The sequence below is a fragment of the Aulostomus chinensis genome, chromosome 4 (genome assembly GCF_037954235.1).
Source record: "Aulostomus chinensis isolate RoL2024-O1b breed Wild chromosome 4, RoL_Achi_v1.0, whole genome shotgun sequence".
Lineage (NCBI taxonomy): Eukaryota > Metazoa > Chordata > Actinopteri > Syngnathiformes > Aulostomidae > Aulostomus > Aulostomus chinensis.
In genome coordinates this window covers 26,868,340-26,939,524 of record NC_141323.1, presented here as the reverse complement: position 1 = coordinate 26,939,524, position 71,185 = coordinate 26,868,340, and the positions used below count along the sequence as shown (strand labels likewise).

Genomic DNA, 71,185 nt, shown 5'->3' with positions numbered 1-71,185 from the left:
TTGTCTTTTGTCTTTTCTTCTCTATATTTGTCTTCTGCTGTCTGTCCTGTCCTGCTCTCTTTCAACAATCAACCAGTCAAAGCAGACGTCCGGTTAAAAAAAAATTTCATAAAAGAACTCTTGATTTGATTTGGCTTGAGACATGAAGAAGATAGGATTTTTTTTACTCTTAATTTTAGAAGCATTTACAGATTCATGAAAAGATCATTAATCAGTGTAGTATTTCAGACAGACTTCTGGTCCGTGAGGATGAGGAATCCAGCACAGATCCACAGAACTCCAACTGCCATCTTTGATGATTCCTTTACAGTCTGTAGGGTGGAGAGATCCTCCTGAGTCTGGCTTTGAATGTTATTCTGTGGATGTGTTAACCCTGTCATGGACTGGTGACCTGTCCAGGGTGAACACAGCCTGTCGCCCAAAAGCTGCTTGGATAGGCTCCACCCCCTCCATGACCCTGAACAGGATAAGCAGAAGAAAATGGATAGAAGTCATGACACATTGAACAGTTCTACAGGACCATTTTTGATGAATGTCTGAATCACACAAGCCTTTTTTGTTTGTCTTCTTCCCAGTTGCCTCAACATTGTGTGAGCCAATAATTCCACATCTGTACCAGACACACCTCTTGTTGGTGGGTTTATGGATCTTTCTGTTCTAACAGTGTCTTTTATCTTGCTTTTATCTTTTATCTTTTGGATCTTTTCTTTATATCTGCATTCTGTGGTGCACGGTGGCTCTGGAAGAGCGCTCTATCTAACTATTTTAACTGGAACCCCCCCCCCCCTTCAACGAAAATAAAAGATTCTGATTCTGATTCTGACACACACACACACACACACACACACACACACACGTGTATAAACATGATGTACCGAATGTTTCACTGTCTGTGGTTGTCCATCTTTCCTTGCCTCTTCACTGTCATTGTCAGAACTCTGAGCAGTCTTCCTCTCTAGGTGATGTCTCTGAGTGATGATGATTGCTGTCTGTTCAACCAGCTTCATTTGTTGATATCTGAGAAGGACTGAAGACAGCAAAGTGTGCTGATTGGCAAACAACCCCACAAAGGTCAAAGGTCACTGCTCTGAGGCAGACCAGTTTACTATAACCAGGGGTGCACATAAGCAGTCCGCATGCGCGAATGGTTAAGGAATCTGGACAAATGCGCTCGGCTTCAAAGGCTTTTATACGCTTTTGCGTACCGACTGCTACCGACCGCGGGCAAAAGCACTTCTCAAAATGTCAAAGAGACAGGCCCCGCTAAGTAATTATTTTCGTGTTTCGTACGCAAAAGCGTATAAAAGCCTTTGAAGCCGAGCGCATTTGTCCAGGTTCCTTACGCATGCGCGCATGCGGACCGCTTATGTGCACCCCTGACTATAACACTGGTGACACCATCCACTGCTGGCGCTCTCTTCAGTGCTTCTTGTTTCTGCCCTTTGTGCTTGAGCTCCTAGACCAGCTGGTCCGGCTCTCCCCCTTTTCTATTCCACTAATTTTTTTTTTTTTATTTTCTATTTTTGTAATTCATCATCAATCTCAGCTCATGGTCGCTACACTCTTGACCTCCTGTGAGCCTTGAATCTCCATCCTGACCAGCAGAGAGAAGCCACCTTTGTGTTGGAGAAGAGCAGCTTAGTCGAGGCAGCCAGCAGCCTGAGACCAGAGGGTAGCGAATCAACGCGCTTCCCTTCTTCATCGAGCGAATGTCAGTGGGAGCCACGGTCGACGAGGTGGAGGCTTTGGAAGCCGTCCTCCCTCCAGTTCATTGGAGAGGCATCGTACATCGATGGGAGAATACAGCTGAGAACGTCAGCCGGTTACATTGGTTTTCACCTATTCAGGCCTGGACTCCTGTCTCACTGCCAAACTCCGCCTGACTCCGTAGAGCTGGTCAGCCTCCACTCAGTCCTCTTCATTTGTTTGGAGGTCACTATCGTTCATCCTACACACCTTTCCACCTGCCTCTTTGCCGTCTACTTGAAGCTCAGATAAATGGAGGCTAATTCATCCCTGCTACTCAATAAGTGCCTTAATTACGCTGCTGGAATTATCACTCTGTCTTAAGTGTTTTCTTAATTGTATTAAATCCTCTTTAATTTAATTTAATTTATTTTAATTTAATTTCCAAGAAGTGTTCCAACTCATTCATGCATGCAAGCCACTGATCCACAAGGACTCATTGATGAGCTTAAACCTGAGACTGATCGTTTCTCATTGGACGAGACAAAAATGCAACGAGTGGAGCCCAGAGTAACAACTGGATAAAACATTCCAAAGATACGCCGTCATCACCAGTTTATCAAGTCATGACACTCTTTTTATATCATCTTTTTATATCATCCAACATCCTCAGGGACTATCATTGAAGAAGCTCTATTTAATATAAGATGCATAAAATCACACCACATTAAGCAGGCTAATGAAAAATAAATCAAATGTAAAAATGCTTTATTTTAAGATCTAGAATATCTTGTGAATATCTGGAGCTTAATTCCAGCAGCAGACCTCCTCTGGTGATGGAATTTATATTTGACATGTTTACCATTAAATGAGACACATTTGCAGTCCATTGAAATCTACTTGTGTTCATGGTGAGTTGATTTCTAAAGATGAGCTGACAGAATCTACGTTTAGGGAGGAACCACCATATCCAGGGGTCTGGACCTTTTTGTCGTCAGAGCCATCAAAGTAGCAGACGAAGCTAGCAGACATTAGCATTAGCAGGAGGTACAACCGTTTACAGCACACATCAACTTGGTAGACGTCAACATCAAGTTCACCAGAGAGGATGTGAAAGACAACCATCTGCCCTTTTTGGACTGCGACGTCTACATTCAAGAGGACAGGAGCCTGAGGGTGGATGTGTACAGGAAACCCACCCACACTGACCAATACTTGCTTTTTGACTCTCACCATCCTCTGGAGCACAAGTTAGGTGTCATCAGGACGCTGCAACACCGAGCGGAGACCATCCCCACCAGCGTCCAAGGCCGGAAAAAAGAACAGCAGCATCTGAAAAGAGCACTTAAAACTTGTGGCTTCCCAGACTGGACCTTTGTAAAATCCTCTTCCAGGTCCAGAAAGGAGGAGAGCTCCAGGAGGAGGGAAGATGAAGAAGGCAGGAGAAAAAACATAGCGATCCCCTATGTGGCAGGGGTTTCTGAGAAATTAAGGAGAATCTATAATAAGCACCGCATCCCTGTGTCTTTTAAACCAGACAACACTCTGAGACAAAGACTGGTTCACCCCAAAGATCCCACCCCTCACAGCCAGAAAAGCAATCTGGTATACGCTGTCAGATGCAGTGAGGCCTGCACGGATCTCTACATAGGGGAAACCAAACAGCCCCTCAACAAGCGCATGGCCCAACATAGAAGAGCCAACTCTGGAGGACAGGACTCAGCGGTTTTCCTCCACCTCAAGGAGGAAAGCCACTCCTTCCAGGACGACCATGTCCAAATACTCGACAGAGAGGACAGATGGTTTGAAAGAGGAGTTAAAGAAGCCATCCACGTCAGGATAGAGAAACCATCTTTGAACAGAGGAGGTGGACTGCGACATTTCCTTTCACCTATTTACAACCAAGTCCTTTCAAAACTTCCCCAAAGAGCTCAGCTGAAAGACCCATGTGGAACGGCTGATGCCAGCACAGCCCATTAGCATCTGAGTGGTCGGTGAAACTCCCTAACGACCACCCCTGAAACTCCCTGACACCTCACAACGACTGTCATTTGGGGAGGCCAGGTGAGTCTCGGGAGGGTCGTTTCCACCACAATAGCACTGACCACTCCCACATAGGTTTATAAGCTGGAGTTTCCACACTCTTCACTAGAACTGAAGAAGCCTCTCGGATGAGAGGTGAAACGTCTTCAAGATAAACTTACGTCCAGTTGACCAGATTTTACTTCGCTTCGATCGACATTAGCATTGAGAAGAAACTGATACCTGGAGCCTACTTTTGGGTCTGGTCAAGTGATAACAAACTAATATGACATTGTTGTCAGACTGACGCCTGCTCCACACTGACCAAACACTGCCTTATGGCATTATGGGAACTTTCTGTTTGGCTCGTGTCCATCAATACACACAAAGAAATTTCTCCAGAGTCAGTATGGACAGTGGATACAATTGAGTACATAGTGGTTTTTCATTCTGAGTCAGGTGCAGCTGCAGACACAGCCTGTGTTCATGTTGTTTATTCATTGATTCTTCTTACAATTCACAATCACAGCTGCAGAAAGTGAGAGGACAAGCAGTGATGTTTAAGTGAACGCCCAACGTGGGGCTTGAACCCACGACCCTGAGATTAAGAGTCTCATGCTCTACCGACTGAGCTAGTCAGGCTACATCTGAGTAGCTTCAATAGCATGAAGTGATCAGAGTGAGAGACGTTTGCTGCACACAAGCAATTCATCAGACTCACAGTCACATGAGCAATCACATGATTAATGAATGACAACAAACACACCTTCATCTTTGACAAAACAGTAAAATAAAAGGTGAATCACAGATGAGACACCAGTGGTAAAAACACTAAAGTGCTGTCAAGGAGAAACAGGATACGACCAAACACACACACAAGTTACAGAGAGAGAACTCTCCCAGAAGGAACCACTCAAAGGAGAACCATAGACATCATCAGGCTGTATGACCTCATCAATATGAGACAGGTGGATAGGAAACAAGCTCAGAGATGTCAGAAACATGAGATCCAAGTGGTGAGAAAGCTTCAACTGGTGAGGTTCCAGAACCAAGAGCGAGGTGGAGCCTGCATCACCTACTGGGAGCTTTTTGTCAAAGGTTCAACTTTGATTTGAATGCTTTTCGAGAGACAACGTGCAGGGAGGGAATTTGGTGATGAAGAACAAGTTCCTCTCAGCTTTAAATGGAGTTTTCCAGGAGTCAAAGAGACACTCCTCTGATCCGTTGTCAGATGTGTTCTCATTGCACCACAGCCCTACAGGTTGAGGGTTCTGATCCTAGTCAGACACATTCACTATGATGCTGCTGAGCCTGAAGGGAGGATGAATAAAGGAATGTCTGAGAGAGCTTCAACAGACAAACTGTCCAGTTTAACAACAAATACTAGTCAGTATTCATGTTGCTGCCGTGACCCGGATTTAAACCAGGGTTGCTGCAGCCACAACACAGAGTACTGACCACTATAGGATCACGGCCTCCTGGAGGCTGAGGTTTGAGCTTCTATGTCTTTGTCTCATTGAGAGATCAAAGACAATTTGTGTCTACAAAGAAATCATTGAGAAATCAAGGAGAGATCAAAGAAAGAATTCTAAGATCAAACACAAAACTCAAGATTCAAAGATTAAAGATTCAAAGTGTTTGTTGTCATATGTACAGTATAGAAACGTATATTCCTTATGCTAGGAATATAAAAAGAAATTACTTTTTTTGGATAAATTTCCAATAAACAATGACAGTAGAGAAGTGAGGAAACAGTGCAATTAAACAGTACTGTGCCAAATATTTGAGTATTGCAAAAACAAAAATTGTTCATGTGTAGGCAGAGTTCAAGTAGGGTCCTGAGGTAGTTTTGTTAGGAGTTTAGGAGTCTGATTGCAGAGGGAAAGAAAGACTTCTTTCGTCTTGTGGTTCTGCATTTCTCACTTCTGTCCCTCCGGCCTGAGGGTAGAAGTGTGAACAGACGTGTTGGGGTGGGTGGGGTCCTTCAAGATGGAGGCAGCTCTGCTGTGGACTGTGGTGGTCGATGCTCTGCAGGGGGGGCAGTGGAGTCCTGGTGGTCTCCTCAGCAGTCTCCACCACTCTCTGCAGGCGTTTGCGGTCCATAGCAGCAGCACTGCCGTACCACGCTGTGATGCAGCTGCTCAGATGCTCTCAGTGATGCAGCTGTAGAAGTTGCTGAGGATCTTAGGCGACATGTCAAATTTCCTCAGCCTCCAAAGGAAGTACAGCCACTGTTGTGCCTTCTTCACCAGCTGTGTGGAGATAAGTGTCCAGGTGAGGTCCTGGCTGATGTGGACACCCAGGTATTTGAAGCTGCACACCCTCTCCACTTCAAGCTCCTGGATGAACAGTGGCTGCTGAGGTCTCCTCTCCTTCCTCATGTCCACAATCATCTCCTTAGTCTTGACTTGTCAGAGCAGGAAATAAACCACTGAAACTGATAGGGAAGCACCAGACAGGCTTGTGTGAGGGATGTCAGGAAGAGGAGCAGGTGGAGCAGGGATATCTGAGGTGGCAGTAGGGGACACAGGTGAGGGATGAGGAGTTTAATGATAGACATGATGGTCGAATATTGTAGTAGATCTGGTTAGGATCGGAAGAAGACTGGAAGTGACTGTTTGGTCCACACTCTGGAACAGAAGGTGGCGGGAATGGGCAAATAAGCTGGATGCCAACCGAAGAAGAAGAAGAAGGAGAGGAAGATGAAGAAACATAAGAAAGCGGGACATTTTCAAAAAAGGAAAGAAGGAGAAGTCCGTGAACCCCCGATCTCGGTCTGTGTTTCCTGAAGGCTGAGTGGCGCCAGTAGAGCCGCAACATGTGCGCCACGCAGCTTCTGCGGGTGTCTGTCCAGGAGCGGATCCTCGCCGCCGCTGAAGACTTCCTGCTGCAGCTGGGAGAAGGAGACTCAGCGGCTGGAGTCCCGGTGCTGAGAGCGCTGCTCACCGAGCGGCTGGCTGCGGCCGCGGAGCAGATCGTGGCTCTGCTGGAGGAAACCGTGGTGGAGTACGAGCGGGAGAACCGCCGGCGGAGGTTGCTGCTCGATGCCGTGCTGAAGCCCCGAGTCAGGCTCTACAGAGCAGGTGAGTCCCCGCCAGGGACCTGCTGGGCCCCGAATTCAGCCCAGGAAGTGGAGCTGCAGCAGGGCCGGTTCTAGACAGGCATATGTAAGGGGGCAGACAGAAATGGGAAGGGGGCACATGGTGGTGATGGAGGTTGGAAAGAGTGTGGTGGGGTGGAGGGGTGGGGGTGTTAGGTGGTTCTCTGGATAACTGATTTTGTCATGTAACTGGATTGCTCTTTATCAGACCTTTACCCTAAGACCGGTCCAACTTGGTCCCACTTGTCCCACATGAAGGTTAAAGCCCAATTCACAAGATTTTAGGCGTCGGCGACTTTCCTCCCCCAAATCAAGGTGAGGCACTAACCACCGCCGCGACAAAAGTAATGAGGTGTGAACAGCTCAAAGACAGTGGACTGGGAGGTCGCATGCGACATCTGCGAAAAAACTGGACATTCTAGCACTGCTAGATATCAGGACTAATCACAGTGACGTAAACGGAGCTGCAGACACTGGAGGTACGTGAACCCAGATGAAAAGAGCTCTGGCAGTGGGGGAGTCACGCATAGAAAACAACAACAACAAAAATGACGAGAGGCATGGATTCTATGGGGTTTGTGATATCCTTGGACACAGGAAAAAGAAAACTAAAAAAAAAAATTCTTCCTCAGATGACACCAACTAAATCTTGACATCTACCTTCACTGGATGGCCTGTATCAAACATATTCAAACCCAACAATAACACTTGTCACTATTGCCAATATCAACAAAACAAAAAGGGTAGGCCAAGTTATTCGAGAAAAATTCCTTCACCAAGTCTTGAAAAACAAAACTGATAAATAGAAAATAAATAAAATAAAGAATAAAATAAAACATCCATCCAGATCTTGACAACCAACAACATAAAATTTATCTTCATTGGATGGTCTAATTCATAGATTAATTTGCAAATTAAAGTAATAAAATAAGACCTCTCAATAAAGCCAATATCAACAAAACTAAAAAGGGTCAGCATTGTATTAAATCTCTTTTTCTGTCTTTTCGTCTCATTTTAAGCTCGTTTGTTTTGCAAGCACCTGAACAGCTCCACTCTCCTTTCTCATCAATCCATTCTACAACAACAGTCTCCTGTTTCCCTTTGCAGAACTCTATCAAATCCTCCATATCCAAGTCATTTGTGATGGACTTCTCATGGACCAACATCACCTGTTCCTCTTTCTTTTATGGAACATGGTGCGATTGTAGGGGGTTAGGAGCCGTGACAAAGTTGAGAAGGAACTCTCCCAAGATGCTGAAGACGCATCAGTGACAGGGCACGGACTCAGGAGGGAAAGAGTGAGAAGAGGTGTAACCTCTCATCTCATTGGTGCCTTTTCCAGTGGATTTTTCAGTTACTGTAGTAACTCTTGTTCATACTCAGTTTGTGGGGAATCTGTTATTTTCTTAAGGGAGAGAGAGAAAGAGAATCTTCATATTCTGAGTGCAACCGAACGCAGCAGAAGTCAGTGTTGGTGCTGAAACCTGACAGGCTCCATCTTGGGTCGTTTGCATCCAAACAGTGATTGGAAGTTGACGGAGGGTAGTGGAGCTGGGAGGGGTGTGTGTGTGTGTGTGTGTGTGTGTGTGTGTGTGTGTGTGTGTGTGTGTGTGTGTGTGTGTGTGTGCGCGCTGTGCAGCCTAAGAAGATACACACACACACACACACACACACACACACACACAGCTGAGTGACAGAGAGATGAGAGGAAGCTGATACTGTATCACTCACATTTTTCAGCTACTTTAGATAATTTTGTCAACTCTTAAAGTAGTAATTTTGTGCACACACTTCAGCAGTGTCTCTGTCTCCAGGACCACAGCTGTACTAGTTTGTTTTCTTATGTGTGTGTCTTTAAAAAAACTTTCAAAAATTAACATAATAATAATGTAAATAAAGTAAATGTGTACATCAAAATGGATGTTTTGGCAGCTAACTTGAAATTAACAATTACAGAAAAACAAAATATATTAATGATGTTAATTGGTTCATGAATGTAATCTACAAACAAGCTTTCCTTCACAAGAAAATAAACAGATAAATTAAAAGCAACCTAAAACTATTGGCTTCTTCCCTGATACACTCCTGATTTAATATAAAGCCTCCAAAGAAATGCATACAACATTATAATCAACACTTCAAGATCAAAACACAGTCAGCACACACACACACACACACACACACACACACACACACACACACACACACACACACACACACACACACACATTTCAGCAGTCTCTCTCTCCTGCAGCAAGTCACATGATATCCAAATGAGTCACGTCAGAATTAACCAATGTTACAGTCGCTTTGGAGAACAAAATACAAAGGCAAAACTCATGCAGACACAAATGAAGCCTTATTTTTTCATTTAAATGCAGTTTCAGTCCAGATCAATGAGTCTTGAGCTGCTAGCTTGTCAGCTAAACACAGAGCATCACAACACTTAGCAGGACCAGAGCAGGAGTCGTTTTGCCGGCTTGAACTGATGTCACTATTGCAGCTCTTTGAGAGCACAAGGAACTCTTTTGCTCAAGACAGAATTTGCTTCAGAAATCGAGGCCAGGACAGGAAGTGACTCATTGCAGCTCAAAAGAGCAAAAAGTAAAGACTGAAAGAGAATCAGAGATCATCAAGAATGTGATGTTATGTCCTTCTGAATCTCAAACAGAAGTCAGTGAGGATGAGCATCCGTTTCAGTGCTCCACATGTAGTACAAGTTTTAGAAACAGAGGGAGTTTGGATGAACACATGAGAAAACACACTGGGGAGAACATGTTCCCATGCTCCGTTTGTGGCAGGAGATTCTCAAAGGGATATTTGACCACACACATGAGAATACACACTGGAGAGAAACCTTTCCCCTGCTCAGTTTGTGACACAAGATTCTCAGAAAAGAGATATCTGAAAAGACACATGAGAACACACACTGGGGAGAAACCATTCCCCTGCTCCATTTGTGGCAAAACATTCTCAGTTAAGGGACATCTGAAAACACACATGAGCATGCACACTGGGGAGAAACCAGTCACCTGCCCTGTTTGTGGCAAAAGATTCTCACAAAAGGGACAAATAACAAGGCACATGAGAACGCACACTGTGGAGAAACCATTAACCTGCTCAGTTTGTGGCAAAAGATGGTCAGAAAAGGGAAATCTAGAAAAGCACATGAGAATGCACACCGGAGAGAAATCATTTCCCTGCTCAGTTTGTGGTAAAAGATTCTCAGTAAAGGGAAACTGGAAAAGACACATAAGAACACACACTGGGGAGAAAACATTTGTCAAAATGTGGCACTGAAGCTGTGACAAAAGAGTGGGAGACGCAGGTTGAAAGCCAATTAATGAATGTATTTAACAAAAAAAAAAAAACACAACGATGAACCAAAAATGGGCCCAGGTGCTTTCAACTAGGAGGAATGAACAGCTCCCCACCCTCCAGATATCTGCTGCAACACCAGAAACATCATGAAAGACATGAGGTTCCACGTGACTTCAGTTCAACCTGTGTTGGGAGCTAACTTGCTGTATGGGCTGAAACCAGGTTACTTTTGGATGCTGCAAAAATACATCCCTGCAATCATTCAAATAATTATCATACAAGAACACACATCAGGTTTGTTTTTTCAAAAGCAGGCAGAAAGATTTTAAACACAACTCTGGATTTTACTGGAGGCCAGTGCAGCGAAGCTAAGACTTGGGTGGTGTGGTCTCTCCTCCTAGTTTCTGTCAATACACGTGCAGGTGCATTCTGGACCAGCTGCAGAGTCTTCAACCACTTGTTGGTGCAGCCTGATAATAAAGAGTTACAATAGTCCAGCCTAGAAGTAACAAATGCATGGACTATTTTTTGACCAACATCTTGAGACAGAATGTTTGTAATTTCAGATATTTTGTTGATTTAAAAAGGCGGTCCTTGAAATTTGTTTCATGTGGGAACTGAAGGACAAATCCTGACCAAATAGAACTCCCTAGGTTCTTCACTGTGCTGCTGGAGGCCATAGTGATGCCATCCAGAGCAGTGATATCACTCAGTCATGTGCCTTGAAGGGTTTGGGGCCAAGCACAGGAACTTCTGTCTTATCAGAGTTGAACTGTAAAAAGCTATAAGTCATCCGGGCCTTTATGTCTGGAATGCATGCTTGCAGTTTAGATAAATGTTGGCCTTCATCCGGCTTTGTTGATGAATGAATTGAATATCATCTGAGTAACAATGGAAATTTACGGAGTGTTTTTGAATAAAATGACCAAAAGGAAGCGTTGAAGTGTTCAAGTCCCTGTAGCAGGATTTGATGGTCAATTGTGTCAAAGGCAGCACTGAGGTCTCACAGGATGAGTACAGACTGAAAGCCATGATCTGATGAAATTCAAGGTATCAGTAATTTCTACCAGTGCTGTCTCTGTGCTGGGCTCTAAAACCAGACTGAAACCCTCAAGTAAACTCTTGTTATGGAGGAAGTCACACAGCTGATGAGCAACTGCTTCCTCCAGGATTTTAGAGAGAAAGGAGAGGTTAGATATCAGTCTGTAGTTGGCTACAACCTCAGGGTCTAGAGGAGGCTTCTTCAGCAGCGCTTTAATGACAGCTACCTTCAAGGACTGTGGTTCATATCCTGTTCCTAAAGACAGATTCATCAGATTTAATAAAGAGGTGCTCACTGAGGGAAAGACTTCCTTAAGCAGCCTAGTAGGAAACAATCGAAGAGACAGGATGAAGGTTTTGATGAAGTAATCACTGACTTAAGTTCTGAACTGTTAATTTGATAAAAGTGGTCTCAATAAATATCTGGTTTAACAGCAGTTTCTATGTTTACTGAGTTTACAGGTCAATCAGAATCTATTGAGGGCAGCAGCTGATTAGTTTTATACTAATAGTTCACATTTTGTCATCAAAGAAACTGCTAAAGTCGTCTCTACTGAGAGCTGAAGGAATCCAGGGTCTACAGAGTCAGGACTCTGTCAGTTTAGCTCAGTACTGAAAAGAAACCTGGACTGTTTTTATTTTCCTCTGTTAGTGATGAATAATAGGCAGCTCTGTCTTCACTGAGGGCCTTCTTGTACATTTGAAGACGATTCTGCCTCTTGCTTTAGTTGCCTGGTGTTGGAGTGACACCACACAGCTGTTCTCTGGTGTTTAATTATCTTCTTTTAAAGAAGCAATGGAGTCTGGAGTTGCTGGGAGTGAACCTGCAGTTTTACCTACGATGAGGTCAACCTCCAAATGACTCCACTCAGAATCAGGGATCTCTGTAGTAATGAGACATGGCATTGAGTTTAATACTGATGGAATTACTTCCTTAAGACGTGGTCAGACCCACCCTGAGAGTTTGGTGAGAACCCTTGAAGCCTGGGACTTCAGGTCAAACGCTGAGACCATGGCGTGATGGAGAGTTTGATGATTCATCACAACAATCAATCTGATAACTCCTCCCTGCCTGGTCGATCTGAGTCAAACTTCACGTGTTTGATCAACTTCCTGTCCTGGTGACATCACTACTACAGGTGAAGAGTTAGCAACTGCTCTGTTTGATGAAGCTGCGTTCAGGGAATGAGGAAGTTTCCCTTTGTGTCACTGCTTCTCTACTTTGATCCTCTGATCAGTTCACCAAGAAGAGTCTGGAGTCAGGGGCTTGATGAGTAGAGCTGTTCTACCAGGAGGAGGCTGCTCTGATGGAGTCCTGCCATTGAAACAAGACCTTCATACATTTATGGATCCATCACAAATATGAGTCTTCCCAGTCTGTCAGGTGGTAGAATTCAGTCAGCACCAATAACAGGAGAGTCAGAGTTTAGACATCAAAGACAGACATTAAAGTCTCTCTAATAAAACAAAAATACACAGCAATATATTAAATGTTGAATAACCATAAATGGAAACCCAGTTTTATATTGGGGTGGCACGGTAGTGCAGTGGTTAACACTGTCACCTCACAGCAAGAAGGCTCCACCCCCTCACCCCCCCCACCCCATGTCCCTTAACAGGAGGCAGTAGAAAATGGATGGATGCAGTTTTGCTCCTTGTCGTGTTCGTTGGTCTGCTGCTGATTTTCTTTCCGACCAAAGCTCTGTGCTCTCTGCTGAATAATCCTACATGTTATTAGTTTTCAAATGGAATTAAGAAACTTCAAACTGCTCTGAACGCACCAAAATGAAGACGTAGTTCAAGCAGCATTGCACACAGGAGGTTAGTGGGACTGGAAATGTTCACCTGGGGAGTCTGGACACATTTGAACCACCACGTTTGGGCCTGGGAGGCCAATTTAGATTCAAAACTACCTGAAGCTCAAGGACACAGGCTCACATATTGAAGTATTCTGAGTCTTCACACTTCAAGTATTTTCTACTCTTACCTGAAGCTCAAGTACACAGGCTCACATATTGAAGTATTCTGAGTCTTCACACTTCAAGTATTTTCTACTCTTACCTGAAGCTCAAGTACACAGGCTCACATATTGAAGTATTCTGAGTCTTCACACTTCAAGTATTTTCTACTCTTACCTGAAGCTCAAGTACACAGGCTCACATATTGAAGTATTCTCAGTCTTCACACTTCAAGTATTTTCTACTCTCCACACGAAGTTACCTCTTATATGAAGTTACTTGCTGAGAGTTATGCAGGACACTTTGATGGAAATATAACCTTTTTCTCTAATTAGGACAACAATGTGGGCGTGTAGTGAATCAACACCATAACAGTAATGAGAAATAAATGTAGCAGCCATCTTGGAATCACCAAGTTGACAAGGCTTCCACAAGGTGAGAGCAACCCCTCGAGGAAGTAGAAGAAGCCAGACCATGAAGAAGACCTGAAAAAAGACAGCAGAGGCAGGAAGAGGAACCAGAAACACACAGACAGACACAACACTGCCACTCCTTCTGATCTGATGACATCAGTGTTGAATTGTGTGGACTGATTTGGAGGCCAAACCTCACAATAAAAGAAGCATTTTCATGGAATGTGTTCCATCCAGGGCTTCACAACAAAAGCATTTGAAATATTGAGTCATTTTAACAGATGTTTGGTTTTCATGAAAAACAGCAGACTCAGAGTCTCTGTTGCGCAACCGATCAGTGCGCTCGGCTGTTCACCGAGAGGCTGGTGGTTCGAGCCCACCCAGGGATGATGAACAGGCTCTACTGGTGCTTAGGACTCTGTTGATCAGCTGCTGAGTTGCTACTTGATGTCAACAATGGTCTGTTTCATCCTGAGTAGTTTGATCATAGCAGAGTCGCTGCATCACTGATCTGAATGTGGACGGACAGATTGACCCTCCACAGCAGACGCACGTGACAGATCTCTTGATGAGACTCCTCAGTCTTCAATTTAGTCGTCGTGTGTCATGCAGTGTTGAGGAGGCCGGCTGGCTGTGGGTAAAGTGGGGCTCAGAGTTTGTGGAGTCGGCTCTGGACTGAAGGGGGTCACTGATTTGTTCTCAGATGCTACAGCTCAAGTTAGCGAGGTGGTGGAGAAATGAGTGAGAGCTCTGCCAGCTGGAGCCTCTTGAGTCCCGGGAGGCTTCACTCCTGGAGGTGGAAATGATGAGGAGTTTTAAAATCTGCTCCTCTTTCACGCTGACTTGTTTTCTTGGGTTCCCTCTTTTATTCATGTGTGATTTTAATCTCAGCTCTCTAAGCCTGAATGGAGCCAGAACCCATTTTAAAAGAGCTGCTCTTTTTAAACTCCTGGAGATCTAGAGGATCCCTGCCATGTTTGTCCAGGAGACCCACAGCACAACAGTCAGTGAATGGGGATGCAGGCAGGCTTTTAATGGATGTCATTTGAAGTCCCAAGTCCAGTTGGAGCAGAGGGTGGAGTTTGATTCTCCAGGAGTTTTTTGTTGTTGTTTTTTCACCAGTTTCTTTTGATTTGGAGGAAATCGTTCCAGGTGTTTGAAAGAAGGTGAGAGCAACTTTGGAAAATCGAAGCGAAGTAAAATCTGGTCAACTGGACGTAAGTTTTAAACTACGGTACGTAAACTTACGTCCAGTTGACCAGATTTTACTTCGCTTCGATCTACGATGACCTGGATGAATGAGAACCTACACAGAAAACTTTGGAAAATGTTCAACTGGTGTTTTTAAATGTCTTTGCACCAACAAATGGTGGACAGGACAGCTTTTGAAACATTTTAATGCCACTGTTCAATACTGAATCTGCTGGTTTCCTGTTTTTAGGAGCTGATGGGAGCCGCACAGAGAAGCTCTTTTAGACAGGAACCATTCAGAGCTCCATCCTGCTTCTTCCAGCAGGATCCACAGATCCACCAACACACCAGCTGTTTGATGTGTGGAGGCTTTTTACCAGGATTCCTAGACAGCACAGCTGGACTCACTCAACAGCTAACTTGTTAGCACCGACAAGACAGGAGCGCTTCTATGGTTTTACTCAGTGGTTCAATATTTTTAGATGTCCCATTCAGCCTGTGGGTTTCAGTGATCACTCTTCAGTCTCCTGTTCCGTTTTATTAAAATATTCATTTAAAAGCTCCTGAGAGAGAGAGAGAGCGAGAGAGAGAGAGAGAGAGAAAGAGAGAGAGAGAGAGGGAGAGAGAGGATCAAACTGATCTCAAACTTGACTTCAAAATTCTGATTATAATAATTTGTACTCCTTGATAGATTCATCACTACAGTGTCATAGAGGGTCCATTACTATTGCAGTATATTAAAGAATATAAGAACGAGGTTTCCATCCATGGAAATATAATATTTCATGTATTGCAGTATATTTTCAAAGATATAACACTTTAATGTGAGACTTTAATGTCTGTCTTTGGTTTCTCAACTCTGACTCTCCTGCTATTGGTGCTGACTGAATTCTACCACCTGACAGACTGGGAAGGTTCATATTTGTGATGGATCCATCAACACATGAAGGTCTTGTTTCAATGTTATAACATTAAAGCTCATCTTAGTAAAACAATGAAGTTACCTGAACTAAATTCTTGAAAAAAATGACTGTCACTGACTTAAATAAATCAAATCTACTTCATAGTTCCTTCTGTTGTCTTAAGTCAGCCATTTTAAGTGTACTTGTAGTTCCAGAGCATTCCAAGTGGAGATGATATGAATCCATTTTGTTCGATGAACTCAGTTCCTCTGCTTTGATGTTGGTGGACTGAGTGGAGTTTGCCTGAACCTGCTTGAACCTGTTTGCTCCTGCTCAGTCCCTCACTCAAGCCTCACTCAGCCTCAGCAGCACCGCTCCACTGAGGACTTATTCAGGTTCCTAGCAACCAAATACAGAGGAGAGCTGAACCTTCTTGCTGTGAGGCCACAGTGCTGACCACTGCACCATTGTGTCCCCTGAAAATGCCACCACGTTGTTGGGATTTTCTGTAAAAGCAAGCACACATGAACATAGCAGTTCCTTCACAGGGCTGGTGGTGCAATGGATAACGCGTCTGACTACGGATCAGAAGATTCTAGGTTCAACTCCTGGCCAGCTCGCTTTAAACTTTATACTGAGAAGATGAAGTGAGAACCACTGCTAAAAGTCACTGACATCCTCCAAGGTTTCCTCCTTGTCTGCTGTAAACATGAACACATGCATGGATCCTGCTACCTCTCACATGTTAAGCTGGTACTTGACAGTGACAGCAGGAGAACAAAAAATCCCAGTGTCATCAACATTTCCTGTAAACTAAATGACAGAAGCTGTTGAATTTCTGTGTCAGAACAAGGAGAAAGGAGCCCCAATGAAAGAGTGGTGTGTGTGTGAATGAGAGGACATTGTTCAGTCCACAGACCTGAGCATCGCTGCTCTGACTACCACGTTACCTCCTGGTTATCAGCGTGAAGTCAATGGTGAGGTAGTCAGTTGTTCCTTGTGTTTTATTCCAGAGGCCTGGTAGTTAAACGCTGAATTAAATAATTTTAATTCTTTACTTGAATTTTCATGCTGTTTTGCTGGAAATGTTTGACAACTTCTTGCATGTTGGTGCCCCATCACACAAAAAAGGTGCAGTTGTACTCTTTTCACCTCTGACCCACAAACATTCCACCAGTGAACGTCCAGAAATTGAAGCATAAACAGTTCAGCAACAACGAATTCTTCAAATCATCCTCTGAACCGAGAGCCACAGGCTCCTCCCAACATATGCAACACTGCCATTGAACTCTGCTTCAGTGTAACGGTGGTCGAAGGGTCAACATTGAACCTGTTGTATGACTTGAAAATTGTATCAGAGATCTGTGAGCAGGGCAAAATATATGAAAGTGTTGTCATTAACAGGTTGTGCATTTCTGTAGGTCCAAACATATCCTGGAGTCCACCAATGCCAGTTGTGACCTTGTGGGCTCCGGCTCCAGCGCTGTCAGTGAAAAATGACTGACAATCCATTGTCTCCTGGTGAGTCCTGCTGTGTTGGTAGGATGCATCAAATCACTGTGGGAACAAGAGACACAGTGACTGAACTGTAGCCCATCCATCCTTCCATCCATCCATCCATCCATCCATCCATCCATTCATTCATCCATCCATTTTCTTCCACTTATCCTGTTAAGGGTTGTGGGGTGGGGGGACCTGTCTCCCCAGCTTTCAGCATGAAGTGGGTTCACCCTGGAGGGGTCGCCAGTCCATTGCAGGGCCAACACATAAAGACAGACAACCATTCACACTCACAGTCACACCTAGAGTCAGTTTAGAGTATCAATCAGCCTCGTCCTCATTCTCATGTCTTTCCCACTGAAAAACTTTCACACCTGAAGTGTGAAGCATCGATAAAAGTTAATTTGACAGCACAACAGAAAATCCTAGTATATCACTGACATATTCTGTAAAAGAAATGATAGAAGCTGTTGAATTTTTAGAATGAGAAAAAATGTCCCCCAATGAAAGAGTGATGATTCTTTATTTTGATTTTGTTCTTCACTCCTACACAAGAGAGGGAAAGTGTCGGCTGGCTAGGAGCAACTGCCTGCTTCAGAATGGGAGGAGCCTCAGGACTTTCCAGTGAGAGCTGCAAACTTCCACCAGCGCCCACTGCCAGCACGTCTTCATGATGGAGCTGAGAAGAACACAACAACACAAGAGCACTGGAGAGGAGCACAACACTTCTTTGCTTCCTTGCCACTCTCATATCTGTCTGTACCATCTGGAGCTGGGGGGAGGAGCTTCACATGTTTTTTTTCTTGTTTTTTTTTTCCAAAAGGGAATGACATGACTTACTCTGTATATTAGTATATGAACTACTGAGAATGTTCATCCCCAGTTTTAAGTTAGAATTAAATGTTAAGTAGAAAATCTTCCCTCTTCAATCCTGTCACTCAGTGTTGTAAACTGTTTCAAACAAATTCTACTGTTCAACAGTTCAAGTGTTTCTAATGAAGCTGAATGTGCTCTCTTATACTTTCCTCAATTGTGTTTCTTTCATGTCCTTCTGAGATCAAAGACAGAATTCTAGGTACTGTCAAAGCCCTGATGACATCATCAGGAATTCTGACTTTGATCTGGAAACTCTTGCTTTAATCTGAATTTGATCTGACTGAAGTTTTAGTTTAGGTTGCATGAGACTGATGCCCCCCCCCCCCCCCCCATGACCCTTAAAGGATAAGAATAGAAAGTGGATGGAGGGATGGACTTAAAACTGAAATCAGCTGATCTGATCCACATTCTAATTCTTCCTTTCCCTCTTTAGGAGTCATGGAGAATAGTAGTGTATATAATAATGTATATACAACCTTGGAGTATCTTTCCAAAGCTTTTAGTATTTCATCTTGTTTCTGCTTGTAGTTTTATTGTCTGGATCTTTTCTTTTTATATCCTGCTGTCTGCTCTTTGCTTTTGGAGCTTCCTTCAACAACTACCAAGCCTCCTGGGTACTGTAGGAAACATGGTCAAGTTCTTCTTACTTTTGCAGTAACGTCCTGCTCACATTGGTCTGTCTTCATTTTGACTCCTCCCACTGCCACAATGACAAGCCTTTATACACTTGGTGACTGGGGCCCTGGTTGCTGCAGGCCTCAACACCAGCCTGTGGTTGTGAGCAGGGCAGAACAGAACTGACAGTATCTCACATGCAGGACCTGGGTCAGATCCTGGTGCCAGCTGGGGCACCGCTTTAACCTGGACGCCCTGGAAGATCTTCTCCAGGAAGTCGCCTTTTTGGTTCCATCAAGGCCTGTGAGGATGGTGAAGAGTGATCCACCACCAGGCAGCACAGTCAGCAGCAGCCATTTTGTTCCACTAGAATCAAGTATGATAGTGCAAGACTGGTGAGTACTTGCTAACTAACACTTCCTGTTTTTGTTGCTATTCTTCCATGAATGTGCTCATGTTGGTTTGTCCCCAACCACAGTTTCAAAGCCATGATGACATCTTTCATTAACAATCAGACTTATTTTTTCTCTATTTGGACAAATAAGGTTTCAACTGACACGGCTGGCCAACGTCCTGGAGTTAATTCAGCCTGTAGAACCAGGTGCTGGTTCCTTCTTTTATTAGGCAGGAACAGGCAGCAGATCCAAGATCAGTAGGTGCAGATGTCTGCTTTGACTGGTAGGAGGAAAGAGAGCAGGAGAGCTGGTCAGAGACAAAGACAGATAATGAAGAAGGACTGCTGTATTCTGCTAGCACATGCTAGTCACAGTCAGAGATAATGAGTCTCAGCAGGGAAAGATTCATCACTGATTTCAGAAGATAATTGGACGTTCACTGGAAGATTATGAATGTTTGTGGGTCAGAGATGAAAAGAGTACAAGTGCACCTGTTGTGTGTGATGGGGCACCAACATGCAAGAAGTTTTATACATTTTGAGCGAAAAAGCATGAATCTTCAAGTAAAGAATTAAAATTATTTAAGTAACAATGAGGTCTCTGCAATAAAACAAAAGGGACAACTGACTACCTCACCATTTCCACCCCTCTTTAACAGATTCACATTTCAAAACAACCAAGTTTATTTTATTCCCTTCTTTTAGTTGAGGATGGTTTTGATCCATCAACCTCTGGGTTCTGGGCCCAGCACGCTTCCTCTGTAAATCCATATTTTGGATTCTGGCCTTTTCTGCTTTTCATTTTGCGTTTGTATTAAAGTTCTATTGCTGAAAAAAGTTTTTTTTGCCTTTTTAAACACACACACACACACTTCCAGTGACTAATCCATATTTTCACCACTTAAACCACCACTGGAGTATTGAAAGAGATTCCACATGTTGGTCAACCAGAGAAGCTTCACCTGGTGACGCTCATCCAACCATGCATGAAGGTCAAGCTGCATTATCTGCTGTGCTCATTAGCAGGGGAATTAGCTGAAATGGTCAGTATCAGTAACAGGGTGACACTTTATCACAGCAGTGGACAAACATCAGCATTCATCACACAGCAGCTCCTCTGATCAACAGAACAAGCTGAAGTATTCTGGAGAATGAGGGCATGGATCCCTCTACCTCTCACATGCTAAGCTAGCACTCTACCATTGGAGCTAATTCCCCTGCTAATGAGCACTGCAAATAATGCAGCTTGACCTTCAGATTTGAGGGAAGAAAACCTTGAAACATTCATTCAACTTCTTCCTGTTCAGGGTCTCGGGGGGCTGGAGCCTATCCCAGTGTCTACGGGCAAGAGGCAGCGTTCACCCTGGACCAGTCACCAGTCCATCACAGGGCCAACATACAGGGACAAACAACCATTCACACTCACATTCATACCTACAGTCAATTTAGAGAATCCAATCAGCCTTGTCCCCAAATTGCATGTCTTTAGACTGTGGGAGGAAGCCGGAGTACCAGAGAGAACCCACACAGGCACGGGGAGAACTTGCAGACTCTACACAAGAAGATACTGCACCCAAGCCGGTACTCGAACCCAGAACTTTCTTGGTGTGAGGCCACAGTGCTAACCACTGCACCACCCTGCAGCCCCCTTGAAACATGATGATGTTATTATTTATGTCTTTAATGCACCCAAACCTTTATTTTTCTGGGGTTTTGAGTGGTTCTGGGTCATGAATCAAAATATGAATTGGACAAAAATTTCATGCAGGGTCACTGGGGCCACACGTTTCATGTTCTCAACATATTGAAACTGTAGAGTGTGTGACATGTGGTGTGTTTGTCAAGTTCATCAAGGACAGTAAACATGAGCAGGTCTAGATTCACCTCCATCTTTGGAGGTTGTTGAATTTCCTCCTGAGGACCGTCAGGCTGTTTCCTTACTTTGCTGTGACACAACAGCAGACAGCAACAAGGACTGCTGTAGTGCACTTGGTAAAATCACCATCTGTAGACTGGACCAATATCCTGATGTGATCCTGAAGCAGGAGATCAATGCTCAGAATTCAGAGATCAAAGACTCCTGGAGCGTTGCCCTCTCTTGTCTTTGGGCCTGGATGTTAATGAATGTTTTACACATTTCTTTTTAAGAAAAAACTTGCATGACATTTCAAGGAGTTTTTCCTGCCAATACAGGACAACACCCACTCACAAACCAGTGCTGGACAAGTTCCTTCAAAGCTGTAATGCCTTATTTCTTACTTGTTACTGTCATTTTAAAATAATTGGTTCCATTACGATTGTGTCTGCCAGCGCTTGGTGACTGTACAGGAGGTCTGTGGACCGCAGGGCCACAACAAGCCCATTTCCTCAACTCTCCATTTAGTACAGAGGTCCCCAAGTATGGACCAGTGAGGATAAATGTGATAGTGGAGAAGTCCTTTTGTTCTTCAACTGGTCCAACTTGATGGTGAGATCTGTGACGCCATCTTGTGACAGTGGATTCATTCATCTGCTATTTCAACACATTCAAGTTCATTATCCCTACATGTCAAAATACATTTGGTGTGGAGTTTTAGTTTCTGGACTCAATCATAATGTGTGCATTTATTCTTCATTAACATTTCTCAGCTTTGTAAGTTTATGATATTTTTTCTTTCTCTGTTTTCTATTCCATTGTTGTTGATGATTCTATTGCAGGTTTGAGTTCCCTGTTGACTGAAGCAGAAACAGGAACAAAAAGCTGGAGGTGGTCAGAGCTCCAAGTTGGGACGCTGATATTAAAGTAGGAGATGAACACATCCAGGTTAGACATCACTCTCAGAACCTGCTACTTTACCTCTTCAGAATGTAGCAGCATAGCATAGCTTCATCTCACCAGTTAGTGGCCCACTTTGATGTCTGGGATATGAGGTTAAAGGTTCTTTACAGCTCTGAATGAAGGGTTTATAAAGTGTTAACAATGCCATGAATAACACAAGCATTCAGTAATCCTTGATAAAAGGAGACTCACCATCAAGTTGGACCAGTTGAAGAACAAAAGGACTTCTACACTATCACATTTATCCTCACTGGTCCATACTTGGGGGCCTCTGTACTAAATGGAGAGCTGAGGAAATGGGCTTGTTGTGGCCCTGCGGTCCCCAGACCTCCTGTACAGTCACCAAGTGCTGGCAGACACAATCGTAATGGAACCAATTATTCTAAAATGACAGTAACTAGTAAGAAATAAGGCATTACAGCTTTGAAGGAACTTGTCCAGCACTGGTTTGTGAGTGGGTGTTGTCCTGTATTGGCAAGAAAAACTCCTTGAAATGTTTTTTCTTCAAAAGAAATGTGTCCTTCTCATGTTGAGCTGTGGACATCAGGAAAAGCCTGAGCAGAAATGAAGAGTGAGTTCAAGGCAGTAGATTTCACTCCATAGTTTAGGCCTTCATCCAGCAAGGAACCATAAATGATGATGTCAGCACTCCTCCAGCACTGCGATGCAGCTTAGAGAGGTCGGAGAACCACATGACTTCTCTCACTGGTTATTGATGTTTATCTGTGTCTATATATAATTTATGTCATGTATATATTTGTATATTAATATGTTATTCATGTTACATAAAACATGTTAAACACGGAACGGCGTGGACACAACAAATGAGCTGGTTCAGAGACACGAGGCAAAAAAAGCTGGATGAACTCTTCTTCATTCCAAAAATGACTCCACCCTTGAACACTGACGTCAGGTCATTTTATAGGGTCCTCCATTTTTTCATTTATGTGACATTGCATATTGGGAAATAATTATAAAAAAATATATATATTCTGATGAAAACTATATTTGATCAGGAAAACTACATCGGGTCAAATATATCCATCGTTAGTGATGGTGTTACTAATTTTAACTTTAGTGCTCTGGTGCTGATTGCCTCATTAAGATCTTCATGAAGAAATAAACTGAGATTTGTAAAAAAAAATTATTTATTTTTTTTTTACAGAGTTGGCAGTTGTCTGAGCATTGAATCTTTCTTTGTGTTGAGAACAAACCCTCAAAGCCTTCATGTTTGAGTTTGCTTCACAGCTAACAGACAAACACCTCTTAGCCTGGTTCTGGTAGTCCAGGTTTCAACACCAACACAAGGATTTTATGCTGATTTCTTCACATGCAGCTGAAATCTAGACTTCAAGTGTTAATGTGAGGTTACAGCTTCATGCCTACTTAGTTTTCAACAAATATTAAGTCACTTTTATGCATTGAGCTCACGAACAAACTTTAGTCTCAGTAGCTGAATCTGTTAGGGGGAAGGCAGTGTGGACCGGCAGGAGCCTCCTACAAAATGCAATGGAGAGAAGAAGAAATCCTGAGGAGTCGCTATGAGATTGAAGTGTTAAAGATGTGGCTCCTTTGGTGGTGATAGGATTTGAGTTATTGACTCTATTTTTAGTTTATTTCAATGTTATTGCAAACATCAGCTGCTCACTTATCAGCTAGCAAGTAAACAACGGTATTGTTCACTGTGCTAGCTGAAGTAGACCGAGCGGTCAGTTGAGTCTTTATTTCCATGTGTGCTCATGGTAGCAGGGGTTTAGATTTCTAAATGTAACCCTTTTACCACCGGCTCCAATATTAAAACCCACCTTAGGCTTACAGGGAACACTTTTACCATACAAGATATTTGAAATGAGTTAAAGTCCCATCTCGAATAATTAATATCAATCTAAGGCAATGTATGATTCTCACTCTTAAATATTCAAATGGAGGCTATGGGGAGAACACTTGACCTTTAAACTCTGCTGTAAAGCTTCAGTAACAACACACAAATTCAATGAAAACACAAGATTTCAGTTTAGAAAATGTATTAAAGGCTTGCAGAAAAACACATTCAAACCTTGAACAAACAAGACTATAAAAAATAAAAAAGAAGAACCCCGTGGTATATTGTTTCTTTCAACTGTCGAATTTTATTTCGAGTGCACTCATGTTTACTTTCGTTGGCGCGCTTTAGTTGGAGCTCATGATGGAAACCTTTACCAGATCCCCCCGTGTGTCGGTGAAGTCAACAATACCGGACCGCAGCCGATGAATCCCTCGCTCGTTGTGGCAGCAACCGTCCCGCTCGCAGCAGCCCGCAGCAACAGACCTCCGTGACTCGGCAGCAGCGGCACATCCTCCGGCTCCGTCGGCAACCACGACCCGTCCTCCGACTCCGTCGGCAGCAGTGACGCGTCCTCCATTAACGACTCTCTCCCGAGGCGACTATCCGAAGCTCCTGCCCCGTCCGTGCAGCGGCGTCTCCCTTCAGCGTGGACAGCGTTAGCCTAGCTCCCGCTAGCTTCTGTAACTGGACTTGCCTGGTGCTCAACACACAATCGGTGGCGGAGAATCCGACTCACGCACTCCGATCACGTCGGTCAATTACAGTTCACAGTCCGTTACCGATAAAAACTCCTCTCCGACAACACACAGTCTCGAAACTCCGATAACGTTACGCCATTCACACGATGCTCCTTCCTCGCGCGCGTTTCTCCCGGAAGTGTAAACACTAAAGGTCATGAACTCACGCACGTAACCTAACGTAAGAGAATTACTTTAACATTTTTGAAAGACATTCACACCCCATGAAATTATGTTTTTTTGAAAGTTACTAATTTTAAACAAATTTTATTTACATTTTAATCTCTTCTTCATAATACTAATTTATGTAAATTTTAGCTTAACCATGAACTGGCATTTTATTCTTAACTTATTCCTATGAAAATCATGAAATAAATACCACTGATTTATCAGAGTATTACATCAACCTAGGATTAAATTAAAGCTGCAGTCAGCGTTGTTTGGGCCTGAGCCTCCTCCCGCCCACCGCAGCCGAGTAGCAGGGGTCGTCCTGAATCCAGTGATGAATTTTATGAAAGCGGTGGGACTTGTAAATTTACAGCAATTGCTTGCAGTGTACTACAAGATTTCAACAGTATCACCCTGTTTATAAAAATACAGTACTTTGCCGTTAATTCTAATAGGAATCTGTTAAATTACACCCCATGACTGTTTAACAGAACTATGCTGTAATGCTAAAATACAGTACTTCACTGTAAATAAAGCAACAGTATCATGCAGTATCTTTGCCTTATGGACGGAAGGAGAATCTCCTTAGCTGCACGTGAGGCCAGAGCCTTGGTTTTCGTCATCCATCTCAATCACAGTCATTTGGTGAGTAGCGATTGCATTTTTTGTAGACACTGGCGCAAAGTCTGTAGGCCAGTGGAGGCTAAGTGAAGTTTCCAGTTTGTGTGGCGACACACACGAGAGGGGGGTGCACTTATTAAAATATAATAGTGACCAAAGCCGGACAACGCCACCTTGGGAATTTCACCCAAGGAAATAGTTAACGTACCGACCAAAAGGCACTCACAGGTTCATTTACTAATTGGCAAGAGACGTGGTTCCATGACAAAAATATTTTATTGTAAACAGGCCAGCAGATTAAAAAAAGAACAAGAATAAATCTAAACAAGTCTGGAGCTTACCAGTGGGGGTGAGGGATCCCAAGGCAGAAGACACCCTGATCAATTGGGACATCACATTTAAAAACACACATGATTAAAGCAAAACAGGGGTGCACAGCACACAAGAGGAAAAGCCGTGAGCTTCCAGTACCTGAAACGAAATGACAAGAATTATAATTTAAACACCAAAACTAAAAAAAAAACACAAAAACCAGAACCAAACTCAAACCACAATTTAAAAATTAATTCGAGAAACAAGATTTAATTATTAAACACAAATTAGCAAGGAAAAATACAACCCAAAATAACCAGAAACGAGTTCATTTCTCAATTGCTAGACCAGGGAGCTAACGGATAGCCGTTCAGCAGCTTTCTCCACCCTGAAGCCCAAGCGGAGGAATGGGAAACAATGCAGATCCAAACCTTCAGAGCACCATGAAGTACAGTTCAGTGGCGCCACACGGTGGACATCAGGATCTGGCAGACCCTGGTTAAACAAGGTGAATTACTGAAACAACCTCCAGTTCAACACAGCGGATTCCAATTCATTAACACAGAAGCAGAGCACTCCAGTGAACACAGTAAACAGTGAACAAACAAACAAGCAAAACATGTGTAGATGGCCAGTAGGTCGCAGAACAGGCTAGTAGCAGAGCAGGCTAATAGAGCAGGAGCCTGTAACAAAGCAGGGTAGTCTGTAGCAAAACAGTAGCCAGAGCAAAGCAGGGTAGTCTGTAGCCAAACAGCAGCCAGAGCAAAGCAGGGTAGTCTGTAGCCAAACAGCAGCCAGAGCAAAGCAGGGTAGTCTGTAGCCAAACAGCAGCCAGAGCAAAGCAGGGTAGTCTGTAGCCAAACAGCAGCCAGAGCAAAGCAGGGTAGTCTGTAACAAACAGCAGCCAGAGCAAAGCAGGGTAGTCTTTAGCAAACCAGCAGCCAGAGCAAAGCAGGAGCATCTGGCAAAGCAGGATAGTCTGGCAAGACAGCGCCCGGTAGCAAAGCAGCAGCTAGTTCTTCCTCTGTGTCACGGCTCACCAGCTGTGCCAATCAGGTGTAGATCGCACGCATGCAGAGCAAAGGGTTTCACAGCTAGTATGCTGTGGCAAACAGCCTCTGCACGTCAGATCGGCGGGGGGGGGGGGGTGTTTCCCCACTAGCGGCGATTAAGGGACCGTGTCCCAAAAGCCGGACGCCTACAATTAAACACGTGAATATGAAAAACATGCATGATCAGCATGCAACACGAGCTACAGGGAGCTACTGCTACATACCAGCACAGACGGTGGTGAGAAGGCAGACGTGAGGCGATCAGAGGCAGAAGCGAGGTGACCAGGAAGTGGGAGGACCCCGGACCCCAAGAGCAAGAGATTGACCAGGTAGATGCTGCCCCTATTTATAGAGCAGCGCCTCACACTGGTTGGCTAATGATGGTACAAGCCAAGTCAGGCATCACCAACCAGTATCACTGCTAGGATGGGACCTCTCATCCTGCCACATTTGCATTGATAATTACACTCGGTGCACATCATGCTAGCCAGATTTAGCAGCTAGCCAAAATGTTGAAAATGCTTGCAAATTAATCCAAAAGAGACAGAGAGTTGACTTTACTTTTTACATCTCGAGCCTCCACAAATTAATGTGTGCGACATCTGTATTTTGCCTGTGAATTCATGAAGCTTTCTGATAGTCTGAACCATTTTACAGTACACACAATATACGTGTCACACAACAGTTAAGTCGGTTCATATTAAGATGAGTGCACACTGACTGTGTTTACATGCAATTACGTTCCTCCATCTTGTGCTAGGCTACTGCTCTGGCATGAGTCTGTCTGATGGCATGATTACAGTGTAGTTAAGGCCATAGAGCAGAAGCTGTGGTTGTATTTGTTTAAAAAAGAGTGGTTTTAGCATCGTTCAAGTGACTGCTCATTTGTGTTGATTTTTCTTTGTCTCTGATATTGCCTACAGATGCAGGAGCCTATTTTCCAGCTGTCCTGATCCTAGTAAGTACTTGCCTGTCCATCACATTTCACAGTTAATCAGTTATTTTTTCAGACCTCAAACATTGAAATAGACAACTATGTTATCTGGTCAAAGAAGCTGTTTTTTTCTTCTTCTTCTTCTTCTCTTTTCTCCCTGTTTTCTTGGATCTCCAACACTACATCTACATGTATATATTTGATGGCTTATAATGTCTCATTCATCTGAGTGAGTTCCAACACTCCTTTTTTAGGCGCTTCATTGGAATAAATCCTGAGAGTGTCTGCATGTTTTCCCTGTGCTGGTTCTCTCCAGGTACTCCAGCTTCCTTCCACAGTCCAAAGACATGCAAATGGAAATGCAACTCTACATTGACCGTAGGTATGGCTGTGAGTGTGAATGGTTGTCTGTCAATATTTGTTGGCTGCGGTGGACTGCGATGGACCACTGACCTGTCCAAGGTAATGTCCCCTCTGGGATAGGCTCCAGCCCCACCCTGTGACCCTTAACAGGATAAGCGGAAAAAATGGATGGATGGATGGATGGATGGATGGGTGGATGGGTGGGTGATCACTCACAGGAGTGTGACTCTCTCACTCTGACCACTTCATGCTATGGGACTTACACGACATAACCTGATTAGCTCAGTCAGTCGAGCGTGAGACTCTTAGTCTCAGGATTGTTGGTTCAAGCCCCATGTTGGGTGTTGATCTTAAACACCACTGCTTGTTCTCTCAGTTTTGAAAGCTTTGTTTATTTTATTTGTTTAAAGCTTATGAAAAAAACAAAAGGTGAGACTTTTTCGTGCGTTCGAAAAATTTGTATGCGCTTCATTGTATCCACTTTCTATACTTCCATGCATCCCAGCTTATTTCTGTTAAGGGTTGCAGGGGGAGGCTGGAGCCTTTCCCAGTGGCTTTCAGGTGAGAGGCAGGTTTCACCCTGGACAGGGAGCCAGTCCATTGCAGGGCCAACACAAATAGACAGACAACCCACGCAGGCACGGGGAGAACATGCACACACCACACAGAAAGAACCTGTGCTCGAGCCAGGACTTGAACTTGCTTTGAGGCGACACTGTTAACCACGGTACCAACGTGCCACCCATTGACTGTAACACATTGTAAACAATATACACTCTTGTTATCATACGACATGTAGCCCTGTACAAAAATCAAATAAATGACATAGCATAAAAAGCATAAAAAGATGTGTTAAAAAGTTCAAAAATAAATAGAGTTCATAATCGTTAAAATTGGTTATAATGTGAGCAGGTTAAAAGCATAAATATAATATGTAACATTTAAAAAGTAAAACTATTTACAGTTAAAAAATAAATTCATCAAAAGGTCTTTAAGTTCTCTGAGTCTGTAAAAGATCAGTGATCTGAGAATAAGGAGAGGGGAAGAAGCCGTGTTTATATGTAACCTCAATTGTTACCTGTCAATCATTTCATTCCTGTTTTATCTTTGGGTGTATTAAGACCGCAAAAGCCAATCAGAGGAAAGATACTGTGTAAGGGGTGGGACTAGTGGCGCACGTTTGTGAAGTGAGTAGTTAGCGCGCATGGGGAGAGAAACAGGCAATAATCAGAGAGCGAAGAGGGGAGGCATCATTTGTGTGGAGAGCATTTAAGTTTATTTTGGAGGTCGACGACTGGTGGTCCTGATGTAAACTTCTGTGTGACCTTTGAGAGGTGAATATTTATGCCTGTATTTGCGCTTTATCTAACTGTTATAGTGAAAAGAGACTGGGTGTGTACATGGTTAGCGACGTGCTAGCTAGGGATAGCATTCCGTGCTAATGTGCCTGCAGATCGTAGCTTTAGCGTTGTAATATTTTTGGAGCGAAAGTAAAGGTAATGCGAATTCGACACGAGATAATGTTTGATAATTGTGGCTAAATTAAGATAATATGCTTGAAGGAGACGGACATTGGAGAGAGAGAGAGACGGGTTTCCATCTGATGGCTCTGCTGTTCTGCTGTGCCCTGTCCTGCTGTGTTTTCTTCTTCGTGACTTTCGCTGTCCCGCCATTGTGTGTGAGTGTTTGGATTGTGACTGCCACCGCCATTGCCATTACCATTCAAACTGTCATCCTCCATTCCCGTTCTCCCCCTTCTAATAAAACCCTGGATTTGTGTGGACTTACATACACATGCACTTGCTTTTATTGTGTGCTCAGCTGCGAGTGAAGCGGCCATTACAGTTGTGAAGCCCCGACCGCACACGAGCTTCAATAAACAGGTCTGAAACAGGTAAAAATCAAATTTAAGGTTTTTCATATGAATGTGTGTGTGCCCACAGGTAAAATATTGAGTTTTAGTTGTTGTAAATTAAAGAATACCGTATTAAAAAGTAACTTAAGGATTCTGAAAGGGATTAAATATGATGTATATTAAAAAAAAACCAAAAGGGTTACCTTTTGTAGAGGAAACTGTTTTTTCCTTACAATTGAGGTGTTAAGGATGAATTGAGGGTATTTTATGTTAAACTATCTAACTAAAAAAGATTTTTATTTTAAGTGGAACGAAAGCTCAGAACCAAGAAAGACACTGTTTGTTTTGTTTTGAAAATCCTCTTACTCATTGTTAATAATTTTGTTCATTGTATTTTTATAATACGAGAATATATTCAATTTTTATTTCATCCATCTCCGAGAACAAGTACCTCAGACCAAGTACTAAGGATCAATTTGCAATTCTTTTGACTTCAGCTTGAGGAAAGGGCAGCTTTGAGTCTTTGTGGACCAGCTTGAGCGAGCTACCCTCAACACTTGATCTTGAAGCGCCTTTCCGCAGCTTTGAAATTGAATATCAATCAGCGTGTAATTTGAAATAGACAGATGGCAGATGCAGTACTTTTCTCTCGATGACATCAACATTCTTTTCTTTGTATTGACAGGACACCTATTTGGCGTGTGAAAAGACCCTGAGGCTTTTGCGCATCACTTTTTTTCTGAGGTTGTAAAGTGAGTGAAATGGACATAGAACCCATGTGTGTAAGAGTCAAGGGCTTACGGTCATACCACTCTGAACACGCCCGATCTCCTCTGATCTTGGAAGCTAAGCAGGGTCGGGCCTGGTTAGTACTTGGATGGGAGACCGCCTGGGAATACCAGGTGCTGTAAGCTTTTTTTTTTCATTGTGAGGAAAGGGCAGCTTTGAGTCTTTGGGGACCAGCATGAGCGAGCTTCCCTCACACACCTTTTCTTGAAGCGCCTTTCTGCAGCTTTGAAATTGAATTTCATGCAGCGTGTAATTTGAAGTAGACAGATGGCAGATGCAGTACTTTTCTCTCGATGACATGAACATTCTTTTCGTTGTATTGACAGGACACCTATTTGGCGTGTGAAAAGACCCTGAGGCTTTTGCGCATTACTTTTTTTCTGAGGTTTTAAAGTGAGTGAAATGGATATAGAACCCATGTGTGTAAGAGTCAAGGGCTTATGGTCATACCTCTCTGAACACGCCCGATCTCGTTTGATCTTGGAAGCTAAGCAGGGTCGGGCCTGGTTAGTACTTGGATGGGAGACCGCCTGGGAATACCAGGTGCTGTAAGCTTTTTTTTTTTCTTTGTGAGGAAAGGGCAGCTTTGAGTCTTTAGGGACCAGCATGAGCGAGCTTCCCTCACACACCTTTTCTTGAAGCGCCTTTCCGCAGCTTTGAAATTGAATGTCATGCAGCGTGTAATTTGAAGTAGACAGATGGCAGATGCAGTACTTTTCTCTCGATGACATCAACATTCTTTTCGTTGTATTGACAGGACACCTATTTGGCGTGTGAAAAGACCCTGAGGCTTTTGCGCATCACTTTTTTTCTGAGGTTGTAAAGTGAGTGAAATGGATATAGAGCCCATGTGTGTAAGAGTCAAGGGCTTACGGCCATACCACTCTGAACACGCCCGATCTCATCTGATCTCGGAAGCTAAACAGGGTCGGACCTGGTTAGTACTTGAATGGGAGTCCGCCTGGGAATACCAGGTGCTGTCAGCTTTTTTGTTTCTTTGTGAGGAAAGGGCAGCTTTGAATCTTTGGGGACCAGCATGAGCGAGCTTCCCTCACACACCTTTTCTTGAAGCGCCCTCCGCAGCTTTGGAATGGAATTTCATGCAGTGTGTAATTTGAAGTAGACAGATGGCAGATGCAGTACTTTTCTCTCGATGACATCAACATTTTTTTCTTTGTATTGACAGGACACCTATTTGGCGTGTGAAAAGACCCTGAGGCTTTTGCGCATCACTTTTTTTCTGAGGTTGTAAAGTGAGTGAAATGGATATAGAGCCCATGTGTGTAAGAGTCAAGGGCTTACGGCCATACCACTCTGAACACGCCCGATCTCATCTGATCTCGGAAGCTAAACAGGGTCGGACCTGGTTAGTACTTGAATGGGAGTCCGCCTGGGAATACCAGGTGCTGTCAGCTTTTTTGTTTCTTTGTGAGGAAAGGGCAGCTTTGAATCTTTGGGGACCAGCATGAGCGAGCTTCCCTCACACACCTTTTCTTGAAGCGCCCTCCGCAGCTTTGGAATGGAATTTCATGCAGTGTGTAATTTGAAGTAGACAGATGGCAGATGCAGTACTTTTCTCTCGATGACATCAACATTTTTTTCTTTGTATTGACAGGACACCTATTTGGCGTGTGAAAAGACTGTGAGGCTGTTGCACATCACTTTTTTTCTGAGGTTGTAAAGTGAGTGAAATGGATATAGAGCCCATGTGTGTCAGAGCCAAGAGCTTACGGCCATACCACTCTGAACACACCCGATCTCGTCTGATCTCGGAAGCTAAGCAGTGTCGGGCCTGTTTAGTACTTGGATGGGAGACTGCCTGGGAATACCAGGTATTGTAAGCTTTTTTGTTTCTTTGTGAGGAAAGGGCAGCTTTGAGTCTTTGGGGACCAGCATGAGCGAGCTTCCATCACACACCTTTTCTTGAAGCGCCTTTCCGCAGCTTTGAAATTGAATGTCATGCAGTGTGTAATTTGAAGTAGACAGATGGCAGATGCAGTACTTTTCTCTCGATGACATTAACATTCTTTTCGTTGTATTGACAGGACACCTATTTGGCGTGTGAAAAGACCGTGAGGCTGTTGCACATCACTTTTTTTCTGAGGTTGTAAAGTGAGTGAAATGGATATAGAGCCCATGTGTGTCAGAGCCAAGAGCTTACGGCCATACCACTCTGAACACGCCCGATCTCGTCTGATCTCGGAAGCTAAGCAGGGTCAGGCCTGGTTAGTACTTGGATGGGAGACCCCCTGGGAATACCGGGTGCTGTAAGCCTTTTTGTTTCATTGTGAGGAAAGGGCAGCTTTGAGTCTTTGGGGACCAGCATGAGCGAGCTTCCCTCACACACCTTTTCTTGAAGCACCTTTCTGCAGCTTTGAAATTGAATTTCATGCAGCGTGTAATTTGAAGTAGACTGATTGCAGATGCAGTACTTTTCTCTCGATGACATTAACATTCTTTTCGTTGTATTGACAGGACACCTATTTGGCGTGTGAAAAGACCGTGAGGCTGTTGCACATCACTTTTTTTCTGAGGTTGTAAAGTGAGTGAAATGGATATAGAGCCCATGTGTGTAAGTGTCAAGGGCTTACGGCCATACTACTCTGAACACGCCCGATCTCGTCTGACCTCGGAAGCTAAGCAGGGTCGGGCCTGGTTAGTACTTGGTTGGGAGACCGCCTGGGAATACCATGTGCGGTAAGCTTTTTTGTTTCTTTGTGAGGAAAGGGCAGGTTTGAGTCTTTGGGGACCAGCATGAGCGAGCTTCCCTCACACACCTTTTCTTGAAGCGCCCTCTGCAGCTTTGGAATGGAATGTCATGCAGTGTATAATTTGAAGTAGACCGATGGCAGATGCAGTACTTTTCTCTAGATGACATCAACATTCTTTTCGTTGTATTGACAGGACACCTATTTGGCGTGTGAAAAGACCCTGAGGCTGTTGCGCATCAATTTTTTTCTGAGGTTGTAAAGAGTGTGAAATGGATATAGAGCCCATGTGTTTCAGAGTCAGAGGCTTACGGCCATACCACTCTGAACACGCCCTATCTCGTCCGATCTCGGAAGCTAAGCAGGGTCGGGCTTGGTTAGTACTTGGATGGGAGACCGCCTGGGAATACCAAGTGCTGTAAGTCTCTTTGTGAGGAAAGGGCAGCTTTGAGTCTTTGGGGACCAGCATGAGCGAGCTTCCCTCACACACCTTTTCTTGAAGCGCCTTTCTGCAGCTTTGAAATGGAATGTCATGCAGCGTGTAATTTGAAGTAGACAGATGGCAGATGCAGTACTTTTCTCTAGATGACATCAACATTCTTTTCTTTTATTGACAGGACACCTATTTGGCGTGTGAAAAGACCCTGAGGCTGTTGCGCATCACTTTTTTTCTGAGGTTGTAAAGTGTGTGAAATGGATATAGAGCCCATGTGTGTCAGAGTCAAGGGCTTACGGCCATACCACTCTGAACAGGCCCAATCTCGTCTGATCTCGGAAGCTAAGCAGTGTTGGGCCTGGTTAGTACTTGGATGGGAGACCGCCTGGGAATACCAGGTGCTGTAAGCTTTTTTGTTTCTTTGTGAGGAAAGGGCAGCTTTGAGTCTTTGGGGACCAGCATGAGCGAGCTTCCCTCACACACCTTTTCTTGAAGCGCCCTCCGCAGCTTTGGAATGGAATGTCATGCAGTGTGTAATTTGAAGTAGACAGATGGCAGATGCAGTACTTTTCTCTAGATGACATCAACATTCTTTTCGTTGTATTGACAGGACACCTGTTTGGCGTGTGAAAAGACCCTGAGGCTTTTGCGCATCACTTTTTTTCTGAGGTTGTAAAGTGTGTGAAATGGATATAGAGCCCATGTGTTTCAGCGTCAAAGGCTTACGGCCATACCACTCTGAACAAGCCCGATCTCGTCTGATCTTGGAAGCTAAGCAGGGTCGGTCCTGGTTAGTACTTGGATGGGAGACTGCCTGGGAATACCAGGTGCTGTAAACTTTTTTTTTTCTTTGTGAGGAAAGGGCAGCTTTGAGTCTTTGGGGACCAGCATGAGCGAGCTTCCCTCACACACCTTTTCTTGAAGCGCCTTTCTGCAGCTTTGAAATTGAATGTCATGCAGTGTGTAATTTGAAGTAGACAGATGGCAGATGCAGTACTTTTCTCTAGATGACATCAACATTCTTTTCTTTTATTGACAGGACACCTATTTGGCGTGTGAAAAGACCCTGAGGCTGTTGCACATCACTTTTTTTCTGAGGTTGTAAAGTGAGTGAAATGGATATAGAGCCCATGTGTGTCAGAGTCAGGGGCTGACGGCCATACCACTCTGAACACGCCCGATCTCGTCTGATCTCAGAAGCTAAGCACGGTCGGGCCTGGTTAGTACTTGGATGGGAGACCGCTTGGGAATACCAGGTGCTGTAAGCTTTTTTGTTTTTGCAGATGCAGTACTTTTCTCTTGATGACATCAACATTCTTTTCGTTGTATTTACAGGACACTTATTTGGCTTGCTGATGTTTGGTACTGGACCTGCTCTACCTGTAAAGTGTCCGAGATAAGTTTTGTTTTGATTTGGTACAATATAAATAAAATTAACTTGACCAGTGTTATTTTTGGTCTTTTGTTAATTGCATGCCACATGAAATTATTATTAGTCACTTTTATCTCACATTTGACCTGCAGCTACAGTCTCACAGTGGCAAGACAAGAACACTTATACTACTTGTTTGTTCAACACTGAACTTCATCCAGTACCATGTTGTCAAACACACCAGCACAGCGCCTGAACAGGGACTTGAACCCTGGACCCTCAGATTAAAAGTCTGATGCTCTACCATCTGAGCTACTCAGGCTCTTTCTACAGCATTTAGACAGGAAAATAAATGCCTGTGAAGGTCAAACTGCTGCTTTCTTGACTTGTTCAATACTCCATGTTAAAGTCCACCATGCTTTTGATTGGCTCTGATTCTCTGTGGCAAAATCCAACAAGAGGCTCCAAAAATGTCTTGAATGTCATAAGAATACACAGGACAAGATGTTAGTTTCCTTCATGTCTGCAGTTCCTCCACTGGAAAGTAAAGTCAATGCTGTTCCTCTGCTGAAACCTGGGATCGGACCAGGGACCTTTAGATCTTCAGTCTACCGCTCTCCCAACTGAGCTGTTTCAGCTCTGAGGGAGGGCCCTGCTTCTCTCATTTTATAATCTCTTCCACTCTCACTGGAACTTAGAGAGGATTTGAGCTTCTGAAGTCATGACACATTGAACAGTTCTACAGGACCATTTTTGATGAATGTCTGAATCACACAAGCCTTTTTTGTTTGTCTTCTTCCCAGTTGCCTCAACATTGTGTGAGCCAATAATTCCACATCTGTACCAGACACACCTCTCGTTGGTGGGTTTTCTGGATCTTTCTGTTCTAACAGTGTCTTTTATCTTAAATATGCCACTTTCACATTAAACATCAATAACAGGACAATATCAATACTATTATTGCTGCTGTTGCTGTTGTTGGTTGTGTGTCTGTCTTCCATCCCCCTGTCCCTCTGTCTTTCTCTCTGCTTGTCTTTCACCCTCATCTTGTTCCCATCTTTTTGTCATTCTCTCCCTCCTTTCTCTCTGTCTTTTGTCTTTTCTTCTCTATATTTGTCTTCTGCTGCTCCAGGATCAGCTTCTATCACTCAGTGGTCCAGAACCATTATGAAGCCTGATCATGAATGTGAGCCCAGCTCTTGGAACAGGCCTGCTGCCACCACAACTAAGATCCTGCAGGTCACTAGAAACTCCAGTGTCCAGCTGACAAGTGGACTTTCCTCTGATCTGTGGTGGTGCTGAGTTTAGCAAACATCTCCAACAAGAAGATGAAGGAGGCCATCAACTCCTCCAAGCTCAACATCTATACTGGCTTTACTGGGAGATCAGGAGGTCAAAGCAGATCTTCACCCTCCACCTCAGATGGTTTCTACTCACAGAGATGAGGGACCAGTTCAAACCAGCTACCTGGAGCTCCCTGAAGCCATTGTCCCCATCAGCTAACATCTGGATCTGGACCTGCACCGGTGCTGACTTGTGTCTTGAGTCCCCAGAGTTTGTTGAACCAGAGAAGCTTCAACTGGTGACGGTTGTACAACCAAGCGTGAAGGTGAGCCTGGATCAGGTGGGTCCATGTCATCCAATCAGTAGGTTTCTCTTCTCAATTAATTTTCTTCATCCCAGTTTAGATTGATTCTTCTCAGCCTCATGAAGGAGCATCTGATCAGGTGTTTGACTGCTTGTTGGTTGTAATTCCATAGATTTTAATCTCAAATGTTATAGAATTAATAAGAACATCTTAAAGACCTTTGTCCAACACTTGAAACTCACCTGTCTGTGGAGGCCCAACTGGCCTTTGGTAGTGAGGTGGTGGATGCATGTGAATGAAATGAGGCTCGTGTTGCTGTGAGGAGCCACTAGAGGGAGACACCTGTCGTTCCTCCCAGCTGACAATGAGGCTTCACAGCTGCATTTGAAGCTGTCCTTTATGAGTCACAACTGTCTTGAGCTCAGGAGCCAAACTCACTGAAAAAATATGCAAGTGGCTTTGGACAAAAGCGTCTGCTCAATGAAATTGTAGGATTATAGAATTCTATAAATGTAGAATATAATTGTAGAAATGCTCTCTATCACCACCCCCAAAGTCTGTGCCAGGGTCTCTGGCCAGTGGTCAATGGCTCATATCACCTGCCCAGGATGGATCAAGCTTGCTTGTCTTTGTAATTCTGCACTTATTAGAGACCTGGAAACAAAGGAATGCTGAAAAAGAGAAAATAGGACCTCACACAAATGGGCTTGTGACACAATTTTAAAGAATTGTGTAAATGTGAATCTTTTACAAATGTGTGTGTGAATGTGGTTGTTGTGGCCGAGTGCTGAAGGCGATGGACTAGAAATCCATTGGGGTCTCCCTGCTCAGGTTGGAGTCCTGCCAACAACGTTAAAGTGTTGATGTTCTGGAGGAGACAACATCTGATCTTTTTAGATCCACGAGTCAAAGGTTTTCTTTAAAGTGCTGCAGCAGCTGAGGATGAGGGACAGACAGAATTTCAAACCATCTTCGTGAGGACATTTTGAAAAATGATGACATTTTGCCACAGTTATTATTGACTTGGAACACTGCAAAAATATCCCCTCTACAAAAACCCTCCTCTTCAACTTTGTACCCAAGTTGTCTCCTCATCAGGCACCACAGTGTCCAGGATGTTCAGTCAAAAAGTCATTAATGATTTTAAAAATGTCCATCAAACACAAAATAAGGCTTCAAATAGGTAAAATCACCATCTGTAGACTGGACCAATATGCTGATGTGATCCTTTGATTAGTTTAGGATCAGTCAGAGATCAAAGACTGAAGCAGGAGATCAATGCTCAGAACCCAGAGATCAAAGACAGAATTCAGACATCAGAGACAGAATTCAGACATCAAACACATACCTGATGGAGGCTCCACCCCCCCCCCCAGACAATTTCCATGTAAGTCGTAAGTTTTATTTTTAAAGCGCCAAATCACAACAAATGTTATCTTCTTTTTATTCTTTTTATTAAAGATTGAAGCTCCATACAAGACAGAGTTTGTAGACAAGAACATCACAACCTGGGAAGCTTTCACTTCTTTTGATGGACAGCTTTGACTTCAGGTTCTACCTCTGTAAAATTGAAAGTAAAGTAAATGAAGCACCTGTGAAGGTAAAACTGATGATGTCATGACTTGTTCAGTCCTCCAACATTAAAGTCCAACAAGCTTTTGATTGGCTCTGATTCTCTGTGGCAAAATCCAACAAGAGGAAACAGAAAATCTTGAAGTTGTCTCACTTTTTTTTTAAAAGAAACTCTGCATAGGACAGTGATAGGATGCTTGTTTCCTTGGATGAAAAAGTCTGGTACTCTCATCTTCTTAAACATTTACTTGTTCAATCAGGACAAGAGAATCTGAGCTTGGATGTCATTTTGTAGTAAAAGGGGAATTAAACTTGTAAACATCAGCTGGTGTTCACTCTGATGATGTATCGATGGTTTGTATTCTGCCTTCTGTAGCACGATGCTGCTGGGAAGAAGCCTGATTATGTCAGAGTTGTGTTCAGTGGCTCCTGCTCGGTCCATTTCTGAAAAATAGGCTCCAAAGAGTTCAGTTGTTTAAAAGCTCAGGGTTAGGGTCAGCAGGTCAGCAGACGAGGTGGCCGAGTGGTTAAGGCGATGGACTGCTAATCCATTGTGCTCTGCACGCATGGGTTCGAATTCCATCCTCGTTGTGAGCGACTATGGTTTCTACTCCTACATTATGGAATTACTGTGAGGCTTTTTACTGACACAGATACCAGTTGAGTCAACTTCCCTTTCACAACCTGACTGAAACAACTCTGACACCCAGAGCTCACATGTGTCAATCACCTCTGTAGAAGGTCCCGCCCCCACAGAGGTATAAATCCTCCCATCAGTGAAGAAAACTGAAGACACCTCTTGGATGAGAGCTGAAGCATCTTCAAGAAACCTGAAACAGTCCACTTGGTACATTTAAATAATCCTACAATTTCTTTAAGCTTTTGTCCAAAGCCACGTGCATGTATCACATGTATATAATACATATGTGATACTCTTAAACAGGCGTGAAGCTGTAACCTCACATGAACACTTGAAGTCTAGATTTCAGCTGCATGTGAAGAAATCAGCATAAAATCCTTGTGTTGGTGTTTAAACCTGGACTACCAGAACCAGGCTAAGAGGTGTTTGTCTGTTAGCTGTGAAGCAAACTCAAACATGAAGGCTTTGAGGGTTTGTTCTCAACACAAAGAAAGATTCAATGCTCAGACAACTGCCAACTCTGTAAAAAAAAAAAAAAACATTTTTACAAATCTCAGTTTATTTCTTCATGAAGATCTTAATGAGGCAATCAGCACCAGAGCACTAAAGTTAAAATTAGTAACACCATCACTAACGATGTATTTATTTGACCCGATGTAGTTTTCCTGATCAAATATAGTTTTCATCAAAATATATAATTTTTTTTACAATTAATTATTTCCTAATATGCAACGTCACATAAATGAAAAAATGGAGGACCCTATAAAATGACCTGACGTCAGTGTTCAAGGGTGAAGTCATTTTTGGAATGAAGAAGAGTTCATCCAGCTTTTTTTGCCTCGTGTCTCTGAACCAGCTCATTTGTTGTGTCCACGCCGTTCCGTGTTTAACATGTTTTATGTAACATGAATAACATATTAATATACAAATATATACATGACATAAATTATATATAGACACAGATAAACATCAATAACCAGTGAGAGAAGTCATGTGGTTCTCCGACCTCTCGAAGCTGCATCGCCGTGCTAGAGGAGTGCTGACATCATCATTTATGGTTCCTTGCTGGATGAAGGCCTAAACTATGGAGTGAAATCTACTGCCTTGAACTCACTCTTCATTTCTGCTCAGGCTTTTCCTGCCAGCAAGGCAGTGGCAAGAAAAGCAGTCAGCTGATGTCCACAGCTCAACATGAGAAGGACACATTTCTTTTGAAGAAAAAACATTTCAAGGAGTTTTTCCTGCCAATACAGGACAACACCCACTCACAAACCAGTGCTGGACAAGTTCCTTCAAAGCTGTAATGCCTTATTTCTTACTTGTTACTGTCATTTTAAAATAATTGGTTCCATTACGATTGTGTCTGCCAGCGCTTGGTGACTGTACAGGAGGTCTGTGGACCGCAGGGCCACAACAAGCCCATTTCCTCAACTCTCCATTTAGTACAGAGGTCCCCAAGTATGGACCAGTGAGGATAAATGTGATAGTGGAGAAGTCCTTTTGTTCTTCAACTTGTCCAACTTGATGGTGAGTCTCCTTTTATCAAGGATTACTGAATGCTTGTGTTATTCATGGCATTGTTAACACTTTATAAACCCTTCATTCAGAGCTGTAAAGAACCTTTAACCTCATATCCCAGACATCAAAGTGGGCCACTAACCGGTGAGATGAAGCTATGCTATGCTGCTACATTCTGAAGAGGTAAAGTAGCAGGTTCTGAGAGTGATGGCTACCCTGGATGTGTTCATCTCCTACTTTAATATCAGCGTCCCAACTTGGAGCTCTGACCACCTCCAGCTTTTTGTTCCTGTTTCTGCTTCAGTCAACAGGGAACTCAAACCTGCAATAGAATCATCAACAACAATGGAATAGAAAACAGAGGAAGACAAAATATCATAAACTTACAAAGCTGAGAAATGTTCATGAAGAATAAATGCACACATTATGATTGAGGCCAGAAAGTAAAACTCCACACCAAATGTATTTTGACATGTAGGGAAAATGAACTTGAATGTGTTGAAAAAGCAGATGAATGAATCCACTATCACAAGATGGCGTCACAGATCCTGATGCTCTGAGCAGGAAACACCAAGCAAAACATGACTAAAAAGCTCCTGTTGTTCCTTCCATGAAAAACTGTGGCACTGATGAGAAGAAGGATCCAAGCGTCCTCTGAGGATCCATCGCCTCACCATTCGGTAGAAGGATGATAGGGTCGGCACCAGGAGAAACCCTTGTGTCTCTGATGCAGGGAAGATGGAGCACTGAAGAGGACATTTGGTGGAGCCTGAGACAGCAAACATCATGCCGCCCTTCATCAGAAGAACCATAGCACTTTAGTCACGTGACTGAAGTCATCCATTCATGTCAGTGATGTCACTTGGCAGGACTGTCATTGCCGTCACATTCTAGAAAAGAATCCAGACTCCACATGTGGCTCCCATGATAACTGATGGACCTCTGGTTGGAGGCTGGACGATGATGTTTGGACTTGAAGGAAAACTCCTTCTCCAAATTCCATTGTGTTCAAATTTAAAGTCCCACAATAAAAAGTAGCTGAATCTGACAGGTGAAGGTTTGGAACTCCAAGATGGTTGATGTTTTCTTGACTTGATGCTCTGACTGTCAGGGTGGATGACAGCTTCTTTCTGCTGCTGCATCTGAGTGGCTGATTGGAGGTTTTACCTCCCAAGGTTGTCTGGTTCCAGGGGAAATTTGAAAATTCCAGTCTCCAACCTTGGCTGTTCTGAAACTCTTTTCCTGAATCACTCCTGAGCTGCAGCAAGAAAAAATACCAGTGCCCAACCAGATCAACTTAATGGCTGCTAACAGCCTCAGACACTTGATTTCCATCAATCTGGAGCCAAGAAGGCCCTCACCTGTAGTTCTCCTCCAGGAGGGTCCAGGTTCTGCCATTGTGGCTCCTTGTGCCACTGCCAGAGAGCCTCAGCTGCACACTGCAACATTTCAACAGGAGATTTACATTCCTTCAAATGTCCTGACATCTTATTCCAATGGTTCTGTTCCATATTTATATTTTAAAATCAATCACACAATGAAAGCTGCCACAGCTGGTTTAAGTGAGAGAACACGCTAGGCAAGGCAAGGCAGTTTTATTTGTAGAGCCCGTTTTCACAAACAGTTTGTCTCAAAGGGCTTCACATGGCATCATAACAACATCCTCTGCCCTTAGACCCTCACATCGACTGAGGAAAAACTCCATAGAAAACCCTTTTAACAGGGAAAAATCTGAGAAACCTCAGGGTGAGCAACAGAGGAGGGATCCCTCACCCAGGACGGACAGACGTGCAGTAGATGTTGCTACAGACAAGAAAACAGTTTACAATACAAAATGTGGGAAACACGGAAATGTTAATAACAGCTGAAGAAGGAAGCTTCTGGTACGGGAGGCAGGGAGAGCAAGCCAGCTTGATGGGGGACTGGATGGCAGACTGGTTCATGGAAGGGGAGCGCAGGCCGGTGTAACAGTAGGGAATAAGAGGGGGGGGGGGGGCGATGCAGGCGGCGGTTGGGGCTCTGGTGGATCTGTGGAAACACAGAGAGACTGCGAGACACCAAGGCCAAACTACAAAGCGCAACAAGTAGTGGTAATGACAGTTCCAAAAATGTGCAGGGAGGAGAGGAGGAGAGAGGGGGAGAGGAGAGGAGAGGAGGGAAGGGCTCCATGTAACCTGATGTGTCCCCCAGCAGTCTAAGCCTGTAGCAGCATAGCTATCAATGGTTCAGAGCTACCTGAACCAGTCCTAACTGAAGGCTCTGTCATAGAGGAAGGTCTTAAGCCTGGACTTAAACGTAGTTAAAGTGTCTGCCTCTCTGACCCATGGAGAGAGCTGGTTCCAAAGTAGAGGAGCCCGGTAACTAAAGGCTCTACCTCCCAGTCTGTTTTTATTGATACTGGGAATCACTAAAAGACCTGAATTCTGGGAGCGGAGTGCTCTGGTCGGACAGTAGGGACTAATGAGCTCTTTCAAATAGGATGGAGCTTTATCATTGAGAGCCTTATAAGTCAGCAGAAGGACTTTGAAGTCGATTCTAGATCCTACAGGAAGCCAGTGGAGAGAAGCTAAAGTGGGAGAGATGTCTTCTCTCTTCTTAACTCCCATCAAAACCCTCGCTGCAGCGTTCTGGACCAGCTGGAGACTCTTTAGAGAGTATTTAGGACATCCTGACAGGAGAGAGTTGCAGTAGTCCAGCCGAGAAGTGATAAATGAGATTTGAAACCAGTAAAATATGCTTTTCTGTGTGCAAACTAGTGAGGGGCATGGAAGGATATTTTACCACCAATACAGAACCCAAACTTTAGTCATGTGATGAGATGGCGACTGAGAAGAGTGATTATGAAGTTAATGGACAAAATGTGAATTGAAAGAAAATACATTAAAAAATGCTAAATAAACAAATAAATAAAAGAAGGAGCACAAATGACATTTTTCTGCACAAATTTACTGGTATTTGACTGCATTTTTGGTTCATGAGTAGATGAAAGAGTATCACATATATATATTATATACATGTGATACATGCACGTGGCTTTGGACAAAAGCTTAAAGAAATTGTAGAATTATTTAAACGTACCAAGTGGACTGTTTCAGGTTTCTTGAAGATGCTTCAGCTCTCATCCAAGAGGCATCTTCAGTTTTCTTCACTGATGGGAGGATTTATAGCTCTGTGGGGGCGGGACCTTCTACAGAGGTGATTGACACATGTGAGCTCTGGGTGTCAGAGTTGTTTTGGTCAGGTTGTGAAAGGGAAGTTGACTCAACTGGTATCTGTGTCAGTTAAAAGCCTCACAGTAATTCCATAATGTAGGAGTAGAAACCAGAGTCGCTCACGAAGAGGATGGGATTTGAACCCATGCGCGCAGAGCACAATGGATTAGCAGTCCATCGCCTTAATCACTCGGCCACCTTGTCTGCTGACAGCAACCCTGAGCTTTTAAACACCTGAACTCTTTGGAGCCTATTTGTCAGAAATGGACCCAGCAGGAGCCACTGAACACAACTCTGACATAATCAGGCTTCTTCCCAGCAGCATCGTGCTACAGAAGGCAGAATACAGACCATCGATACATCATCAGAGTGAACACCAGCTGATGTTTACAAGTTTAATTCACCTCTTACTACAAAATGACATCCAAGCTCAGATTCTCTTGTCCTGATTGAACAAGTAAATGTTTAAGAAGATGAGAGTACCAGACTTTTTCATCCAAGGAAACAAGCATCCTATCACTGTCCTATGCAGAGTTTCTTTTTAAAAAAAAAAGTGAGACAACCTCAAGATTTTCTGTTTCTTCTGATTTTCTGTGGATTTTGCCACAGAGAATCAGAGCCAATCAAAAGCTTGTTGGACTTTAATGTTGGAGGACTGAACAAGTCATGACATCATCAGTTTTACCTTCACAGGTGCTTCATTTACTTTACTTTCAATTTTACAGAGGTAGAACCTGAAATCAAAGCTGTCCATCAAAAGAAGTGAAAGCTCCCTGGTTGTGATGTTCTTGTCTACAAACTCTGTCTTGTTTGGAGCTTCAATCTTTAATAAAAAGAATAAAAAGAAGATAACATTTGTTGTGATTTGGCGCTTTAAAAATAAAACTTACGACTTACATGGAAACTGTCTGGGGGGGGTGGAGCCTAGGTATGTGTTTGATGTCTGAATTCTGTCTCTGATGTCTGAATTCTGTCTTTGATCTCTGGGTTCTGAGCATTGATCTCCTGCTTCAGTCTTTGATCTCTGACTGATCCTAAACTAATCAAAGGATCACATCAGCATATTGGTCCAGTCTACAGATGGTGATTTTACCTATTTGAAGCCTTATTTTGTGTTTGATGGACATTTTTAAAATCATTAATGACTTTTTGACTGAACATCCTGGACACTGTGGTGCCTGATGAGGAGACAACTTGGGTACAAAGTTGAAGAGGAGGGTTTTTGGAGAAGGGATATTTTTGCAGTGTTCCAAGTCAATAATGACTGTGGCAAAATGTCATCATTTTTCAAAATGTCCTCACGAAGATGGTTTGTAATTCTGTCTCTCCCTCATCCTCAATTTCTACAGCCCTTTAAAGAAAACCTTTGACTCGTGGATCTAAAAAGATCAGATGTTGTCTCCTCCAGAACATCAACACTTTAACGTTGTTGGCAGGACTCCAACCTGAGCAGGGAGACCCCAATGGATTACTAGTCCATCGCCTTCACCACTCGGCCACAACAACCACATTCACACACACATTTGTAAAAGATTCACATTTACACAATTCTTTAAAATTGTGTCACAAGCCCATTTGTGTGAGGTCCTATTTTCTCTTTTTCAGCATTCCTTTGTTTCCAGGTCTCTAATAAGTGCAGAATTACAAAGACAAGCAAGCTTGATCCATCCTGGGCAGGTGATATGAGCCATTGACCACTGGCCAGAGACCCTGGCACAGACTTTGGGGGTGGTGATAGAGAGCATTTCTACAATTATATTATACATTTATAGAATTCTATAATCCTACAATTTCATTGAGCAGACGCTTTTGTCCAAAGCCACTTGCATATTTTTTCGGTGAGTTTGGCTCCTGAGCTCAAGACAGTTGTGACTCATAAAGGACAGCTTCAAATGCAGCTGTGAAGCCTCATTGTCAGCTGGGAGGAACGACAGGTGTCTCCCTCTAGTGGCTCCTCACAGCAACACGAGCCTCATTTCATACACATGCATCCACCACCTCACGACCAAAGGCCAGTTGGGCCTCGACAGACAGGTGAGTTTCAAGTGTTGGACAAAGGTCTTTAAGATGTTCTTATTAATTCTATAACATTTGAGATTAAACTCTATGGAATTACAATCAACAAGCAGTCAAACACCTGATTGACTGACTGATTGGATGACATGGACCCACCTGATCCATGTCAGCCTTGTTGGAGCAGAAAGAGGTGGATCAGAGGAATCAGTGGATCAAGACTCAGGTGTCAGATGAAGAATCTCTTTATTCACAATGGAGTCAGAGAAATCTTCCAACGTGAACTTGACAGACCATTTTATACCAAAGACAGGCTGTGTGTGTGTGTGTGTGTGGGGGGGGGGGGGGGGGGGGGACAATGGCTTAAGGGAGCTCCAGGTAGCTGGTTTGAACTGGTCCCTCATCTCTGTGAGTAGAAACCATCTGAGGTGGAGAGTGAAGATCTGCTTTGACCTCCTGATCTCCCAGTAAAGCCAGTATAGATGTTAAGCTTGGAGGAGTTGATGGCCTCCTTCATCTTCTTGTTGGAGATGTTTGCTAAACTCAGCACCACCACAGATCAGAGGAAAGTCCACTTGTAAGCTGGACATTGGAGTTTCTAGTGACCTGCAGGATCTTAGTTGTGGTGGCAGCAGGCCTGTTCCAAGAGCTTTGCTCACATTCATGATCAGGCTTCATAATGGTTCTGGACCACTGAGTGATAGGAGCTGATCCTGGAGCAGCAGAAGACAAATATAGAGAAGAAAAGACAAAAGACAGAGAGAAAGGAGGGAGAGAATGACAAAAAGATGGGAACAAGATGAGGGTGAAAGACAAGCAGAGAGAAAGACAGAGGGACAGGGGGATGGAAGACAGACAGACAACCAACAACAGCAACAGCAACAGCAGCAATAATAGTATCGATATTGTCCTGTTATTGATGTTTTCATGTGAAAGTGGCATATTTAAGATAAAAGACACTGTTAGAACAGAAAGATCCAGAAAACCCACCAACAAGAGGTGTGTCTGGTACAGATGTGGAATTATTGGCTCACACAATGTTGAGGCAACTGGGAAGAAGACAAACAAAAAAGGCTTGTTTGATTAAGACATTCATCAAAAATGGTCCTGTAGAACTGTTCAATGTGTCATGACTACAGAAGCTCAAATCCTCTCTAAGTTCTAGTGAGAGTGGAAGAGATTATAAAATGAGAGAAGCAGGGCCCTCACTCAGAGCTGAAACAGCTCAGGTGGGAGAGCGTTAGACTGAAGATCTAAAGGTCCCTGGTCCGATCCCAGGTTTCAGCAGAGGAACAGCATTGACTTTACTTTCCAGTGGAGGAACTGCAGACATGAAGGAAACTAACATCTTGTCCTGTGCATTCTTATGACATTCAAGACATTTTTGGAGCCTCTTGTTGGATTTTGCCACAGAGAATCAGAGCCAATCAAAAGCATGGTGGACTTTAACATGGAGGATTGAACAAGTCAAGAAAGCATCAGATTGACCTTCACAGGTGTTTCTTTTCCTGTCTAAATGCTGCAGAAAGAGCCTGAGTAGCTCAGACGGTAGAGCATCAGCCTTTTTATCTGAGGGTCCAGGGTTCAAGTCCCTGTTCAGGTGCTGTGGATGTTCCAGTGTTTGACAATATGGTACTGAACAAACTGTCATCATCAAAAGTAGAAGTGTTCTTGTCTTGCCACTGTGAGACTGTTCCTGCAGGTCAAATGTGAAGAACCGGCAACCCCCATTTTGCAAAAAGTTAAATTTTTCTAACTGTTCAATTGGAAAGTATTTTCAGATTGAAGAAGTGATCACGAGAACCAGGAAAATCCCTCTAAACACAGCAAACTCCATCCATCAATCCATTTTCTACAGATTTTCCTGTTCAGGGTCTCAGAGGGAACTGCAGCCTGTCCCAGCAGCCTCAGTACAAGAGGAGGGGTTCACCCTGGACCGGTCGCCAGTCCATCACAGGGCCAGGTGAAAGTGCCAACCACTGCACTGCCCCTACTAGTCGTCTACATATCAGTGTTCTCAGTATTGCACTGACATTCACATCAGTATTGTGCTTATATTTTATTTCCTGGCTCTTCAAGCCTCCTATTATGCTGAAGTTGATTGCTTCAGTGACCAGGAGACGTTATCATTGGCAGCTAGTTTACTATTATTGCTGCTGCTGTTGCTGTTGTTGGTTGTGTGTCTGTCTTCCATCCCTCCGTCTTTCTCTCTGGTTTGTCTTTCTCCCTCATCTTGTTCCCATCTTTTTGTCATTCTCTCCCCCCTTTCTCTCTGTCTTTTGTCTTTTCTTCTCTATATTTGTCTTCTGCTGTCTGTCCTGTCCTGCTCTGTTTCAACAACCAACCAGTCAAAGCAGACGTCCGGTTAAAAAAATTATCATAAAAGAACTCTTGATGTGATTTGGCTTGAGACATGAAGAAGATAGGATTTTTTTTCTCTTAATTTTAGAAGCATTTACAGATTCATGTAAAGATCATCAATCAGTGTCGTATTTCAGACAGACTTCTGGTCCGTGAGGACGAGGAATCCAGCACAGATCCACAGAACTCCAACTGCCATCTTTGATGATTCCTTTACAGTCTGTAGGGTGGAGAGATCCTCCTGAGTCTGGCTTTGAATGTTTGTCTGTGGATGTGTTAACCCTGTCATGGACTGGTGACCTGTCCAGGGTGAACACGGCCTGTCGCCCAAAAGCTGCTTGGATAGGCTCCACCCCCTCCATGACCCTGAACAGGATAAGCAGAAGAAAATGGATAGAAGTCATGACACATTGAACAGTTCGACAGGACCATTTTTGATGAATGTCTGAATCACACAAGCCTTTTTTGTTTGTCTTCTTCCCAGGTGCCTCAACATTGTGTGAGCCAATAATTCCACATCTGTACCAGACAAACCTCTGGTTGGTGGGTTTTCTGGATCTTTCTGTTCTAACAGTGTCTTTTATCTTGCTTTTATCTTTTATCTTTTGTATCTTTTCTTTGTATCTGCATTCTGTGGTGCACGGTGGCTCTGGAAGAGCGCTCTATCTAACTATTTTAACTGGAACCCCCCCCCCCTTCAACGAAAATAAAAGATTCTGATTCTGATTCTGACACACACACACACACGTGTATAAACATGATGTTCCGAATGTTTCACTGTCTGTGGTTGTCCAGCTTTCCTTGCCTCTTCACTGTCATTGTCACAACTCTGAGCAATCTTCCTCTCTAGGTGATGTCTCTGAGTGATGATGATTGCTGTCTGTTCAACCAGCTTCATTTGTTGATATCTGAGAAGGACTGAAGACAGCAAAGTGTGCTGATTGGCCAACAACCCCACACAGGTCAAAGGTCACTGCTCTGAGGCAGACCAGTTTACTATAACAGTGGTGACACCATCCACTGCTGGCGCTCTCTTCAGTGCTTCTTGTTTCTGCCCTTTGTGCTTGAGCTCCTAGAGCAGCTGGTCCGGCTCTCCCCCTTTTCTTTTCTATTCCACTAATTTTTTTTTTAAATTTTCTATTTTTGTAATTCATCATCGATCTCAGCTCACGGTTGCTACACTCTTGACCTCCTGTGAGCCTTGAATCTCCATCCTGACCAGCAGAGAGAAGCCACCTTTGTGTTGGAGAAGAGCAGCTTAGTCGAGGCAGCCAGCAGCCTAAGACCAGAGGGTAGCGAATCAACGCGCTTCTCTTCTTCATCGAGCGAATGTCAGCGGGAGCCACGGTCGACGAGCTGGAGGCTTTGGAAGCCGTCCTCCCTCCAGTTCGTTGGAGAGGCATCGTACATCGATGGGAGAATCCAGCTGAGAACGTCAGCCGGTTACGTTGGTTTTCACCTATTCAGGCCTGGACTCCTGTCTCACTGCCAAACTCCGCCTGACTCCGTAGAGCTGGTCAGCCTCCACTCAGTCCTCTTCATTTGTTTGGAGGTCACTATCGTTCATCCTACACACCTTTCCACCTGCTTCTTTGCCGTCTACTTGAAGCTCAGATAAAAGGAGGCTAATTCATACCTGCTACTCAATAAGTGCCTTAATTACTCTGCTGGAATTATCACTCTGTCTTAAGTGTTTTCTTAATTGTATTAAATCCTCTTTAATTTCCAAGAAGTGTTCCAACTCATTCATGCATGCAAGCCACTGATCCACAAGGACTCATTGATGAGCTTAAACCTGAGACTGATCGTTTCTCGTTGGACGAGACAAAAATACAACGAGTGGAGCCCCGAGTAACAACTGGATAAAACATTCTAAAGATACGCCGTCATCACCAGTTTATCAAGTCACGACACTCTTTTTATATCATCTTTTTATATCATCCAACATCCTCAGGGACTATCATTGAAGAAGCTCTATTTAATATAAGATGCATAAAATCACACCACATGAAGCAGGCTAATGAAAAATAAATCAAATGTAAAAATGCTTTATTTTAAGATCTAGAATATCTTGTGAATATCTGGAGCTTAATTCCAGCAGCAGACCTCCTCTGGTGATGGAATTTATATTTGACATGTTTACCATTAAATGAGACACATTTGCAGTCCATTGAAATCTACTTGTGTTCATGGTGAGTTGATTTCAAAACATGAGCTGACAGAATCTACGTTTAGGGAGGAACCACCATATCCAGGGGTCTGGACCTTTTTGTAGTCAGAGCCATCAAAGTAGCAGACTAAGCTAGCAGACATTAGCATTGAGAAGAAACTGATACCTGGAGCCTACTTTTGGGTCTGGTCAAGTGATAACAAACTAATATGACATTGTTGTCAGACTGACGCCTGCTCAACAATGACCAAACACCGCCTTATGGCATTGTGGGAAATTTCTGCTTGGCCCGTGTCCATCAATACACACAAAGAAATTTCTCCAGAGTCAGTCACACCAGTGGTAAAAACACTAAAGTGCTGTCAAGGAGAAACAGGATACGACCAAACACACACACAAGTTACAGAGAGAGAACTCTCCCAGAAGGAACCACTCAAAGGAGAACCATAGACATCATCAGGCTGTATGACCTCATCAATATGAGACAGGTGGATAGGAAACAAGCTCAGAGATGTCAGAAACATGAGATCCAAGTGCTGAGAAAGCTTCAACTGGTGAGGTTCCAGAACCAAGAGCGAGGTGGAGCCTGCATCACCTACTGGGAGCTTTTTGTCAAAGGTTCAACTTTGATTTGAATGCTTTTGGAGAGACAACGTGCAGGGAGGGAATTTGGTGATGAAGAACAAGTTCCTCTCAGCTTTAAATGGAGTTTTCAGGAGTCAAACAGACACTCCTCTGATCCGTTGTCAGATGTGTTCTCATTGCACCACAGCCCTACAGGTTGAGGGTTCTGATCCTAGTCAGACACATTCACTATGATGCTGCTGAGCCTGAAGGGAGGATGAATAAAGGAGTGTCTGAGAGAGCTTCAACAGACAAACTGTCCAGTTTAACAACAAATACTAGTCAGTATTCATGTTGCTGCCGTGACCCGGATTTAAACCAGGGTTGCTGCAGCCACAACACAGAGTACTGCCCACTATAGGATCATGGCCTCCTGGAGGCTGAGGTTTGAGCTTCTATGTCTTTGTCTCATTGAGAGATCAAAGACAATTTGTGTCCACAAAGAAATCATTGAGGAATCAAAGTGAGATCAAAGAAAGAATTCTAAGATCAAACAAAAAACTCTGAGATCAAAGGTTGAAGTTCCCAAGGTTCAGTTTTAGCTCAGACCCTCTTTAATATCTGTATACTGCCACTTGTCATCAGGAGACTCAGTATAAACTTCCACAGTTCTGCTGATGTCACATAGCTGTACATCGCCGTGTCTCCTGATGACTTCCTCCACGTCACCTGTTGATGTGACAGGACTCGACCAAACGTCATGTTTTGATGAAGAGGGTGTGAGCCTGAGTTGGCTCAGTAGAGACAACTGGACAGCAGCAGGACAGAACAGAGACTCTCCACAATGACAGGAGACAGGAAACAGGTTTTGACCATCTGGGCTCCACCCACTTGTATTTATTGAAGGAAATTATACAAATCAACAAAGTGGAAACATTGGTTTTGCCAGTGGGTTTAAATCATGATTGATATTTTAGTGTTTGTTCATCCATTTATTTGTCCAAGAGAAGAAGAAGTGACTCTGAGTCAAACTGGAGTCCTTTGAGGTCTGGCATCTCAAGAAGGAGGAGCATTCAGGCTGAGGTCATCATAACAGTCAGGATGTGCTGACTCATCATTAGTGGGAATCTCAGTGTCCAATGTTGTGTAGTGAGGGACAGCACTGTTGCTGTGGCCTGATATGTAGATGAAGGAGTCAATGAGACACCATGAAGACAGACAGCATTGCTGGACAACACCTTCTTTTATTACTTCAGCATTGGCAAGAACTGGAAGCATCAGCAGAACCACCACAGAAGAAGAACACTTTTTTTTTACAGATTTTTCACGTCACCAAGCACTCTATGAGCTCAACTGCCCCCTTCTGGTGTAACTATGCATGTACAGGTGAAACAATGAAACTCTTACCAAAAATAACAGAAAATCATGGAGCTCATTATGACATCACACTAACTACTTTCACTCCAGAAATCAGGTCATGACATCATGAAGAAGAATAGAAGTCTCTTCCTCACAGGTGTCACAGAACAAAATCTCTCCAACACTAAACAGCAGTGAGAGAGCAAAGCTGGTAAGAAGACAGGACTGTTGGAGGAGGAAACCTCTCAATGTTCCAGAGTTGTTTCAGTGGAAGACATCACATTTGGGAGGGAGGTTCTTGACATTTTCATCCATTTTCATTTTGGTCAGATGAACACATCATGAGCTCTACTTGGACAGAATACGCCTTCAAACAGGCAGGGGTGCTGAGGCTCAGAGACCAACAGTTGAACAACATCAGAGCTCATCAGAACAAAGACCAAGGTGTCTGTTTTCATTTCAAAAGATTTGTTGTCAGTGAGTCTCTTATGTTTTTCATCAACACCTGAATGAAGGATGGTTTCATGAAAAACTGTCATTTTTTTAACGAAAGCTGAGAAAAACACAGTTTTGTCAAAGAAGTGGTTTTCCAGCATCAAACTGGACTTCATTTTGTTTCCATCTCTCATTTGGTGACTTCAAATGTTCACTGTAAAAATCCAGCCTACTAATCAGGAGGAGGCCCAGTATTGGACCATGAGCTGATCTCTGCTATGCTGGTAGATGGGAACTTGTTTAAAGTTGATTTTGTGATTATTTTTCAACAAAATGTGCTCAGACGGCTCCACAACAGTTCTGATGATGAACAGAACCTCTGTCCTCATGGGTCATGTGACAGGATGTGACCTCTACTTGAGCCAGAAGCAGTGAACGCACCCCTGCACAGCAGAACATGTTCACTTGACCTGCTCTGGCTACTTGTGGTTAGCTTGCTGCAAACAAAAGTGGGTACAAAAATGGAATCATGGTCCTTCAGACTTTCCATCAGTTTTATTCTGTCAGTGGAACGAGTCAGTTTGGGCTGTAGAGACTAAAACAATGAATCCAATGTTTTACAGACACTTCTTCTTGGATGTTTATGGGAAAAAAAGTATTTTGGGGCCACAGTGCATCACGTGGTGGATGGGGGAGGGGCATCCAAATCTGAGGAGACGTTTCCATTGGATGGAAAATGAGTCGACGCCACTGAGGGAAGGATGAGTCCTCAAATGTTTGGATTGTTTTAACAGGAAGAGAAAAAAAGAAAATCAGGGAGTTTGATGTGAAAACACTGGAAAAGGGATGTTTTTGGTTTGTCATGTGTGGAGAGATAAATGAGCCATGACCACAGAGATGCAGGATCAGAACTGAGAACATGGAGTTTTCATTTCAGGGACCTTCAATAACCTTTGATCTATCTGATAAAACAGGCCAGAACTGAGACTTGACCTTGAGAACAGAGACGGACGATCATGAAAACATGAGGAAAACTACAAGACTGCAATGAGGAGACGTCCTGTTGCTTTAAACATCATCACGGTGAAAGCAGAAGAAGCCTGGAGCTCAGTTGTGGCGGCGCTGCAGTCACACGTCCGTGGTGTCTTGGTGGTGAACTCCAGCCTCTTCATCAACCAAGCCTTCCTCTGTAGCATCGCCAGCGTTGAGTTCAATGTTCTCCTGGTGTCCTGCCTGCCGCTCCATTTTGGCCTGGAAGACATGACAGCTCAGACCTCCAGTTGCTGCTGAAACAACTGCTCATAGCCAAGGACTACGAAGCTACGTCGTGTTACCTTGAAGTAGCGGTAGAAGAAGACAGCACATGACCCCAGGATCAGATGGTGGATGAACGCTCTGATGATGAAATCACTTAAAGGCACTGAAAAACATTTAGAATCATCACATTTGATCAATGACATCACCACTGACCACCACAGACATGTTGATGGTTGAAGGTTCTTGATGGAAGGCTGCATGTTAAAGGAACACGCTAACTTTTAGGAGAAGTCTCTGACTGTCCATCATCCCCAGAGCCAGACTAGAAGATGGAGACCCTTCTCTAGGAGCTGAGACTCATGCTAGTTAGCTTAGCACAATGAATGGTAGGAGGTGGGAAGTGTTAGCATAAAAGTCCCAAACAGTCGTTGCCTGTGGAAGGAACTGAAAAAAATTAAAATAAAAGTTTTAATGTAAACAGACAGAAAATGTTGGGATTTAATGCGTTTTCACATAAAACAGACACCCCCTATTTTTTGAATTTATTCCACCTGACCAGTAGGTGGAGCTCTGACGCTTACGTGGGTTAGGTTGAGAGATTTTTCCCACAGGCCCAACGAAGCCTCAGAAATCAAACGGACTTGAGAAGACGTTCATCCATCGTTTCTCTCTTCATTGATCCTCAGTCTTCATCCTGGGTATCACATGTAGCGTCCAGATACCCCTCAGTCTGGAGCCGCTACACCTGCATTCATATATCTGGGCTTGTGGATCACTTTTAACAGACATTCTAATTTTAATCAGACACATAGCTGGGACTACTTTCCTGACTGGGAGCAGTGATTTGGCCACCAAAACCAAATGTTTGTTGGAGCAGGAGAGCGACTGCTGCTACTGATCATGGCCGACATTGGAAGAGAGGAGGAGGAGGAGGAGGAGGTGGAGGACTGCAGGACAAACCAACATCAAGATCCTGAGACAGTTGATGCTAACACTTCCCACTCACTACCATTCATTATGCTAAGCTAACTCATGGTCTGCTGGTCTCTGCTGGTCTCAGCTCCCTCATGGACACACAGAACATGTAATTACAACATTCTTGGTTTGATTTCACCAACGTGTTGAACCTCATGCAGTTTCCTCTCTCTTTGTTTCCTGTTTGTTCAAACTGTCCAGTTCAAGTCTGGGGCCTCTTGCAACGAGATCGTTTCCTGTCAGGTTCGTTCTGATACTGAGTTTGAAGTGGGACCTTCACGTGAGCAAATGATAGGACGAACAAATGTTTCTGGAGAAACTATTAACACTTGCTAACACTTCCCAACCGCTACTATTCAATGTGCTAAGCTAACTAGCGTGGGTCTCAGCTCCCTAGAGGAGAGTCTCTGTCTCCTTGTCTGGTTCTGGGGATGATGGACAAGAAGCATATTTCCCAGAAGGTTGGTGGATTCATTTAACACAGACTATTTTTACACGTCCGCCATCGTTCCACTGTTATTCTGAAAATGACAACAGTCCAGATTTAATCAGGATTCTAGAAAGAGTTTATTCTGGGTGGGTTTTCAAAACTGAGCATTTCTCAATGAAAACGTAGGACAGACCAATATTATTTAGGTTTGAGGCTTTTCTGTCATGAATGAACTTCAGGAGGAATTAAAACTGTAGAGTCTCACAGTGTGAGACACTTTAACTGGACGGGAGACAAACAAATGACAAGTCAAGTCAGTTTTATCTATATTGCGCCAAATCACAACAAAAGTTATCTCATGACACTTTACAGGTGTCTGCTTTCTGAATTGTACCAAGGTGCTTGTTTTCTTGGACTTATAGATTTCTTTTTTAAAGGGGCATTTGAGTCCAAAGTTGTTCTTAAGGAGCCTTTTGGACTGTCAAGAAAATGATCAATTTGACAGTGAACTTTAGCTCCGCCCTTCATCTCTCAGACTAGCCTAGCTAGTTAGAATTAGCTAGCTGGACTATTTTCCATAGTCATGTAAACAGCTTCATCAGAATGTTGTCATTTTCAGGCTAAAAACAAGAAGCAGGAGAACAGAGGAGTAGAAAGTGCATGTAAATGTAGTCAGGGTCACATTCTTCTGTCTGACTCCAGCTGGTCCTGTTGTCACCTGCTATGATGAGGTGGAGCTCCTGGCTCTCAGAGGAGAAGTGATGGGGGAAAACATGGGACAGGTGATAAACACATTTGTAGTTCCCTCGGTGGGTGTGGTCTGCTGCTGAGAACAGGAACTGGGCGGAGTGCTTGAGCGCTGGTAGGGTGTAGTTCTGTGCCGTGCTGGAGGTGGAGAAGATGAGCTGGAACAGGCCTCCTGGGTACTGTGGTTCAACAGAGCAACTGATGGTGAAGTTGGAGCCCCGGAGCAGCAGAGTCTCCTGCTGCCTCACCTCAGAGACGCCGTCAGTGAAGGCAGAGAAGGAGATGTTTGGCTGGACCAGCAAATCTGTGGAGGGGGGAGCAGAAGAAAGGCTGAATCAGCAGATGTGCTGGTGTCATCGAGGAAGCAGCAGCTTGTTTGGAATGTCCAGTTTTACCTGAGCACACCACCATCAGACTGGTAGCACTATGAACTTCATCAGTCTCCACTACACACTCCCGCAGTCCAGATGCTGACTGGACACAAGAAGACCTGATCCACCACACAGGCCTGGATCGCGAGTTCTGTCTTTTATTTGTTAAAGCAGCAGAGCCACAATTCATCCGTCTACACACTGCAGAGGCAGACTGGTGGAGCCATTCAGGACCCCCAGGGGCCGCTGGTCTCCACTCTCCCTGGTGTTTGATCTCCAGGGTCCCAGCACAGCGACTGGGCTCTCCCACCATCCTGACTCCATCAGGCTCTGAGCAGACACAGGAATCATGAGTGGTAGAAGTAAAGCGGTGGGATGAAGCAGATCTATGACCTTCACCTGAGCAGACGAGGCCAACGCTTTTCCCAGGTAAGCAGGTCTTCCTCACTGAGCCAGACCTTCCACAGTTTAGCAGAGCAGATTCATCTCCACCACACTGGAACTTTGCTGCCATGACTGGGGTCTCCATGTCTGTATACGGGCCCCCGTGGAGGAGGGACGGAGCCCCACACCCCAACTCTCTACACAGCACCTCTGCATCCTGCAGGCCAAAATCCTCCTCACACACAGAGGACCATGACTGGTTAGACTTCACCTCCAGTCTGCCTGTGCACAGACTGGACCCCCCCCACCAGCCTGACAGACTCTGTGGAGACATCAGGAAATCATCATTCTAATATTCACCCATTTTTCTCAACTACTAATCCTGCTGAAACTCATCGGAAAAAACAAGAACCATGAAACTTCCCTTCCTGACTCACCTTCCTCTTGTTATTGCTTGATGAGGCTGAACCCCCAAAACACACACACACACACACACACACACACACACACACACACACACACACACACACACACACACACACACACACACACTCGTATTTGAGACAACTTGGTCTCTCTGCTTAAAGTGAAACATCTGGATTCCGTATTTCACATCATCAACATGACCCTCATCAAATTCAGGATCTCATCATTGTCAGAATAACAGAGGAATATTTGTGTTCATGTAAACAGCCAAAGACAACTTGTCCTGGATCTCAGTCACATGACTGTTAGTGTCAATAATGTTACCTGAGCAGGTGATTTCCTGGATGGTGGAACCAGAAGAGTTCCATGATCTCACACACTCCTTCAGTGTTGATGTAGACTGAACACACTCAGAGTTGATGAACCACATGAGTCGTTCTGAGGACTCGTCTCTCTGCTGTGTTGAGACAGCAGAACCACAGTCCAGCCATCTACATATCACAGCTGTTTCCTTCAGGGTCCAGGACCGGTCTGTCTCTGCTTCTCTCCACTCTCCCAGGTGTTTCACCTCCAGTCTACCAGCACAGTGGTTTGCTCCTCCCACCAACCTGACATCATCAGCATCTGAGCAGAGACAAGAGCATCATTAATACATGAATATGAAACAGGACGGAGGAGGACCTGAACCAAAGCTCCACCTGAGCAGATGAGTCCAACTGATTTGCCAGGTGAGCAGGTGTTTCCAGACCCTGAGCGCACCTGAGCCCAGAATGGAGACTCTGCTGGTCCAAAAAGTCCCCCCTCCAGGACTGAAGGTGTCCCACATCTCAGCTCTCCACACAGCACCTCTGCATCCTGCATGTCAAAGTCCTCTTCACACACCGAGGACCACAGCTGGTTAGATTTCACCTCCAGTCTGCCAGAGCAAAGGTTCGACCCGTCCACCAGCCTGACAGACTCTGAGAAAGACAACAAGAGGCAGATTCATGATGAGAATGAATTCATGTTAACATGAACTCACCTGTTCATGCCTCTGACATGTTCACTAGCAAACCCTGGAAATGAGACAGGAAAACATAGATTTCCAAGGAATTTAACCTGAGAATGAAAAAGAAAATTTAGAATTGCAAGGAATTTATCCTCTTTGAAATAATTCACATGCTCTTATATCATCTGAAATCCCACACGTGTAAATCAGAGAACACAACTGGAATCTCTGGTTTTCATCACCATCTTAACCCTTGTCAAATTTGAGCACTGGTGGCTTGAAGTTAAGAAATATTAACTTGTGATTGGAGGGTTGCTGGTTCAATCCTCAGGATTTGCAGGAAGAAGCAGTGTAAATGACTCTCATGTAGGTCTGTTTCTGAGGGAAAATTTCCTGAGGGGTTTTAATTTGTTCAGGTAATTTTCAGGATTTGAGAATTTTATTTTGAAGGGAATCCAGTTACGTTCCTGTTTTGCACATCTGGCAGGCAGCAATTTGATGCCTTCACAGAAAGAAGTGAGGTTAAACAGGGTTTTCCTGATGTGTGCTGATCCTGTTAAAGACACTGAAGCTCCTGGCTGGAACTGGAACAAGGAACTCTGTGGTTCATTTGTTTGATGTCAATTTATGGGAATCAGTGAACTTGATTGAGTGTTGAGATGAAGGCTATGCTAACAGGAGCTTCTCTCACAACTGTTTCTCAGTCTTGTTCACTTCTCTACCTCACCACATGAGCAAACTATGGGTGAACTTGACTAATTTTTGTGGTTCGTTGTTGTGTAGATTGTTCATGTTGCACATCTGACGTTTAAAATTGTTGTTTTTCTAAGAGATAAATTTATTTCATTTATCTGTCTTTTAGCTCTGAAGGTTTTTTTCTGAAGACAAAAATGAAACAGAGAGACAGTAAATTATGTTAAAATACAACTGAAAGCTGAACAGATTAAAAAGCTACTGGAAACATCAGTACACTTCACCTTTGTCTCACCGGGATTGAGCTACAAGCAGCACTGCTGCCTCCCTCACTACCACCACCATGGGGCCCTTGAGCAAGGCCCTCAGTGGCTGAACTGAGCACCTTGTTTTATGTGATAATGAACATTATCAGAGTGATGCTGCAAATGTGAGTCCCTCAGTGAGTTTCCTCTGGTTAAATAAAGGTTAAAAAAGGGAATATCATCATTGTCAGAATAATAGAGGAATATTTGTGTTCATGTAAACAGCCAAAGTCAACTTGTCCTGGATCTCAGTCACATGACTGTTAGTGTCAATAATGTTACCTGAGCAGGTGATTTCCTGGATGGTGGAACCAGGAGAGTTCCATGATCTCACACACTCCTTCAGTGTTGATGTAGACTGAACACACTCAGAGTTGATGAACCACACGAGTCGTTCTGAGGACTCGTCTCTCTGCTGTGTTGAGACAGCAGAACCACAGTCCAGCCATCTACATATCACAGCTGTTTCCTTCAGGGTCCAGGACCAGTCTGTCTCTGCTTCTCTCCACTCTCCCAGGTGTTTCACCTCCAGTCTACCAGCACAGTGGTTTGCTCCTCCCACCAACCTGACATCACCAGCATCTGAGCAGAGACAAGAGCATCATTAATACATGAATATGCAACAGGACGGAGGAGGACCTGAACCAAAGCTGCACCTGAGCAGATGAGTCCAACTGATTTGCCAGTTGAGCAGGTGTTTCCAGACCCTGAGTGTCCACAGTCCAGGAGGGAAGATTCATGGCCCTCACACTGGAACACCTGAGTCCAGAATGGAGACTCTGCTGGTCCAAAAAGTCCCCCCTCCAGGACTGAAGGTGTCCCACATCTCAGCTCTCCACACTGCACCTCTGCATCCTGCATGTCAAAGTCCTCTTCACACACTGAGGACCACAGCTGGTTAGATTTCACCTCCAGTCTGCCAGAGCAAAGGTTCGACCCGTCCACCAGCCTGACAGACTCTGAAAAAGACAACAAGAGACAGATTCATGATGAGAATGAATTCATGTCAACATGAACTCACCTGTTCATGCCTCTGACATGTTAACTAGCAAACCCTGGAAATGAGACAGGAAGACGCAAATTTCCAAGGAATTTATCATCCTTGAAATAATTCATGTGATCCAACAGGGCTGGTTCTAGACAGTCACATATAAGGGGGCAGATGGAAATGTGAAGGGGGCAAAGGGTGGCAACACATGTGGGAAAATGGTGTGGTGGCGGTGTTTGGGGGGGGGGGGTAGGTGGTTCTCTGGATAACTGATATTATCATGTAGTTTGATTGCTCTTTATCAGACCTTTACCCTAAGACCGGTCCCACTTGGTCCCACTTGTCCCACCTGAAGGCTAAGCTTCTGCTGGTGTAACTCTTCAGGTCACTGAGGCCCACAAACCCCCTGACCCTGATGCGGTGGCAATACCTCGGGGAAAAATTAAAAAGAGAAAAGAACAAAAACTAAAAAAAAACAAAAAACATTTCTTAGGATGACAACAACTAAATCTTGACATCTACCTTCATTGGATGGCCTGAATCAAATATATTCAAACCCAACAATAACACTTATCATTATTGCCAATATCAACAAAACAAAAAGGGTAGGCCAGGTTATTAAAGAAAAATCCCTTCACCAAGTCTTGAAAAACAAAACTGATCAATAGAAAATAAATAAATAAATAAAATAAAGAATAATATAAAACATCCATCCAGATCTCGACAACCAACAACATTGAAGGTCTTTGTTGGCTCCATGCAGCAGACCAGCTCACTGTGGTGCTTGTGGGATCCAGAAAGAAACACTTCTCTTCCAGAGTCAAACAGTGAGAAGAACAACGGGCTGGTCCTCAGTTGATTCTACAAATACAGATGTGCGTGCAGCTGAGTGACAGGGAGATGAGAGGAAGCTGAGACTGTATCACACACCTTTTTTTGCATTTTTTCTGCTACTGCAGATAATTTTGTCAACTCATAATATATCAATTTTGTACGTATATCAAAATGTGTTTTTTTTTTACTTCTAAAATTTTGATTTGAGGGGGCAGGACATTTGTTTGAGACAGATCTTGCTTCCCCATAGAGCCGCCCTGTTGATCTTATATCATCTAATATCCCACATGTGTCAATCAGAGAACACAACTGGAATCTCTGGTTTTCATCACCTTCTGGACCCTTGCAAAATTGAGCACTGGTTATGTCACGATCCCTGTCTCGTGCTTCCTGTTTTATTTTGTAGTCATGTCCTGTCTTCCTGACCTCCCTCCTGTGATTACCTCATGTGTCTCACCTGGTTGATTGCACCACCTGTGTCTTGTTTCCCCTCTCGTATTTAACCCGTGTGTTTTCGCCTGTTAGGTTGTTGGGTCATTGTTGTTGTTGTTGATGATGTCGCTGTCGTCGCCGATTGTTCTGTCTTGTATTCTGTCAAGTTCATCAGTCACCGGTCAAGCCTCCAGCCTCACGTCTTGTCTCCGCCCTCACGCCACGTCTCCGCCCTCACGCCACGTCTCAAGCCTTCGCCCTCACGCCACGTCTAGCCCCCAGTCACCCAGCTTCAATAAACCTCTTTTGTGCACCTCCCAAAATTGTCTGCATTTGGGTCTCCCACACAATCCTCAACCCTAAACCCTAACATGTTACCAAAAGGAAAGAAAATTGCCTTGTGATTGGAAGGTTGCTGGTTCAATCCTCAGGATTTGCAGGAAGAAGCAGTGTAAATGACTCTAATGTCGGTCCATTTCTGAGGGAAAATTTCCCGTGGGCTTTTATTTTGTTAAGGCAATTCTCAGGAGTTGAGGCTTTTATATTGAAGAGCTTCCAGTTAAGTTCCTGCACATCTGGCAGGCAGCATTTTGAAGCTCCTGGCTGGAACTGGAACAAGGAACTCTGTGGTTCATTTGTTTGATGTCAATTTATGGGAATCAGTGAACTTGATTGAGTGTTGAGATGAAGGCTATGCTAACAGGAGCTTCTCTCACAACTGTTTCTCAGTCTTTTTAGCTTCTCTACCTCACCACGTGAGCACACTATGGGTGAACATGACTAATTTTTGTGGTTCGTTGTTGTGAAGATTGTTTATGTTGCAGATCTGACGTTTAAAAAAAGAGCTAATTTCATTTATCTGTCTTTTAGCACTTGAGGGTTTTTCCTGAAGAAAAGGATGAAACAGACAGTAAATTATGTTAAATTCCTGCTGAGTGCTGAACAGATTCAAAAGCTACTGGAAACATCAGTACACTTCACCTTTGTCTCACCAGGATTGAGCTACAAGCAGCACTGCTGCCTCCCTCATGAACACCACTGAGGTGCCCTTGAGCAAGGCCCTCAGTAGATGAACTGAGCAGCTTGATTTGGTTTTTGTGAACATTATCAGAGTGGTGCTGCAAATGTGAGTCACTCAGGGAGTTTCTTCTGGTTAAATAAAGGTTAAAAAATGGAATATCATCATTGTCAGAATAATAGAAGAATATTTGTGTTCATGTAAACAGCCAAAGACAACTTGTCCTGGATCTCAGTCACATGACTGTTAGTGTCAATAATGTTACCTGAGCAGGTGATTTCCTGGATGGTGAAACCAGGAGAGTTCCATGATCTCACACACTCCTTCAGTGTTGATGTAGACTGAACACACTCAGAGTCGATGAACCACACGAGTCGTTCTGAGGACTCGTCTCTCTGCTGTGTTGAGACAGCAGAACCACAGTCCAGCCGTCTACATATCACAGCTGTTTCCTTCAGGGTCCAGGACCGGTCTGTCTTTGCTGCTCTCCACTCTCCCAGGTGTTTTACCTCCAGTCTACCAGCACAGTGGTTTGCTCCTCCCACCAACCTGACATCATCAGCATCTGAGCAGAGACAAGAGCATCATTAATACATGAATATGCAACAGGACAGAGGAGGACCTGAACCAAAGCTGCACCTGAGCAGATGAGTCCAACTGATTTGCCAGGTGAGCAGTTGTTTCCAGACCCTGAGCGTCCACAGTCCAGGAGGGAAGATTCATGGCCCTCACACTGGAACACCTGAGTCCAGAATGGAGACTCTGCTGGTCCAAAAAGTGCCCCCTCCAGGACTGAAGGTGTCCCACATCTCAGCTCTCCACACAGCACCTCTGCATCCTGCATGTCAAAGTCCTCTTCACACACCGAGGACCACAGCTGGTTAGATTTCACCTCCAGTCTGCCAGAGCAAAGGTCCGACCCGTCCACCAGCCTGACAGACTCTGAAAAAGACAACAAGAGGCAGATTCATGATGAGAATGAATTCATGTCAACATGAACTCACCTGTTCATGCCTCTGACATGTTAACTAGCAAATCCTGTAAATGAGACAGGAAAAAAGATTTCCTGGGAATTTATCCTCCTTGGAAAAATTCATGTGATTGTTGAAACTGGGAAACAATATTCCTGCTCATTTCTCACTGAACCTAATATCCCAGGATTTAATATCCCACATTTCTAAATCAGAGAACTCAACTGGAATCTCTGGTTTACATCAGCATCCTGACCACATAGAGAAGTGAACTTGTGATGGGAGGGTTGTCAGTTCAATCATCAGGAGAGGCAGGAAGAAGGAGTGTAAATGAATCTGATAGGCTGTTATTGGGGTTAAACTCTGTGAGCTTTTATTTTCTTAAGGCCTTTTTTTAGTCGAGGCTCCTAACATGTAGGAATCATTCAAAACTTTGAAGCGCCAAGTTGGAATGAGAACAAGGTCTTCTGTCATTGTTCTGTTTGATGCCATGTTCTGTGTTTTGGGTGGGGTTTTTGTATCTGTGTGTTGAGGTAAAGGCTATGCTGACATCAGTCAAGTCAAGTCACTTTTATTTGTATTGAGCCAAATCACTACAAAAGTTATCTAATGACACTTTACAAGTACAGCAGGTCCAGCACCAAACTTCTTCAATGAATCTACACCCAACAATTCTCCATCAGCAGGCACAAAAGCAGTGACAAAAGCCTTCCTTTTAACAGGCAGGAACGTCGAGCAGATCCAGGCTCAACAGGAACGGCCTTCTGCTTTGAATAGCAGGGGGAAAGAGAGCAGGAGAGCAGGACAAGACAGAAAAGGGAGGAAGACAGATAAACAGGAGGAAAGAGAGGGACAGATGTAAAGACAGAGAGAAAGTGGAAGAGACTGATTGACAGATTGGGACGGGGATTAAAAAGAGTTCTGTGGGAATACAACTTGATATTCGGCTTCAATTCCATACGACAGGACGAGGTTTAGGGTGTGACTGAGACAGTGAGTGGGCTCACCTGCAGACTGATGGAAACCAATGGAGTCTAAAACCATGAGCTTTGGTCACAACTGTTTCTCAGTCTTGTTAGCTTCTCTACCTCACCACATGAGCACACTATGGGTGAACATGACTCATTTTTGTGATTCATTGTTTTGAAGATTGTTCATGTTGCACATCTGACGTTTAAAATTTGTGTTTTTATGAAGAACTGATTTCATTTCATTTATCTGTCTTTTAGCTCTGAAGGTTTTTTTCTGAACACAAAAATGAAACAGAGAGACAGTAAATTAGGTTAAAATACAACTGAAAGCTGAACAGATTAAAAAGCTACTGGAAACATCAGTACACTTCACCTTTGTCTCACCAGGATTGAGCTACAAGCAGCACTGCTGCCTCCCTCACTACCACCACCATGGGGCCCTTGAGCAAGGCCCTCAGTGGCTGTACTGAGCAGCTTGTGTTGTTTTCAAGAACATTATCAGAGTGGTGCTGCAAATGTGAGTCACTCAGGGAGTTTCCTCTGGTTAAATAAAGGTTAAAAATGGGATATCATCATTGTCAGAATAATAGAAGAATATTTGTGTTCATGTAAACAGCCAAAGTCAACTTGTCCTGGATCTCAGTCACATGACTGTTAGTGTCAATAATGTTACCTGAGCAGGTGATTTCCTGGATGGTGGAACCAGAAGAGTTCCATGATCTCACACACTCCTTCAGTGTTGATGTAGACTGAACACACTCAGAGTCGATGAACCACATGAGTCGTTCTGAGGACTCGTCTCTCTGCTGTGTTGAGACAGCAGAACCACAGTCCAGCCATCTACATATCACAGCTGTTTCCTTCAGGGTCCAGGACCGGTCTGTCTCTGCTGCTCTCCACTCTCCCAGGTGTTTCACCTCCAGTCTACCAGCACAGTGGTTTGCTCCGCCCACCAACCTGACATCATCAGCATCTGAGCAGAGACAAGAGCATCATTAATACATGAATATGCAACAGGACAGAGGAGGACCTGAACCAAAGCTCCACCTGAGCAGATGAGTCCAACTGATTTGCCAGGTGAGCAGGTGTTTCCAGACCCTGAGCGTCCACAGTCCAGGAGGGAAGATTCATGGCCCTCACACTGGAACGCCTGAGTCCAGAATGGAGACTCTGCTGGTCCAAAAAGTCCCCCCTCCAGGACTGAAGGTGTCCCACATCTCAGCTCTCCACACAGCACCTCTGCATCCTGCATGTCAAAGTCCTCTTCACACACCGAGGACCACAGCTGGTTAGATTTCACCTCCAGTCTGCCAGAGCAAAGGTTCGACCCGTCCACCAGCCTGACAGACTCTGAGAAAGACAACAAGAGGCAGATTCATGATGAGAATGAATTCATGTTAACATGAACTCACCTGTTCATGCCTCTGACATGTTAACTAGCAAACCCTGGAAATGAGACAGGAAAACACAGATTTCCAAGGAATTTATCCTGAGAGTGAGAAGGAAAATATAGAATTGGAAGGAATTTATCCTCTTTGAAATAATTCATGTGATTATTGAAGCTGGGAATCATGATTCCTGCTCTTTCCTCCCTAAACCATCTAATATCCCACATGTGGATACCAGAGAACACAACTGGAATCTCTAGTTTACGTTATCATCACCACCATTTTCAGATCCTAGCAGTGGCAGCCTAAAGTTGTGATTCTCAAACTGTGGAAAACCCAAATATCTTTTGGAAAGTTAAACAAGTCAAAATTGTTTTGAAACAATGAATACTATAGAAAAAATAGCAAACAATTTTGAAAGAAAATACATATCTGTATCAATCAAGGATGGTTCCAAGTCTGCTTTCAGACAGGAGGTGGAGCAGCTGGTCCACTGGGGCAGTCTGAACCACCTGGAGCTGAACCTGCTCAAGAATGTGGAGATGACAGTGGACTTCAGGAGAAGCCCACCCACACTCTCCCCCCTCACCATCCTCAACTACACAGTGTCTCCTGAGGACATGTTCAAGTTCCTGGGAACCACAATCTCCAAGAACCTGAAGTCCACCTCTAACATGGACACTGTCCAGAAAAAAAGCTCAGCAGAGGTTGGACTTCCTGTGACAGCTCAGGAAGTTGAACCTGCCACAGGAGCTGCTGATAATCTTCTATACTACAATCATTCAGTCTGTCCTGTTCACAGCCATCACTCTGGTTTGGATCGGCCACCAAACAAGACAGGATCAGACTGCAACGAACGATCGGGTCAGCAGAGAGAATCATGGGGGCCGACCTACCTGTCATCCAGGACCTTTATCGGTCCAGGGTCAGGAAACGGACAGGCACCATCTCTGCTGACCCATCACACCCCAGTCACAAACTGTTTGATCCCCTCCCCTCTGGAAGATGCTACAGAGCCCTGGATGCTGAGACCACCAGGCTAAAAACAGTTTCTACCCTCAGGCTTTCAGTCTGATGAACGGGAAATAGTCAGAGTGTCAGGAAATAAAAACAAACATCTGCTACACCAGCAGGTGATCTGACAGGAGGGAACTGCAAATCATAACAATGGTGATGAAGGAAAAGCCGGCCCTGGTGTTGTTCAGTGTGAAAACCCTGGAAGAGATCGTCATGAGGCCACAGCTCCTGGAGGAGCTGAATGATTCCCAACTCCTGTGTTGTCCTGAGGATGAACTCACGTCACTGCTGCTCGCCTCCACAGAAGAACCAGAGCCAGCATTTCCCTGATTGATGCTAAGATACATTCTGATGTGTGTGATTCTACAACTGTCTGGTGTGCATCTCAGTCAAACAGCAACAGTGTGTTGGCCTACCTGTGCTGGACCCTGAGCAGCACACACTGGGTCTTCTATTGGAACCTGTGCTCAGTGTGTATTGCTATCAAAGGTGATTCCAACAGAGGCTCCAGCTGACTGCTGCATCAGAGCACTGATACCAAAGACACTGCCCAGCTCCTTACTTTCAAATATTCTCAAACACTATTTCTAATATAATTTACTGTATTTCATCAGTGATCAATGCATCATTTATAGCAGTAATTGGCAACAAGTGGATCTTTTCACTGGAACCTCAGAGTTCACCAGATTGACACACACACACTTGAAAACAAGTTCAGATTCATAAAATATTCCAGTGTTTCATGTTTCTCTATGGTTGTCTGATGGTTGGCCTCTGACTCACTCTGACTCTGAGAAAACATGCTGTCCACCTCTGATGCAGCTGAACAGAGGCACTATGACACTGTTCCATGGTCATCATGGAGGTACTTGCTTCAAGAGTTAGACAACCACTGGCCTGAAGGACAGAGAAGTGAACTTGAAACTAAAAGGTTGTTGGTTCAATCCTCAGGACTGGTAGGAGGAAGCAGCCACACTCATTAACACCACCAAGATGCCCTTGAGCAAGGCTCTCAGAGGTGGTACTGAGCAGCTGCTGTTCTATGACTGTGAATGTGATCAGGGTGCTCCTGCAAATGTGAGTCACTCAGTGAGTTTCCTTGGACTAAATAAAGGTAAAAAATAAAAACACTGGAGTTTTGTGAATATTTGTGTGCACGTAAAAAAACAAAGTCACTTGTACTGGATCACAGTGACATGACTGCATTACTGTGTACCAAATCACATACTTCCATACTGCATATGTAAAATTTTCAAACTGAGTATTCTAAGCAAAGTATGTACTCAATCGCGCAGTGCGCGTGTTTCGAGGGTGCAGTGCTGTCCCAAACCACATCCTACCGTGCGGTGCACTCTTCAAAATGATGACGTGATGTCTTCTTCTTCTACACAGATTTGTGACTGGTGAGCACCGCATCAGCATCAGCTAATTACCGCCTCCTTTTGCCTGTGCTTGTTTGTCAATTTCTGAAGCAGTAAAAAAGCAAAATGGAGGGTCATCGCACATTGTTACACCACAATAGGCACCAACAACACGATGTCCTCCTTCTACTGGCTGAAGAAGCAACGGTCTGTAGAGTTTAAGTGTGTGATTTATTTAGCACAACATTTTGGTGACAAGTGATTTTATCTTTTCAAACCCGTGTCCACACAGAATTTCCAACTTGTCCCTGTTATTTCATGTAAAGATGACTCTATACAAGTCAGTGTTGGCCGACTCTCACCACAGCAAGTGTCCACAGTTGCACACTCAAAATCTTAACTGATTGGAGTACGTCATCCGGGAACTTTTGCATTCTCAATTTTTGAAAACTATCCATACGTTTTTCCATTTTCAGTTGAGTAGACTCAAAATTTTAAGTATGCAGTATGGAAGTATGCGATTGAGAAAACACGCAGTGAGAGTCTTCTGGCGAGATGAAGGTTAAAAAAATTGTTATGTTATTGTCAGAATCATAGAGGAACATTTGTGTTCATGTAAACAGCCAAAGTCAACTTGTCCTGGATCTCAGTCACATGACTGTTAGTGTCAATAATGTTACCTGAGCAGGTGATTTCCTGGATGGTGGAACCAGGAGAGTTCCATGATCTCACACACTCCTTCAGTGTTGATGTAGACTGAACACACTCAGAGTTGATGAACCACACGAGTCGTTCTGAGGACTCGTCTCTCTGCTGTGTTGAGACAGCAGAACCACAGTCCAGCCATCTACATATCACAGCTGTTTCCTTCAGGGTCCAGGACCGGTATGTCTCTGCTGCTCTCCACTCTCCCAGGTGTTTCACCTCCAGTCTACCAGCACAGTGGTTTGCTCCTCCCACCAACCTGACATCATCAGCATCTGAGCAGAGACAAGAGCATCATTAATACATGAATATGCAACAGGACGGAGGAGGACCTGAACCAAAGCTGCACCTGAGCAGATGAGTCCAACTGATCTGCCAGGTGAGCAGGTGTTTCCAGACCCTGAGCGTCCACAGTCCAGGAGGGAAGATTCATGGCCCTCACACTGGAACACCTGAGCCCAGAATGGAGACTCTGCTGGTCCAAAAAGTCCAACCTCTAATTGGCCTTCCTGGATGAGTTTTACATTTTACTTTCTACTGCTCACTGCAGGTCCAGTCAAGAGAGAGCACTTTTCCTTCACCTGCCTCAGCATTTTGGGACTCAAAAGTACTGCAATTGGAGAAGGGTTGAGCCGACAGGGAGGGAGAAGAAAATGTGCTTGAGAAGCAGCTAAATACATAAAAACTGATGCTACATTTCCAGGCAGCACCTCTGGTTTGAAGTAAACATACTAGCTTTGTTTATATGTGATCTAACCTCATGTACACAGCAAGTTAATAGAGTGATTCTCATGACACTCCTGCCTAAACTGTATAATACAACATTATTCCACATTTATACTTGGATTCATCTGCACGTTCCAGTTGATTTGCACTTCTGGTTGGATGCTAGCTGCATGCCAGTACTTGTACTCTGAAAAATGACAAATTTGAATCTATAATTGATGTTTAATATACATCATCGAGGCTATTTGTAAGTATTCAGTGGAAAATGTTTTTATTGCACCAGGTGAACAAGTGCACCTCCTAAAATTACGAGTGTATATTAGACCTGTCACAGTAACACGTTATGTTAGTTGATGTATCCCATCAATTTCGTACCTCTTATCTTGTTAAGGGTGCCGGGGGGCTGGAGCCTATCACAGCAGCCTTCCTGTGAGAGGCCAGGTTCAACCTGGACAGGTCACCAGTCCATCACAGTGCCAACACATAGAGACAGACAACCATTCACACTCACAGTCACACCTACGGACAATTTAGAGTATCAATCAGCCTCGTCCCCTCTTGATGTCTTTGGACTGTGGGAGGAAGCTGGAGTACCAGAGAGAACCCACGCAGACACAGGGAGAACATGCAGACTCCACACAGAAAGATCCTGTGCTCAAGTTTGGGCTCAAACCTGGAACCTTTTCGCTGTGAGGCAACAGTGCTGACCACTGCACAACCATGTCTCCCAGGATATATTACCCAAGAATTATTTTGATTTATGATATGATTATTGACATTTTAACAATTTTACCACTTCAATAATTATGTACCACCTAATAAATCAAGTGCACACTTTATCTTTGTTTCTGTCATGACTTGAGCTTGGACGAGAACCCAAAGCCACGACTCCCAGGCAAGGTGCCAGATGAAGAAAGTTTATAACTAAATCAAAACCACTCTTATGAGGAAAAAAGCCTAAACTACAAAAACTCAAACTCACTCGACTGAGGAGAACCTGACTCGAAATGCAGACGACATAAACTCATGAGGTGATGGAAACAGGAGGACACAGTCGGGGTGGGGAAGACAATCAGACTGGTGGGAAATCCACCACGGGGAAGTGGAAGTTACCAGAAACTGGGAGGATGGTTAAATTTCAAAATAAAACAGGACGTCAAGACACAACATAGACACATGGCAAACAAAGAACACCACTACATGCATGGACATGACAGTTACAAGAGTATTTAAGTCTGTTACATCACCAAAGAGGACCAGTATCATGATGGGTTTATTGAGAAAGGACTCCAAAAAGAAACTGAAATTCCAGACTGGAGTATCAAGACTCTGAGAGGGTCATGTTCACTCAGACCTGGATCAACAACTGTGTCATGTTGAGTTTCCAGGACCTTTTCAATTATGGTGCTATGAATCAACTTAAAGGAAATAGAAGGGAGCTGTGCCCCCCCTCCCCCCTCCCTCAGTGGAGGAGGAGAGGAGCAGGAGACCTGTCACAGGAGAGGAGAGGTGCTGGTGACCAGTGAACCTGCCTCAGTGGTCTTTTCTGGTGTCAAATGCTCACACGTACACACAATTATCACAGTTACTGAGGACAGAAAAATGATGGAGGTCGTACTGGAGAAGAGTTCAAACTGGAGCCAGGAGGCAACGACCATTCCATCATCCATCTTCCAGCATTCCCCTCCAGCACTCACTATCACCCAGAAGTCCATCCTGTTAGACTGGAAACCTCCAAACAACCTCAACATCCTACA

The 71,185-nt window shown here is 44.0% G+C and overlaps 1 long non-coding RNA gene, 13 other non-coding genes and 2 pseudogenes across 14 annotated transcripts; 13 read left to right on the top strand and 3 right to left on the bottom strand.

Moving 5' to 3' along the window:
* Window positions 1-4,277: 4,277 nt before the first annotated feature.
* trnak-cuu (transfer RNA lysine (anticodon CUU)) lies at window positions 4,278-4,350 on the bottom strand. Its single transcript has one exon. It is a non-coding gene; the product is annotated as a tRNA-Lys (tRNA).
* Window positions 4,351-16,181: 11,831 nt separating this feature from the next.
* Window positions 16,182-16,254, top strand: trnar-acg (transfer RNA arginine (anticodon ACG)). Its single transcript has one exon. It is a non-coding gene; the product is annotated as a tRNA-Arg (tRNA).
* A 12,801-nt stretch (window positions 16,255-29,055) lies between these two features.
* On the top strand, window positions 29,056-29,787 carry LOC147264682 (uncharacterized). The gene is made up of 3 exons (XR_015112511.1): window positions 29,056-29,183; window positions 29,412-29,527; window positions 29,671-29,787. It is a non-coding gene; the product is annotated as an uncharacterized LOC147264682 (long non-coding RNA).
* A 712-nt stretch (window positions 29,788-30,499) lies between these two features.
* Window positions 30,500-30,618, top strand: LOC147264681 (5S ribosomal RNA). The gene has a single exon (XR_015113520.1). It is a non-coding gene; the product is annotated as a 5S ribosomal RNA (ribosomal RNA).
* A 311-nt stretch (window positions 30,619-30,929) lies between these two features.
* Window positions 30,930-31,048, top strand: LOC147264680 (5S ribosomal RNA). Its single transcript, XR_015114205.1, has one exon. It is a non-coding gene; the product is annotated as a 5S ribosomal RNA (ribosomal RNA).
* A 312-nt stretch (window positions 31,049-31,360) lies between these two features.
* Window positions 31,361-31,479, top strand: LOC147264679 (5S ribosomal RNA). The gene has a single exon (XR_015114451.1). It is a non-coding gene; the product is annotated as a 5S ribosomal RNA (ribosomal RNA).
* Window positions 31,480-31,789: 310 nt separating this feature from the next.
* LOC147264678 (5S ribosomal RNA) lies at window positions 31,790-31,908 on the top strand. The gene has a single exon (XR_015114450.1). It is a non-coding gene; the product is annotated as a 5S ribosomal RNA (ribosomal RNA).
* Window positions 31,909-32,218: 310 nt separating this feature from the next.
* On the top strand, window positions 32,219-32,337 carry LOC147264677 (5S ribosomal RNA). Its single transcript, XR_015114564.1, has one exon. It is a non-coding gene; the product is annotated as a 5S ribosomal RNA (ribosomal RNA).
* A 311-nt stretch (window positions 32,338-32,648) lies between these two features.
* On the top strand, window positions 32,649-32,767 carry LOC147264676 (5S ribosomal RNA). Its single transcript, XR_015113207.1, has one exon. It is a non-coding gene; the product is annotated as a 5S ribosomal RNA (ribosomal RNA).
* A 311-nt stretch (window positions 32,768-33,078) lies between these two features.
* On the top strand, window positions 33,079-33,197 carry LOC147264675 (5S ribosomal RNA; annotated as a pseudogene).
* A 310-nt stretch (window positions 33,198-33,507) lies between these two features.
* On the top strand, window positions 33,508-33,626 carry LOC147264674 (5S ribosomal RNA). Its single transcript, XR_015114274.1, has one exon. It is a non-coding gene; the product is annotated as a 5S ribosomal RNA (ribosomal RNA).
* Window positions 33,627-33,928: 302 nt separating this feature from the next.
* Window positions 33,929-34,047, top strand: LOC147264673 (5S ribosomal RNA). The gene has a single exon (XR_015114856.1). It is a non-coding gene; the product is annotated as a 5S ribosomal RNA (ribosomal RNA).
* A 310-nt stretch (window positions 34,048-34,357) lies between these two features.
* On the top strand, window positions 34,358-34,476 carry LOC147264672 (5S ribosomal RNA; annotated as a pseudogene).
* A 310-nt stretch (window positions 34,477-34,786) lies between these two features.
* Window positions 34,787-34,905, top strand: LOC147264671 (5S ribosomal RNA). Its single transcript, XR_015115222.1, has one exon. It is a non-coding gene; the product is annotated as a 5S ribosomal RNA (ribosomal RNA).
* Window positions 34,906-35,258: 353 nt separating this feature from the next.
* Window positions 35,259-35,331, bottom strand: trnak-uuu (transfer RNA lysine (anticodon UUU)). The gene has a single exon. It is a non-coding gene; the product is annotated as a tRNA-Lys (tRNA).
* A 9,632-nt stretch (window positions 35,332-44,963) lies between these two features.
* Window positions 44,964-45,045, bottom strand: trnat-agu (transfer RNA threonine (anticodon AGU)). The gene has a single exon. It is a non-coding gene; the product is annotated as a tRNA-Thr (tRNA).
* Between the last annotated feature and the right edge of the window lie 26,140 nt (window positions 45,046-71,185).